Source organism: Parambassis ranga, chromosome 4, assembly GCF_900634625.1.
Source record: "Parambassis ranga chromosome 4, fParRan2.1, whole genome shotgun sequence".
Classification (NCBI taxonomy): domain Eukaryota; kingdom Metazoa; phylum Chordata; class Actinopteri; family Ambassidae; genus Parambassis; species Parambassis ranga.
The window spans coordinates 6,399,292-6,470,743 of record NC_041025.1 but is presented as its reverse complement, the minus strand read 5'-3'; the positions used below and the strand labels follow the sequence as shown (position 1 = coordinate 6,470,743).

The 71,452-nt window shown below is 42.4% G+C and overlaps 3 protein-coding genes across 4 annotated transcripts in view; all 3 read right to left on the bottom strand.

The window, feature by feature from the left end:
• Positions 1-13,432, bottom strand: part of kita (KIT proto-oncogene, receptor tyrosine kinase a) — a 17,987-nt gene extending 4,555 nt beyond the window's left edge. The window contains exons 1-17 of one of the 2 annotated variants that reach the window (XM_028403742.1): positions 13,135-13,432; positions 10,487-10,741; positions 8,600-8,884; positions 8,372-8,511; positions 7,853-8,039; positions 7,101-7,287; positions 6,425-6,540; positions 6,051-6,165; positions 4,638-4,822; positions 3,204-3,310; positions 2,939-3,065; positions 2,262-2,366; positions 1,868-1,978; positions 1,637-1,778; positions 1,375-1,469; positions 1,157-1,287; positions 713-835 (exon numbers count right to left, since the gene is read on the bottom strand). In XM_028403742.1, coding sequence (XP_028259543.1) covers positions 713-835; positions 1,157-1,287; positions 1,375-1,469; positions 1,637-1,778; positions 1,868-1,978; positions 2,262-2,366; positions 2,939-3,065; positions 3,204-3,310; positions 4,638-4,822; positions 6,051-6,165; positions 6,425-6,540; positions 7,101-7,287; positions 7,853-8,039; positions 8,372-8,511; positions 8,600-8,884; positions 10,487-10,741; positions 13,135-13,189 — 2,466 coding nt within the window. In that variant the 5' untranslated portion in view covers positions 13,190-13,432. The remainder of the gene's footprint in view (positions 1-712; positions 836-1,156; positions 1,288-1,374; positions 1,470-1,636; positions 1,779-1,867; positions 1,979-2,261; positions 2,367-2,938; positions 3,066-3,203; positions 3,311-4,637; positions 4,823-6,050; positions 6,166-6,424; positions 6,541-7,100; positions 7,288-7,852; positions 8,040-8,371; positions 8,512-8,599; positions 8,885-10,486; positions 10,742-13,134) is intronic. The other variant, XM_028403743.1, reaches the window with a different exon arrangement.
• Positions 13,433-28,877: 15,445 nt separating this feature from the next.
• On the bottom strand, positions 28,878-44,614 carry pdgfra (platelet-derived growth factor receptor, alpha polypeptide). The gene is made up of 29 exons (XM_028403604.1): positions 44,383-44,614; positions 42,190-42,265; positions 41,802-42,092; positions 41,364-41,618; positions 40,908-41,047; positions 39,891-40,053; positions 39,313-39,505; positions 38,946-39,061; positions 38,576-38,872; positions 38,226-38,492; positions 37,983-38,113; positions 37,720-37,888; positions 37,455-37,644; positions 37,224-37,339; positions 36,983-37,109; positions 36,695-36,891; positions 36,094-36,188; positions 35,569-35,701; positions 35,174-35,278; positions 34,595-34,705; positions 34,092-34,245; positions 33,303-33,463; positions 32,889-33,004; positions 32,254-32,376; positions 32,038-32,149; positions 31,858-31,957; positions 31,562-31,667; positions 30,669-30,904; positions 28,878-30,582 (listed from the first exon to the last, which is right to left on the bottom strand). The coding sequence occupies exons 2-29, from the start codon at positions 42,245-42,247 to the stop codon at positions 30,435-30,437; spliced, it is 4,410 nt and encodes a 1,469-aa protein (XP_028259405.1). The 5' UTR covers positions 42,248-42,265; positions 44,383-44,614; the 3' UTR covers positions 28,878-30,434.
• A 3,987-nt stretch (positions 44,615-48,601) lies between these two features.
• On the bottom strand, positions 48,602-49,945 carry gsx2 (GS homeobox 2). Its single transcript, XM_028404379.1, has 2 exons — positions 49,570-49,945; positions 48,602-49,340 (listed from the first exon to the last, which is right to left on the bottom strand). The coding sequence occupies exons 1-2, from the start codon at positions 49,943-49,945 to the stop codon at positions 49,000-49,002; spliced, it is 717 nt and encodes a 238-aa protein (XP_028260180.1). The 3' UTR covers positions 48,602-48,999.
• Between the last annotated feature and the right edge of the window lie 21,507 nt (positions 49,946-71,452).

Sequence of the window (71,452 nt, the reverse complement as noted above, 5' to 3'; positions counted from 1 at the left end):
CAGCAGTGTTTCACAGAATAAAGAGCCAGCTTTCACAGCAATGCACGCTCACACTAAACTATTCTGTGGACAAAAGAGCGCTGTGCTGCAGAGACATTGCTCTAATTGGCATATCAGGAACCATGAAAAGAATCTAAAGTAAATAAGAGTTTGAAGGTATTTCAAATTCTTATTTACTTTCAGACCAACAGACCAACCAATTTATTATTTGAGACCAACAGCTGAGTGCAAAAACTCATCCAGATTTAGCTGTGCCAGGTGTTCGCACATCAGTTACTAACTTTGTAAATCTCTATAGCAACTGGGTTGCACTATAAAAACTGTGCATGTACAGGAAGTCACTCAAACATCAAAACCTGCAACATATTTGATAATAATTGGACATGTGCAGTCAATTAACCACTTACAAGACGTAGAGTAAACACTAAGGGACAGCATCTGGAAGGTTTCTGGCTAAAAAAGTGTTAAAGGAGCACTGAATTCAAATGAATCAGCATTAAGTTTAAACTTGTGTGCTGTGTGCCTTCTTAAAGAGGAGCTTTTGTTCGTTAGCAACTCTAAAAAAGACAAATAGAAGCAATGCACTGTGCATGGAGCCCCCAATAAACAAATTACTATTATAATATTTACTATTCATTTATAATTAGAATTTAGACCAGGAGAGTTAAGAATGCATTCTTCATCTGGACTTTGACCGTTGGTCTGGACTTACATTGCCTTTGACTACGTAGTTGGAGTCTGTGGTGATGTCCCGGGCCAGGCCAAAATCACAGATTTTTGCCACTCTTCCTTGAGTCAGAAGAATATTTCTAGCAGCCAGGTCCCTGTGAATACACTGAACAACAAATACACCATTACATGTAATACGCGATGATACACATTAAAGTCATGAGCAGTCAGTAATATAACATCAGTCATGAATGAGGTGCTGTATCTAATGCACTCTGCCACTGAATTTCCACGCTTGAGTCTGTAACAGATAAGCACTGACGCTGATACTCGAGCTCACTAGTCACAGTATCTTTGCCTCCACAACTAATCAATTTTTCAGCAGCATGCTCCAACATGCATTTTAGATCTGTTTACTAGCTGTGGAAACATAAGCTATGCCCTATTTTAAAACAAATTTCAGTGTGTTATCCAAAAATGGACTCACGTTTTTGGAAGCTAAGAACTCCATGCCTTTGGCCACTTGGTATGAAAAGCTGAGAAGGTCCTCGGTGTCTAGGGACAGACCGTCCTCGTCAAACATCTCGCTCTCCGTATCTGCTTCTACATAGGAGCCACCTGAGAGGACAAACAGGGCCGAGATGATTTATCTGACACCTTTTTTTTCAACAAAGAAGAAATTTGATGAATGGCTGGCTGGCTTGCCTTTCCGTATGGAAGGTCTCTTTTCAGAGGATGAGTTGAGTGGCATGTTGCCAGCAGCAGAAGGCCTCATGGTCATGTAGCCGTTCAAGCTGTCACTGTGAAGAGGAAAGGAGCAGTCTGGTCTCAGCTGAGCTCAGCCATACACAAGCACGCTGCTGTCCAAATACTGTCCTCCTACGCACGTTCTGGATTGTAAATACTAGTATTCTCTTTCTCTTCCACACACAATACACCGCTCTTAGAACACAAAAAAGAACCTGACCCCTCTGCGACTCTCTGCTGCATGACGTTGCGGTAGTAGTAGTCTTCCTCCAGCTTAGAGCAGATGAAGGACTCTCTCTTCCTGCGTAAAAAGTTAAGAAGGTCTCCAAAGCAGCAGTACTCTGTGATCACCAACGTCGGGCCTGCAGACAAAGAAGCATGATTCACAACAAAAGTCTCTAAAAACTTTTCAGTTCACTCCACAGTGTTGAGGACAACATGGCTGCCGCACCTCCAACTGTGCAGGCTCCAAGGAGGTTGACAATATTCATGTGATTTCCCAAGTAGCTGAGGACTTTCAGCTCTGACATCAGCGCCTCTTTCTCTGTGGCATGGGCGCTCGCTGTGGAACAAAAAAAAAAAATGGATCAGCCTTTGTAAATAAGTAATGAGAGCCTCAAGATGAACTATGATTCTATTTGTTGACGTGTTGTATTTTTTGGCAGCAGTTTGAAAACCACGGAATATAAATATCCACATAGAAGCTGCCTGTCTGAACACCTGCAGGCAAATGATTTAGTAATTGGAACTTCTTGAAAGCACAGGGCTTCTGTTCACATTTTGTCACATAGTCAAAATAGCTGTGTCCTTCCCATTTTATTTGCATGTGTGTTGACAGTGCTTACATTTGAGCATTTTCACAGCCACCGTCATGACTGAATCTGCTTTGGAAAGTCCATATGCAGTGGCTTCCACCACTTTTCCAAATGCGCCAGATCCCAGCGTCTTCCCTGAAGACAAGAAGACAGACACAAAACTGTTACTCCCCATCCTACTTCCCTCCTTCCCTCCTCACAACCAGGCCCCGAGCCAGCGTTCCTAGGACAACAGAAGTTTTAGCCCCCGGGGCTGTGTACATAGGCACCAGGACACGCAGGATCCTGTTTGAGGAGGTTTGTTAAAAACAACACCCAGAATATGTCAACAATATAATGTTTGCAGTGAGGGAGTGGGGTTTCATCATTAATGAGCTGTGGAACTGGTTAGTCAGTAATGACCACAGACACAGCTGAAACCTTAATGCTGTGTCCATACACACAGAAAACAGACCGCCTGTCAGTCAGCGTGAAGTAGCCTGAGGGTGGCAGATGATGTCATAGCGACTGCACTGTTTGTTGTGTTACTGTTATTGACACACAACCACATTTATCTCCACATCACGCTGCACATACGGTGATTTACACCTATGACATGACAGCCAGCACTGTGCATTGTAGTGTCACACTGTGTCAGATTAATGTAATTAAGGGGGACTAAAACACACGCTGCAGATGATATTGATAAAGGAGTGCAGCATGCTCACCAAAGCGCAGGTTGTTTCGTGGAAACTCCCACTGGTGATCGTACGGTAGCTGTGTTGGGTCGATGTACACATAGTTGTTACCATGCATTCCCTCAATAACTTTCCACTGAATCTGGTATTTGGGTTTCTGAAGTGGACAAAAAAACACAAATTAGTTATTACAAATCAACATAGGTTTTCAGCATGCTCTTCTGTTTGACTGGACTCGTCTCAAAATGTGATCAGACAGGGTGTGCCATGCGGGAAAAGTGCAGCGCTGTCTTACCTGCATGTACTTGTAGAACAGCATGATGAGGACGAGGCAGAGGATGCCTGCTGCAGACACAGATCCAATGAGCAGAGGGGTGAACAGATCATGGGGAACTCTTCTCTCTGCAGGAAGATAGAAATAATAGTGTTTGATATTGGAGTGGCAATTGAGCCAGTCAGGGACTCTATCGGTGGTTTGTCATGCTTACACTCTAAATGACATTGCAAAGGGGCATTAAAGTAAGCCAGACAGGGCTATGTCACAGTGAAGACCATGTTGATCAAATAACAGCAAACTAATCCAATTATACTAGTACACATACGGTGGAGATCTCTGCTTTTATTCTCTGTTTGTCAAATTTTATTTTGTCAAATGCTTTTGGTTATACAACATTTTTCTACGGTGTTGTTGTTGCTTTTACAGCTGTGCCGGTGAGTAATTATCAGTGTTCTGTTCCTTTGTGTCTGGCTGCGTGTGATGCCTTATTGTTTTGCTCCTCTGTACAGTAGGGTGTAATAAGCTCTTTATAGATAAGAAGCTTTCTCTCCACTTCAAATCTGAGAATGCAGAGTCTGCAGGAACTAATCCCCTGTAAACCTGTCAGTGGTTTCTAAAGCTCTGTGTATACTCTGCTGCAGCTCACTGACACCTCCAAGCCTCCCACAGCCCCAGAATGCCCAGCACCGCCAGGACTCCTACTGCGCTCCACACTCTCAGCGCCTCCGCCTGGTCTGCTGTTACTCTGTGAAGCACAAAAATCCTGGGCACACGCTCCCAAAGGCCTGTCCTGCCTGGCCGCACACACTCTCCTTCCTCGCATTGCTCGCCCACATACCCGCTGTAGCCACAGTGAGCCCCCCGTGTCCTGCGTAAACCCGGGTCTCCAGGCTCAGGCAGAGACTTTGCTGCACTTTCAGTTCCTGCTCACTCTTTGAGGACACTGTTCAGCAGATGGGGAGGCCGTTGTGAGGGAGCGGATTTGGAGTCATAAAGTAAACAATGGACTAGAGTTAATTCCTATCTATACATCGTAGCCAATCATGTCAGAGGTATCTCTGTTTACATAACATTTTACAGGCGATCAACATCTAGTAGTAAGGCCACAGTTATGGGTTAATCCTTGCCAAAATCATGCTTTCAGTAAATATTTTGAGTTGAGGAATAATCTGATGTGGGGTTTACTGAGGGGCAGAGCAGCTATGATAACACAGCCCATAGACAGAACATCCCTGAGGCTACTTACAGTAACTGAGATTTAATTAATGTGAACAAAGGTTTGCATTAGATGCTTATATGTATGTATGCACCCCTGCTATTGACTCTGTTGTACTTAAAGGTAATCTGATAGTAAGGGCGTGCAGGGGATTCAATCAATTCAGCAACAAAACATGTGACTAGCAGGTACCAACACCTCCTTTAATTCCACACTCTATTTAGGTTTCCACTCACCACTGATGGAGAAGAGCATGAAGGCTTGCTCTCCCTCCACCGTAGCCACACATTCCAGCGCGTTGAACCGCCCCCTACTGATGTTCACCCGACTCTCCACCTCCGTCTTCCCGAACATGGGACTGAACAATGTGATGGTGATGACATTGTGCTCCTCTTGGGTGGCATTCACCTGCTCGGAGCACCTGAAGGCAGAAGATTATACATTGTTGACAAAGGGATCGGTGGAACATCAAACTATTCAGCGATTGTCTTTTTCGCCAGGAGGCCCGGACATCTCTAGTCTCTGCAAGAAAACACATTCCTGAGTTATGAAAACACTTGTGTGAACACCATAACTCTGGAGGACCACACATTCACATCATCATATTTCAATATTTTGCCAGCAGTTAGTTTAGTTAGAGAATTTCTATTGTTCTTATGAAACAAAAGGTGACAATGCACTCAGCCCAGCCCATAAAGAGCAGCTCCTACCAGGGTGCTCTCTGGACATGGGCTCACTGAGGTCACATCACTTCCTGTTTCTGTTTATTGCGTGCCTGTAATGTGTATGCACGTACTGAGCATTAAGTGGATTTGATTACAATTAAAAAGTGACTGGATAAAGTTTGGATTATGATTCATTAGCCGTGCTGCTTGGGATTGGTGTTGCTACGGCGACCAGGTACTCCTCCTTCAGCACACATCTGTATCCAGGCAGATACCCCTGTCACCTACCAATCACAAGTCAATACTTTACAATCCCCTGTCACATGGGGGGGTCATCTTAAGGCTGTCAACCAATCACAAGTCAGCCCCGTCAAATCCCACAATCCCTCATTCCACCACCATCATCATTACTGTCTCTATCCAATGTGTCTTTAGTCTGACCTTTAGGACCCTTGAGATGCACTTCATGTCATATTTGTAGATGTTTGGATGTAATTAAACACAGATCTGAGCTGTGGGTGAAGGTGTTACAATCAGTGGGTTAAGCTGTGGGCAAATGTTTTTTTGCACTTAGAGACAATGTAATTTTTAATGGATTTAATTAGTCAGAATCACCTTACATTGTATCTACAGCTGAACACAGATTTACAGCGTTAATCTAACAGAGCTGCTTTAGAGCATTTTGGTTGGAAGATAACACGATGGAGCTGCTTTTGACTTTGGTTTGGCAGATGACCAAGTGGGCTAATAGCCCCATCTAACCAGTGTCATTACTTACTACTGTAGTTTGTAACTGAGGTGTCTTTAAACATTAGGGTCAAGATGTTTAACCTGTTAAATGTTTAACCCTTAAACTCCATTAGGACTATTTTAATGTGGAAAATATGTAAATCTCCCATGAGAAACGAAGGAAGGTTTTATTTCATGTAGCTATAATTTCTATGATTTCTATGAAAGCATTTTAAGGCCTTTTAAACATCTCACCTCACAATTGGTTGCTCACAGTAGTACCAGGTGATCTGCGGGGCAGGGAAGCCCTCCGCCACGCAGCGTACCTGTCCGTCCACTGGGCCCTCATGAGATTTAATCTCAGGTTTACCTGATAAACAAAAATGTTATTGTCAGAATATGTCAGTGAAAGCAGCAGAAAGTTTACTCTAGCCTTTTGCCCATTGCAATAAACCTTAGTGAGTTACGCAGGGTGTGGTGGGAGTAAAGAGCTGGACCTCGTTTCACACAAAGAAAAGGTCAGGTCCCCCTTGTCAGTTCCTGAAGATTAATGCAGTGTGGAGTAATGCAATTCGCTGCGTGGCTTGAGGGAAAAGAAAACCTTTCATGAAATCTATGAAATAACTTACTCGTCACAAAGATGGTGAATGTCTGGTTTACTGATGCATCACCGTTGGAGGCCTGAAAGGTGTAAATACCACCCTCTGACATTTTCAGCCGCACCAGCCTCAGCTCGCTGCTGTAACTAAACACAAAATAATTACATTTTTAGCATGAAGGCATTTATTGATTTTGTTCAGAATCCAAACTAAAAATAATTATTCTTCTGCAGCCGCATTGTGAGCTACTGCATGCAAGTCTGCTTACTGACAGTATAACATTCAACCTTTTATTTTGCTTTAGAAATCTGTTCTTTTCTACCTATTGATATACATTTTTTTATTTGCACCATAATGATGAGGCTTTCATCAAACCCCTCCCCTTATAGGACATTTGCTTAAATGGCCCATGTCCAAGTCACGCACAAGTCGTGTATTTTTCCCTTATTTACATAAATGTTGTGGAAACTTGGATGATACAGCACGATATTTCTTACAGGGGCAGTGTAACGCTGATAAGTCATCTGAAAGCCATTCATGATCTGGCAGGTGTCGTTTCACTGGAAACCCTGAGGCAGATTTTCAGCTGTATTTCTCAGGGAGCTGTGACCTGCAGCCAAACCAACGGTGCCAAATTCCACTGAATATTCTCATCCAAGCGGCAAGACCAGTGTGAAGCATAAAGTGAGTGTTGCGTGTAACCCACCTGTAGTCATTACTGTGTGTGGTGATGACGTGGTCACTTGTGTTTCCCAGCTCGCTGTTCATGAAGCTCCAGGAGAAGGTGTGTGGCTTTGGATAGGCCTCCATGCTGACCTTCAGAGACAAACTCTCACCTGAGCGGACATGGAGGGTTCTGTTGTTGGTGGGTGTTAAGTCGATGAATCCTCTTTCTGGAAAACAAGAAAATGAGAATTTGCAGGAGGAAAATAAACGCTCTGCCTGTTGGAGTGCTCAGTAAACCATCACATGCATGTGAGGACCTCACAAGTCGAAAGAGACACTGAATCCCCCCACACATACATCTAAAACACACGCCTGACAGTGGGGAACATGCTTGTTCAGTTAAATGAGAAATGAATTTGCATACTTGTTGAAAGTTTTATAAGATTGATTTTACTCTCATGTTTGTAGAGTAAATATCAAAACACCATCAGTGGTCAGTTAGCTTATCTCAGTTAGCTTGGCAAGTCCTGCTAGTTCATACACAAAACTAAACACTACAATAGCAAGTTTCTATTGCCACTCTTGACAAAATATTCACATTGGTGTGTTTCCTAAATTGTTGAAAAATATTGTATTTTATGGTAAACTTGATAAAAACCTAGTAAACGTGGAAGTTTTGTGAGAAAGACTGTCACAAAGTGTGAGTGAGTAATCAGTAATCTTATCAGTCTGAAAGTAAGTTTCATTGCAGTGCCCAGCTTTGCTTACAAGTAAATCCTCTCATTTACTCACCGTAAACGTCGAGCCACACTGACTTCGTGCTGGTCCCTTTCTCATTCATGGCTTCGCACTTGTAACTCCCAGCATCTTGTGGCCGTACGGCTGCAATGTGCAATCTGCGCGTGTGAGTGAAGTGCTCCGCCAGGATACGTGAAGCGCCATCAACCTTTGCTGGTTGCTGTGGATACCAGACGGCACCCTGTCAACGCCCAGAGATCTCTAGAGATTAACCCCGTCTGTGTGTCTATCCTTGCCAAGCAAATACTGACACAGACACACAACTACCTGAATGCACACATGCAGTCGCTCACACACTTAGTCTCTAAGACACACACACACACACCCACGATCCTAAAGCTTGGACCCCCCCCATAAACACAACAGGGCAACACAGAGGGCGAACTGCTTTCCATGAAAAGGTCAACTAATTTTGGACAAAGATGTGTATCCATTACTTGACGACTCCAGCAGACACCTGGAGTTTCCATCAACAGCAAAACACACAACAAATATAAGGCAGAGGGGTCTCACCGAGCCGGGTGGGGTGACCCAGTTCAAGTTGATTTCTCCATTGACATTGGTGGTGTTGCAGGTGAGGGTGAGGCTTTCATCCCGGATAAGAATCAATCTTCCAGAGGGCTGCACCTCAATCACAGGGGGGGCAATCGGCACTGAAAGAAAAAAACAAATGTTTTTAAAATATGTGGACATCTGAGTCTAGTTATGACACACTGCAGTGAACACAAGCATAGAAATTACCTGGTTTCACTGTGAGGAAGTAGTCATGTGACCTGACATGCTCTTTCATGAGTGTTCCTGTGCACACGTAACATCCCTCATAGGCCTTTTGTGTGTTGTAGATGACAATGCCGTGTTCCAGGTCTGAGGAGTATTGGAGGCCAGAAGCCAGAGCTCTCCCGGAGCATGTTTCCAGGTGCAGACTGCTGAGACTTGGATCGGTTGCCAGGCAAGAGATGGAAGCAGAGTCTCCCTCACGAGTGAGAATTCTGGACACCATCGGCTTTCTGAAAGGATTCTCAGGATCTGCCAAAATAATTCAATCGCACATGTGGTATTAGAGATGTCAGCGGGGCTGCACACTGTGTTACTGATGCGCTAAGGTAATATTTCTTATTTTGACTTCTTGCCCGTATAATGAGCATGTAGTTGAGCAATGTCAGCCGAATCACCTGTTGAATAAAACGTTAGTTATATATCTGGGTCACATGGGGTTTCCCACTGCCACACCCCTTTGAGAGACTTATTGTGGGAAAGAAAAATGAATACACAGTGATCGATTCTGCTGGCAAGTAGTCACCAACAAATATTTGTGGGATTTTTCACTGACAACAAATGTTCCAATCATTCTGACAATGGTATTTTACAGACCAACACTTCAGAGGAAACTAGCTTAAGCAGCACACTGTTGTGAGATCTGGCAACTAACATTCACAAACGGCCTCTCTAACTCATTTTTGCAATGCAAAATACTGCTCTAAGCTAAGGTAAATATAGATGTTTACATGCTCGTTCATCAGAATCAGAAGCGACTGAAACAGGCTGCATACGTCATGACGCATGCACACATGTACAAGGAACAATGTGTATACATTTCATACTATTGGGATACTGTGGTGGAGTTGAGTACGGTAATATGAAATTCTCAGGAAATTAAACCCTAGTCTATTTTTTCAACAACAACCATTAACTGCTTTACATTTAATCTGTGGAGACTTTCACACCAGAATTCAATTTAGCATCCAATCTAGCATAGTTTTAGGTAGTGCATTTGTAGAAACTCAGAATATGGTAATAATCATTTATAATTGTTTCGTGGTTTCCTGTCCACTAGCATGATGTGAATAAGAGCATGACTTGATGGTCTAATCATAAAAGCACCACTGAAAACAAGCAAATGTTGTTATGGAAATAGGACCCTTCTGTTTGTGTCTGGTATAACTGTGAAAGACTTTCTATAGGTATATATTTTACAATTTGAATATGCACATAAAAACAAAATATGGAAAGGCACTTGAGGGTACTGCATCAGAGCTGTTGAAACTATTTGGACAACTGCTGCTAAACTGCTTAAAAGTGTTTGATAAACCCACAGAGAATGTGAAATCAACCACAGCTATATCTCAGCAGAGACATCTCTCCTACAGGGACAATGATACCAATAATTTCAAACTTGACAATAATATATATATTTAAAGAGAAAATTCTTGTGTGTAATATTTATGTATGCTGGACCTTTCATCTAAAAAGCAGTTAATGTTTGTTGTCTCAAAGGTGGATGTGAGGTTTGTAGAGTGAATGATCAGCACATGATATAAGCCTGCAGTGATGGCACTCAGCCAAAGGGAAGCAGAGTCTCACAGAGAAGGAAATACAGTAAAACTCTGTCATGCACTCACTAAATAGCTCCAGTATCTACTGTACCGGTTCGAGGCAAAGTTACAAACACCTTCTTCTGCAAACACACCTACTCACTCTGCACCCTGACAGTAAAGTGAGAAATGCCAAACGATTTTGTCTGCTATTCTCTGCAGTCTGTTTCCACTCTCTCTAGATTTAGTTCTCCTTCTCTTGCACAAACAGCACACAGTCTCACACGCTTTCAATCACTGAAGTGCATTCACTTACCTTTCACATAGACATATATTGAGGTTTGCTGCTTGGAACTCTCCTCCTGGCAGATGTAGCGGCCCATGTGTAGAGGCAGAGCCCTGGGGATGTGCAGCGTCCACATCCCATTGATCTCTTTTGCTTTCTGTGGCCTTCCTCTGTCTTCCCGCCTCCACTGCATTGTATTCTCACCCTGGCAACGCAGGTCGAACGGTTCGTTGAGCTGGACGACAAGGTAGGGCTCAGCCGGGGTGATAGTGGGCTTGGTGTTGCCTATAATAAGACAGAGAAGGTTTAAAACTGCAAACACATAAAAACACAATAAGGCAAGAGGGATATTATTAGACAATCTATTTCAAAGAATTGTTGCATTTTACCATACAATACTAGAGAAGACAGCAGGACAACAGCTTAAAAGTTTATAATTTGAAAAGTAAGTTTTGTTATGTCAAGTCAAGACGTGTCAACATCTACAATTCCACAAGACTCTCCCAGTCTAACAGCATAAAGGTGCAATCATTGATGCAAAGATAAACAATAGGATTGTAAAACACCAAAGTTCAAAACACAGGATTTGTACCAGCCATGACTCACAAAGAACCTGTATGAGAAAAAGTTCTGCTGCTTTCTGCACTGGCTCCTATGTATGGCTTGAGATGCAAAACACGTTACAGGTGTGCTATGAGCAAAGCGTTATCATCTATACAACTCTTATGAGGAAAAAGGAACAAAAATAAACACAGATCTCCTGGGAGCCCTCAGATTTATCATAAAATCAGTTTGAGGTATCCAAGCCTCCAGCTTAGGAACCAGATGTTATTAAATACGTATAGCCTGCCTATCTGAGGCTACACAGTTATTTCAGTGGCTTAATGTTGCAGAAGAGGCTTTTTGAACAGATGCAGGAATGCATGTAATATGAGTCCTGCATTCCTGCTGCAGTTTTACCAGCAATGGCCAAAAAGGCCACACAGAGATCTAATCTGAAGCCAGGTGGGGAAAGTGAATAAGAAACATTCATTTGTTTGTTGAGAAAACACCACTTCCTTTATTGTATGGGACTGTGGCTGCAGTTAAGACCGTGGAATAGGGTGATAAAGGTGCTCACTCTATCCTGTAGTTCATATTTTCATATTATATTACAAAAGGCATATTCATACATGAAGTCAATTTGCCACTGAAGGGTAAAAGAAGGGAGACGCTGCTGTGAACAGGGTGTGGTGGCATGTCAGCCTGGTCTTTAATGTTGAAATTCGGCAAATCACAGAACAGCAAACAGAAATGTATCGTTATAATTTGTTTAGAGACTGTTGTTAACGCTAATTGTCCTTTGTTTGCAGAGTCCGTGTGTCTCAACGCTTAAATATTTGACTAACTGTAAATTCAACGTAAAGTTTGTCTATTATCAACACGAAGGAATAATAATACAGCTGTGTTATACAACAGTTTCTTTAATGTGTTCAGTGGTTCTTTCACAGACAACAAGAAAACATGGCAAAAGTTCACTGGAGGTCTGCACCGTGCTCGAGGCAAACTTCATGGCGTCCTTATTGCATCACATGACGGGTAAGTTTGCGCACACTGCCTGGAAATGTCATTCAAATTACCTCATGATATCAATACCTATATGGCGTGAGCATCAACCGCCTTCCATGGGCGTAACGTATATAATCAATCTGTCGATCAAACGAAAAAACAGGGGCAGAAAACGAAGTCCACCTGATACCGCTCTGAGCTGCAGCTCCGCAGGCGCACCGAGGGCGCACAGGAGCGCAAAGGTAGCACCCGCGGTTCCCCGCGTCCTCCAAGACAGCTTTCTACACATTTGATTCTATACAACTATCACTGGGGGAAAAGTCCTTAAATGTTACACTTAAACATCAAACCCTTCTCAAACTGTAAGTCATAAAAGAATACGCTGAGGAAATGGTGTGTTTATATGGGCAGTAAAACGATGATAAAGTGTTTATCTTGACCCTTGCATCTACACTGTTAAGATGATCTCGAGCCATAGTGGTTGTAATGTATTTTCGGATTCATCACAGAACAAAGCAATCCGCACTGTGTGGAGACGTTTCAAAGTCCCACATGTGATCACATTCATCCAAAACCAAAAAAGCATGATAAGCAACAGTCCTCGACAGAGCAGCTGCTGTTTTGCATGTTTTCCTTGAATCGGTGGTTGCTCATATTATTTCCATAAACACGGTTATGGGACACAAGAGGAGGAAACGCGCTTGAACCTGTCGCCTTTATCGAGGACAACACGACCAAGAAGTCTCACTGCATCATATTTTCAGCATCCCGCTTTCCCTCTATGCTTTCATGACTTTATTTTGTTAATGGCGCCCTGTTTTCTGAGTATAACATCAATTATTAAAGCAGCTCCGCCATCCACAGTATCCACTTTCCTCATTAGGTTTCTGTGACTTCAGGTTGTGTTAATCAGCAGCCTTCAGATCTGACTGCTCCACTTCCAACAAAGAAAAGTGTGGAGAAATACAATCACGAGGGCGATTCTAGGCAAGTGGAGCCGCTCGGTTCACTGCCTGTGCGTTATTTTTGATAGAAATGCAGACATAGAACATACAGCTCATTGTTCAGAAGTGAACAGCAACAAGTTGCGTGCGTAAACGGGCGCATCAAGTGCAAAAGCTCAGTCTTACCTGGACTGAAGGTTAGCTGTAAAAAGACAGACAGCAGTATCCAGTGGTATTCCATCGTTATTATTCCATGGGTCTAGCTGTGAAGGTGAGCCAGTGCCTTTGTGGTTAAGGTAGCACTACTCTACTCGCCCGTGCGCGTCGGACTTGTGGGAAGTTGACTGTGGGCTCTGATAGAGGCGCACTTACAAGTCTTTAAAGGCACAGATGCTCAATTCAACTCGCAACAGCAGCAGCTGTGGCCTATCTGCAAACATGCTGTTCTCCCGGAGCGCGCCAGAGGGGACGACGGTGCGGGCCGACCAGGTATCTCTGACTGGCTGTGGCGTCAACAACATGTTTATAGGAGTCAGTGGTGGAGCCTATTACTCACACGGTGCACTGAGAGGGGAGGTGTTTGTAAACCTGACAGATCAGGACACAGATACATGCAGCCCAGTCAGTGTTTCACTCTGTTGGTGACACACACGGTTCACTTCAGTGCAGATTTGATGTGACTTGACTAAACCCGGGTTATACTGATGGAAATCATTTGACATTTGTTTTATGAAATTAAACTCGTTGTTTGTCGAGAAGCTTTGAGACTATTTAAAACTCTGCCACAGCAACAAAAATGTCTTTATTCATTTATTTTGTCGCAACACAACAATCATTGTAGCTGATAAAAAATAAATTGAGAAGGCCCACATAGTGCCTCTTTGTCTTTCCAGCTGCTCCTGAGACCACACATGACAGTTTTTTGAGCAGTGGCACGCACACGCGCTCCATGATGTGCCCTAGTTTTCCATTGGCCGTCCATGCACGGTGACTGCTCTGTAAATGCAAGCATGATTCTAATATGATTGAAAGCAGCTGTTCTTTATAATCTACTTTTTATCCATATCACATTTAGCCTGAAAGCAAACATGCAGGCTCATATATGAATGTATAGGCCAAAACAATGTGTTTTTTCTGCCAGAGAGTACTAATGTGTAAAAGCTGCTGCAAGGATTTATAATGTGTATTATAATTCTGCTAAACCTATTTTGAAAAGTGGTCAAAATCAAAGCAGCGATGGTCCAGACACCCTGACTGAGCAGAGCAGCATGGCGGCAAAAAGAAGTGCCAAAAAAACTGCGGTTTTTAAAATGGACTGCAGAAAAAAGAAGTGTGCTATTCTCTGGTACAAAATATGATTAGTCAGACACTGTCCCTTTTTTATAACAACTGCATTTTATATAACTTAACCCTTTAAACTGTAAGTTTGAACTGGAATGGTCTTCTACCGTCAGAGCTTCAAAAAGGTTTACCAGGGTTTGTCTGTCTTCAAATAGAATATGGTCCACCAAACGTTGGAACCTCCAAACAATGGTTTGTGTAGACACAGGCCAAGTCTGAGAGTTACTCAATGTTTTGAACCTTCATCAGATTCCTGCCATCTGCTGTGGTTCCCAGGAATACCCAGCAAATACAGTGTCACAACCTGTAAATGCTGCTCAGAGGAACGCTGCTTTAACTAATGTTGACAAATCAAACTGCCTTTACGCTCCTGCTTTCAATCTGTGTGCAACGCGGCCATCAGATTCCCAAAGTTTTAGTTTCTGAAAACAGAAAACTGATGAAATGCACACATAAAAATGTCTCAAGACCATATGAACCATAACTTCCAAGTCAGAATAGATTCCTTCTGTCATTTAATACCTCTCACAATCATTTCTCATATAGCACAGACGACTCTTAAGGGCTCAGATGGCTCATGCACTGAAACCAAATCTCTAATTTAACTTCCTTGAAGCATTAACTCCTGTAAAAGACCCATCAATTATCACACATTGATTTTTCCATTTACATAAATGTCTGTTAGGAGTTAACAGAAAAATATTTTGTCTGATCAACATGTGAAAACATGTAATTCAGGAAACCATCAGCATGAATTATCAAGCACTTAATTTGAGGCTTAGCCCAAACGTTGTCTGTACAAGCTTCCCCTCAGCAAACTAAATATAATCTGTGACATCAAAGCAACTATTTTAGAACAAGCAAACATGATCGTAATGATAGATGTAAATGCAAATTACACAGTGTACATAAATGAAGTTATTTAGCTCCTCTTTAGCCATATTTCCAGCTACAAACCCATGGCTGTAATAATAGTTTGCTTTATGCTCTGTGCAAAAGACATCATTCACAATCGATTTGTTTTTAATTGTCTCTGTGTTCAAAACATTTCCTGGAAAGAACTTGATAAAATAGCAGGGGACAGCACCAGGATGCTGGGAGAGGGAAGTAGGAACACTTCTGCATGCTAGGTGAGGTTTGTCTGTGGTGGCTCACCAATGGGCACTGCTGCTAATATGGTCAGACCTGCACTGCCTCAGTGACAGTGACATAAAGGTGCATGCAAGATAATTCAAATCATCCTGTGAAACACACAGATGAGAGGTTGAGGGGTTTGGTCAGGGAACTGAGGCTTGTTAGAACTTGTGCATGTTTTTAGTCAACACTTGGAGCCTTCACCTCAATACCAGAATATCCGATATCAGCACAGCCACTCTTTCTTACTGGTAGGAAAATGTCATATAAAAGAGACAGGCAAAAATAACCAAATGCTAAAACTGCTAGAAATATTTAAATGAAATTAATGTAAATAGTATGCAAAACACATGATTCTATCTATATTGCACTCCCTCCCACCATCTGCAACTGCTTAGTTAAAACTTTTGCCCCACACTGTGTATATATATATATATATATATATATATATATATATATATATATATATATATATATATATATATGAACGACATGCTGCACCAAGAGCCCAACGTAATGAAATAAAATAGGTTGGGGTCGCGGAGGCACCATGTGAGATCAGAGGTAGACAAAGACTGAGCACAGCCAGAGTAATGCTCAGGGGAGCGGGGCGTACTCTGGAGTAATACGTTTCTGAGGATGTCACTTCTCCTAGGGTCAGACCTTTTTCCTGCACTCTGCCAAAAATGAACCTGTTTTCCTACAGCAGCCAGGTGTTTATCTATGACTCCCTTCCAACACTGTCTCACTCGTGGATCTCGAATCATTCTCCCTGCAATCTGTCATCACTTGTTTTAGTGTAAAGACATGAGGGGACCAGGCACAAACACTGCTTGTGTCTGTGATATAATTTACATTCCTTTCTGTTAGCTGAACTGCATGGGTATAAATCTATTACAATTTTTCATGCAGTGAACAAGCAATAGAAACATAAAACACATCACCGCTCTTTTGTGGTTTTCCATGTGTAAACAAAGAATCAGGGATCAAACATGGATGTGACACAAAGTTGGCTCCTTGGCATTGCATGCTATGTTAAAAACAAATTTGACTTCCTGCTACAGGAAAGCAGCTGCACACAAGTACAATATTTGTCTGTTCTACTGATGCATCTCCTCCAGTGTTTCAAAGCTATATTTAAAATAAATGAATAAATACATTTTGTCCAGCAGGGAGTCAGACCTCTGGCTAAACAAACACTTCCATGTACATCACATGCCTTCAGCTTCTTCACAATAAAATTCTTGATTCATGCCTACCCCCAGAGTGGTTGCAGAGCTTTCTCATGCACCCTGATAATTGCTGAATAAATGTGGGTCATAAAACGAGTTCTGAGGGCCTCTGTTAAACATCACAATCAAACTGCACCAAATCCTCAAAGCAAGAAGGCACGCACTGCTGGTTGTCATCAGTTACCATGACATTGTAAGAGGGTATGGACTTCATTACAGTTCTGACCAATCTTATGAAAGACCTGTGGTTCAGAAAGCGGTGACAGTTCAAGCTGTCAATGAGTGGGAAGAGCTAAAGCCAAAACTCCAGGAAGAAAACACTGAGCCAGAATCTAGTACTATATCTCATTGGAACGGATTCTAAACCTCTGCTTCATGTGTCCCAATGAGAATGGACAGTTACTAAGAGCTGAGTTACTGACTGGCTCTGTTTAGTACTGCAAGTCATAGAAGGACTTTTCTTCTCTGTAGAATGCCTTATGAAATAAAGGTCATTTTATAGAATATAAATCTGGTTAACTATAAAACTTCCAGGAAACATGGAGACCCTCAAGAAAATGGGAAACTTTCCTGTTTTTCACAGAGAAACCTTTTTGGTAGTATAAAGGAAAACTTCCCCGATAAACTTCCTGAGGAACTGAGACATAACAACACAGGAGACTGGAATTATGTTTGTAAATGTTCACAATCTCATGCACAGGCTCAATATGGGCACAGATAGGCACAGATGGTAACAACATGTTTTTTTTAAGGCCCAAACATCAGCCTAAACATCATGCTTAATATTAAAGGTGAGTCCATGAGCAGGTGGGAGGACATGACTGATATCATCATAATAAAAATGCTTTACACAAAAGTTTGTGTAAAGCACTACTGTCAATAGAATCATTCTGGCACCACTGAACTTGTTCACTTGGTTTTTATCCAATATACAAAATGTCCTCTGCACACTACTAACTTAATTTTTGCAATCACCATACCACATATTTAAATACTGCGTGGAACATTCACAACAAAATTGCCGATGTCTAAGTTAATAGTTGTGTTTCGTTTTTCCCACCGCAGCACACAGACTGACTGCCTGACATTAGGGCTGACCCGGAGGTCATTGTGCGGGCACTTGAGCTGCTATAGTACACATGATTTGACTTTAGGGCAAAAATAAAACATGTTTGTTAGAGCAAAGACACATCCTGATTAACAGAAGAACACTAGCATCCAGAGAAAAACACAACTCGTACACTGGCAGAGAAAAACAAAGCACTGGAAGTTAAACACTCAGGGCACACAATACTGAAGGAAAACAAAGAAACTGACATAGGAGCTCACAGGGAGGATTGTGGGACTGTGGGAGTGTGTTTGAGTACAAACCAGAGACAATATTGGCTGTAGCTCTATGAAGGACTTTTCCTCAAGATGTGATGGAATCTTGGCTTTCAGCAGAGCCAGAAGCCACTGATAGAAATATGTTTTTAGAAGCATTTTAGGATATTTTCCAAGAGCTGAACTCTAATTATAATAAAAATAAAAACCAAAGACCTCTTTGGAACAACAGAGACATTATTAAATCAATCTGTTTATTAGAGTAGCCCGATGTAGCTGTCAAAGTGGTCACAAGAAACACTTAGAGTACAGGAAGACAGCAATACTAAACTGTAGAGTAATGTTAAGATTCATAATGACAGCGACAATTCAGATTTATCTGTCTGCCTGGTCATACACCTGGTCATTCCTGGTACTGCCACTTCCAGACATCCAAACGTTGTCCCTTTTCCTCCAGGCAGTCTCCTCCATCCAGTCCTCCCAGGGGATAGCAGGGCTTATCTCAGTCCTGTTACAGACATCAAGATGGAGCCTGGGAACTTGACTGCCTCTTTAGGACAACCTATAGCTTCTGTTTAAAGTGATGGTAGGAAGAATACTGGATGACTTCAGTGCTAGTAAGTCAATGACACAGGGTTAGGGTTAGCTGACTTCCTCCTGCATACTGTACATGACATTTACAGGTATCTGAAGTGCAGGATTATGACACCAGCGATGGTGGCCCTTTGGTAGCGCACCCTTCAGAGGAGTAGCAGGTCCATGCTACTGATTTGTTGCACAGATCGATCTGGTCTGATCTGATCGACCTTTTAAGAACAATACTTGGCAGATTATGGGATGAAGTTTGGTCTAGTTCCCTGAGTGTTACATTGGAACACAGTAGGTACCTCTTCTGTGCAGTGTAGTAGATCAGACGTGAGAATAAAGGCAGGAATAGGTGTCATGATGATAATAGGTGCCAGATTATGTGGCTTTCTAATATACTCTTCAGATGATGTGAGTTTTGCTGTCTTTGACTATGTGGAAGCAGGAAAATAAAGGTCAATGAGATATTTTACCTTTGTTGCCATTCAACAGCCTCTGACCAATGCAATCATTGTGAATTATTATTTTTATTTTGATATCCTCACTGGAGCCCTCACTGTTCCCAGGACATTGTGAGTGCTGCTTTTAAAAGGACCATAGAATGACAAATGAGCACTTATCACTTGGTGTGAATTGTCAACTTTGCCCTTCCTTCAATTTTATATGTACCACATGAACTTGTTGCTATATAATGCTATGTTTGTTATGGGCCATAAAGCTATCAACGCGATACTGAACAGACTGCAGTAAACCTCTGAGAGTCACCAGAGAGGAAGTAGCAGGTCTGACACAGTTATACTTTAATACTGTCAACAGCACACATGTACAACGGGGAGGTGCAGCAGACATTTGTGCATCAGCCTGCAGACAGTTTCCCAGAGAGGAAAGGCTGTTTGTTGCTTGACATATTTATGATGCAGATACGACTGGAAACTGCAGCTTTGACAGAAGAGGCAGTTTTATGTTATTCATTATTTACCTCACTGTGGCCGGTTTAATGTTTTACTCAAGAAAGTTCACTCAGATAAGAATCACAATCAGGCCACTTGTGATCTTCTTCTGAGGGCGTTTGTTTTGGTTTCAGTTTTTCTCAGGTGGGGCAGGCGAAAAAAAACAGCCTGGGAGAAAAAGCATCAACAGCACTCCTGCAGGATTCCCTACAGGCGTCATTGACTTAGACCAATATTGACATAGGAATGCATAGGGTAACAGCCTAGGCAGAAAAACCTGTGTCGTAACCTCTGTGGAACCATTACATCTTATAGTGAAATATAATATTATGACTAGCAAATGATATGTTGCATTTTGTGAGTACAGCAGCATCAGATCTACAACGAAGAATGCAAATTTGTGCCTGCAGGTGTTAAAGATGAAATTTTTGGCTGTGTACCTGTCACTGTGGTATGGAGTCCCTTAAATGTTCTCATCTGTTACAGGTAACAATACTGGAACTGCTGTTTGTCAGATGTAACAGGCTAATTTGATGCCATGGCTATTTTTTACCTGGATTCTGCACAGCAACACAGATGAGATCTTGCTGAAGCTGTGGAGAACAAGGTTATTCAGCTGTGGATCTTGGACATGTATAGGGGCTACTCAGATGTTTGATGCGGCTCATCTTTATCTCCTCCAAGTTCACAAAGAATGAATAAGTCACCACACTAAAAACAGTACAGTAATTTTCCACAGTGGTTTTTCCAGTCGGGCTGCTTATCTGTGACCAACAATTTCAAGCTGTTGTACAAAAAGGTTGCTGCATTGGAGTATGATTTTGTTATAGGCTGATGTTTGATAAATCTGCCCCTGTAGACTGTGGATGTGTTTTTGTTGAATGTAATGGAGCACATGTGGATATGGTTGTGTATAACAGTGTCAGTTTTTAGTGAACATGTGTTAACATTAATATACATCATGTGTGTCTTTATGGAAATGGTCAGAAGAAGTCCAGGGGCTAGTGTATGGAGTGTTTCGGGATCTTTTGGAAATTGGGGCTTACATAATGAACTTTATTTATTGTGCTATTTTTAATAATGCTGCATGCATACATACAAACACTGTACCATCTAATAATTCCCTGGATATACAGTTCAGTTCTGGGTTTATTGCCTCTGTACACCTCCCGCTTCTATCTACACAGTGTGTACCATCTAAAACCAGATCTGTGAAAGCAGCCTGCAGTGTATACTTATCTAGTCTTTTGCAAATATTTTCTTTGTAGTCAGGCTGCAAATATGAATGTAACTAGATTCTCTTTGTGTACTTTTGAAGAAGATGAGAAGAAACTATCTTTTAGACCTCTAAATAACCTTTTTCATCGTCTTTTTCCAAATATCTTCTAGATGTCACTTCTGCACATCTTTGCGGGACATCTAAAGACTTTTCAGGATTTCTTTTGCAGATGTAAATATATTCAAAATGGGGGAAAAACAAATGACCAATACAGTTGCATTATTTGCATGTTAAAGGTAGGGTAGGAGATTTCATTCTGATGCACTTTTTGTTAAATTAGTGTAACTTCTCTTTACAATCCGATAGCAACCAATTAGTTCTGCAGTTTTGCTTTAAAACGAAGAATATGAATCATCTGTGGAAGCAATAAAACGCTAAAAACATCAGCCAATCCTACGAGGCACCCCTGCGCGTTTAGTTGGCTGGTTGTCACTCTCTTCCTGCTCTGCGCATCAGAGAGGTACGTGCATGATGGCCGAAGTCACAGACTGGTTGGGAGGCATGTGAGCTCCGAGAGAAAGGGGCGTGTGTTTACTTTCAAAATCTGGCTGACTCTCACAGAGGTTTCAAAATCTCCTACCCTACCTTTAATGTAGTTTTAGAAACTTAAAGAACAAAAAAAAATATTAGATTAAGCCCTTTTCAGATTTTCTGTATTCCATATGCTGATGAGTCTAACCGGATCCACCTCTGAGCTGGGCCATATCTAGTACACAGCTGGACCAGAATAGAGGAAAAATAGATCTGGTCCACACTTTCACCATAAAGAAAACCAGTGCCAGTGGTCCAGATGAAAATCTAGATCTGTGCCAGTATTTGCCTGGTGTGGTAAAAAAACCACCAGCCCACATGTGCAGCTCAGGCCGAGAACCTATGAATTCTTACTACACTGCTATTTGTACAATTTCATGCTGTTTCCACAGCCATTTTTATTTAAATACTTTAGTGTTCATTCATTTTGCCAGAGAAAACATCATCATGGATTCAGTCTATTTAAAATGCTTATCTAACAGGATGTTAGAAAACTACATTTGTGTGCCTGTGTTCAGTGATCTGTGAAAGAGAGATATGTTTCAAAAGTAATCCTCCCAATACTACTTATTCATCAGCCTCCTGACAAGCAGCTAAGTGAAAATCATAACAAGGAGGTCTGAACAATTTCATGGACTTTCCCACTGTAGCTGAAGCATTATGATTGCTTTGAGCCACGCTGTGCTCGGATGCTACAAGCGCAGCTTTCTTCTCGTCTGACTCTCATTGTTGATACAGATTATAATGGACACTTTTGATGCATAGGTGCCGTTAAAACATCAGATCTGTGACAGACAGCAGTTCACCTCAGACGACCTGGTCCGTTATTAATGAAACAGTGTTGCATTTCCCAGTTTTATTTCAGCAAGTGTTGTGTTGTGCTTTCTCTGTTCACACATGTTTCTGTAGGTGCAATGTAAATCAACACGTTTGACAAAAACTCTTACAGGAACGACAGCACTAGTGTCTGAAGTAAATATATATATATATACAAAGTCCACTTTTTTTATATCTATGTCAAATTCAAATAATAATGTCAAATAATCAAAATAAACTTTGTGCCACTCTCATGTCATCTTAAGATGTGAGTAAAGTTTTTCTCAAGTTTTCCTTGGCAGTATTTTGTGTTTACAAAAGATACTTCAGATCAAAACACATTTGATGTGAGTGTGCTGAATCACTGAAGCTGCAGCTGTGATGCTGCCAAACCTACCTCCACTGAGACGCATTTAAAACAGCACAGACACATGCAGTATGGTTCATGGATGTTATTTGGGAGACAGATGCACTTCAGTGACTTCAGAGGGTTTATTTCTGGCATTCTGGTATATGAAAAGAAGAGTATGTCTGCTCCCACTTGAGCCTGAGGCCCCAGCAGCGTAGTAAGACATCCCGCTGTCACTGATCACATGAATGGAAGGGTGTCATCCCCAGGCCATGGGCAATAGTCAATAAGCACATGACTAAATACATTGGCTTGATAGCATGCAAGTGCACACACTACGGCAAAGACACGAGAATGGTTTCATGTAAAGTTAGAAAACAAGCCAGTCGCATAATTTGAGTAACAATTGTTGTATCCAGGTCAAACCCCCAGGAAGCAACAAGAGGCACAGTGTTCCAGACCAAAAGCTGTAAAATATAGATGGGGAGGGGGCGTTAAAAGAAGAAGAAAAAAGAATGAAAGAAACCAAAAACTCATCACTGTGTCCAGAATTTCCAAAATGCCTATGTGTGTTTGGATATGAGGGGGAGGGGATGTGGTGGGGGACACAGATGCCATGGCCTAATGTTTAGAGTTTAGAAAAACAGTTGGTTACAGTCTGCTTGCTTCAATATATCATGTAGCTCTGGGGCAGAGAGGGCAAAGCGTTGGCCAGAGAAGCCAGTAAAATTACTGAAGATGTTATTAATTTTTTTCTGTGGAGAGACACTACTGGTGAAAAGCTTTTAAAGTTCTGAATCATTCAGCTAATTCTGTCATGTGAAGCGCTACATTAATGTTTAACTATGTGTATAGTATGCTGGTGAAGTGGAAGCCAAGTGGTGCAACTGAATAGCTGCGTGTCTTGTGTCATTACAGTCGCCTAATTGATTTGCACAGTTAGTCGGCTGTTTGTGCAAAAATGTTTTCATTTAATGCTTCGAAATCTGAAAAACAACCAAAAATAGAACATTGAATCTGAATAATTTCAAGCAAATGTTTCATCTACAATCAATATAGAATTAACCTGAAGCTTGACCATACACAACCTTTGCATTTGATAACATGAAAGAAGACATATTTTCAGACAACAGATGAAAAGTTGTAGTCTGGAGCCACTGGTTGTCAACCTTTACCCCTTAAGAGACATGGGACTGATAGGAGACAGAGAGAGGGTCTGTCTGTTGACGTACATCTTAAATAACAGTTTTACTCGAGAAAAAAAGAAAACAAGGCAAGACATTTAATCATGTTTTAAAAATTCTCAAACTGAGATAAGGGACAGCATAAAAGCCTACATGAGAACAAGTTTTTATTCTGAACTTTCTTGAACCCAAGATAACAGATGATATTTAATAGATGATCCCTGAAGAAGAAAAAACTGGTTTATTTGAATTGATTGTCTTGTACTCAGTCAAGGAGCAAGATGTGACCTAACAGTTGGCTTGGTAGTTTGAAAGACTGAATATAAAAGGGAATGCTAAAAGTGTTTTTTGGAGTCCTGTACTGTCCCAGCCTGGAGCGGTCTCATATGATTCCTGAAAGCAAACTCTCCTCTCAGTCATGAGTTAGCCTGTTTTCCTGACTTGCAGCAAGTTCCCAACAACAGGGCCTATGTATTTCCAGCTATAAATTACAGATTGAGAGCAATGGATTTGGTCTTCACTGCATATATTGTAGGAGTTGTATACTGCACGAGTGGGGGCCTTTTAAGAGGTTAGGCCAGAAGTGCTGTTTATGTAACGTGACTGCTGTTTATTTTACCGTCCTAGTGTGACAAATCAATGGCAGTATCTCTTACAGTGATGGTGTTTTAATCTGGATATGATGCCCCCCCCCTGTTAGACAAAAGGCCTGGGAAGCACAAGCAGGGCAAGCCCCTCAAGAGAAAAAGCCTGAAATGAGATACCAGCCTTGAGGACACAATGCGGCCAAGAGACAAATGTGTTTTACTGCAGATCTGTCCAAACCCTGAATTGCTCCTGGACCTGCTCTCCCTGAGGAGGGGAGGATGGAAACCGCACGGACGGCAACAAGGCGTCGAGTTTCACGAAGGAGACTGATGTTACATATCAAACAAACCAAAGAGATTGCTAATCTAATTGTCTCACACTCACTCATGCAGCCAAATATATCAAAATCAGATTCCCTCTCACTCTCCCAAAGTAAAACATTATACAATCAAATTTCCCTCAATATCTTTCATGACTTATCATCTGGTAAGGTCTCGCTGAGTCTTTCTATATTGTTAAAAGAGATCTTTGTTTGTCATTCTAAATCAAATCTAGCATCAGTGTGGTTCTAAAGGCATTTATTGGATGCACAGCATGTTACTGGCCTCTCTTCTTAGCATATGTTCAGCTCCCCGTTAGCGACGAAATGAAAGAAATGAAGTGGTTGCGGTGGTAAGACAGGTCATCCAGAACCCACAGATTCATGTGATTTGTTACATATTGCTCCACACTAACATGCCTTGCAGTTGTTTGTTGAGTTGAAGGTGCATTTGAGTACATCCTGCTTTGACACACTTTGACAGAGACCACAGTGCTGCAAGGCACAAACTGTTTCGAGCGGTTCTTTGAATTAGCCTGAGAAACTGCAAATGTATCAGCAGCAAGCCAAGTCACTTAAAATATAATACTTAATATATATTTAATATGCATACACAAATGTTAACAGTCAATAGTGTATGTCTCTGTCAGGTCCTCCTCTCCCTTTTAGCAAGATGATTATCTTTTTACATTGGCATGTTTGCTAAGTTGGGCTGAATTTACATGGAGTTAACTGACAGCATATGGATGCACATGTGTGTGTGTGTGTCTTCATTTCTCATATAACACCTGTTATATGGGGACTGTGGCTGTAAGTAGGGACAAATATGTCACCCCAGTTTGGAAAATGTTGATTTTGAGTCAGTTTTTAAGACCTTCATGTAATTATAATGGATACAACAACAAGTGTAATATCAGAGGATACTTTGTTAGATGGTGTGTGTATGTTTTAAACATTTTAAATAGTGACCTAAATCTGTTTACACAGTCCCATTAAAGGGTTACATGTGGTCCATATGGGATCCCCATAATGTAAAATCAGAATCAGAATCAGAAATACTTTATTAATCTCAGGGGGAAATTGTTTAAATGTCACAAAGGTGAAGACATATTAAGGATTGTGTGAGGATTAGATAAATACCAACTGTGGTTAGAATAAGTCTTCAAATGCCAATGACATTAACCTAAGTCCCAAAAACATCAGCTGCAATTTAGAGTTGCAAAATGTTAAGTGCCTGGTATGCTAGCTTGGTATTTTTCTCTCTTACATTTCACAACACGCATGTTGTTAACTGTGGGGCAACATTTACACAACAAACCCTGAGACTGTTGTTGTTCACACCCCCAGTCACAGTCACATGTGAAGGCATTCACTTCAAAAACTCCCCCATATGCTCTTTATGATCGTAACCATATGATGCTGGACAGGGGCATTTTACCTCATTAAAAGCAGCAAGGACCTCACAATAACTCAAACATATGAAACTATGGTATAAGTGACTCACTGCACTTCACTTTACATTCTTTGTTCTGCACATTTCACTCTTGCATCTCTGAGAATGACAGAAAATCACATGATGTCAGCAGCAGAAGTTCATTGTCATCTGAATTAAGCTCTGAGTTTAGATTTCAGAGCAGAAGCTCACCGTTCAGGCTAAACCTGTGCCATGCAGTGACCTCTGCTCTGTAGCTATTGGTTTTCTCTACTGGGATTTTGATGGTGCTCTAAAAAAACAAATTATAGGGTTAGGGGTATAATCATTCTGCAGTAATAAACTACACAAGCTACATTATGAGTTGGTTTTCCAGACAGTGATTAAGCCAGCAGGCCCAACACTACAGATGGTTAGTTGTGGCAATAGTCAGCCTAACATCAACAGCGTGCCACACTGCAAACTCTAACCAGACTGAGCATCTGAACAGCGAACTGCTGCCCATTAGCAAGCCAGTGTAATGTGATTCAGACAGTTTGTGCTGAGCAGTACGGTATTCATTTTGACACCTTTAAACTCAAGACCAATTTACACTATTTTTTTTAAAAAAGCTCATTTTAATAAGTAAAAGCATATTTTTTTTATTTAAAAAAAGGAAAAATAACCATGGAATAAGTTATCTTATTTAATTCCATGGAACCAACTAAAAAGGAAAACGCTGTCCTCACAAAGTAATTGCTTAATATTGTTAAGCAAAAATAATTAAATGAGACATGCAAACTGAATATGTCTGATATATAATTCTCAAATTGTTTTGCTGAAGAAACATTAGGTCTGAACTGAAGCTGGCCTTTGTATACTTGTAAACATGAAAATACTCTATGATCAGATACATGGCTCTGGAATAAATTTCCATAAACGCAGTGGTTCTGCCAAACTTTCAGTGGTTTTATTGCCCTCGCTTCATCACAACAGTTTGCATGCATGTCTCATATTAGGCAAAGTCCAGTGAATTGCACATTTGTTATCATTATGGGGTGTTTCCACCGCCCTCCTGCACACTTACAAAGGATCTAATTTTTCTCTGGAACAAAGCCTCCTATGTAGCCACTCTGGGCAGAGTTCTTTCTTTTCAAACAAAAATATAAGTTAAAGAATATTATTCTGCCATACTTAACAGTAATATGTACTTCAATCAATATTGATTAGCTCCCATTAGAATTAGAAGCCTCTGCTGACAGTGGAGTTCAGGTCAGACTTTGACAAACTGTCTCAGTTGCATCACTGACTGCCAGATGTGAAAGTTCTTTTCGTTCTTTGGCCCAGGTGCAAATAGTTGTCATAAAAACAAAAAAAGAAGCTGTAAGTAAACCAACAGTTCTGATCTTTAGCACGGACACATACCTAACACACCTCTCTATTGAGTCTCACTACATCCATCCAAACTCCCCTGTTGGGGTTGCAGCTGTTGGAGCAAATAGTGACCCTGCCTTCAGGCTTAACAGTTTGAGCAAACAGAATAAAAAACAAAGCAAAGCCAGTAAAACAAGACTGAATTGAAAAGGAAAAAAAGGACAATATTGTTGTTAGGGTTGTATAATTGCACAGACAGGGTCAAAGTAATGAAATTATATTATAAAATGAATCAAATTCTCTGCCAAATATACAGTATGTCATATTGACAGCAGGTAAGAGATGATATGGCCATCTGTTGCCGTATGAGTGGTTACAGCCAGAAGCATATCAGCACGCAGCATTTGTTTAAGCTCTGGAGACGTTGGGTAAAAACGAACTGCAGGTGTTTTGAGGCTTGATGCCACACAGATGCACCCTCCTCCTCACACAGGGTTAAAACTAGAGAGGTCATCTTCATCAAACATGTCTGATTGATGGAGGACCACCAGGACTACAGGGCCATCATCAGCTCTACCTCTGCACTATGGTGACCCCGCTTTTATCCTGTTTTAACCACCACTCTCTGAAGGCACAGAACATTCTTTAGGTTGGAGACTACCTCCCTCTAGTGGTGGTATAAGCCAATGACAGCTTGCATAGCAAAGTCTGTGGAGATTTAAATTGTAAAAATAATTGAAACCACATAAACTGCCCTCAGATCGCTGATAACGAAGATACAATGTGATGTGTGATGTGATATTATATTTTTTGTAGCTTGTTGGAAAAGTATTTGACCACCTCATAAGCCGACTATCGCCTCCTTGTGGCTGTCTCATAGGTTGCATTTGTAATAGCAAATGCTGCTTTTTTATGCACAAAAAATGCTTGTTCTTTGCAGTGATTTAAACTGCATACATTTGGACAAACAAAGTTCTTAGATTCCCATCTGGATACTTGTACTTGTACAAATATATTGTACAAATATAATTTGGGTTTGGGGTTATTTGTTTTTAACAACACCTCACATTAATCTTGTAGCCTACCCTTTGAAAGGGAAATAAACATTCAGCGTAGGACAGCGGACTTATCTGCCTAAATGGACAACAACAAGCTAATGGTAAAATGTAGCTTTCACACAGATACTTTATCAATAACCTGACAAATACTGCCACAGAATACCAGACCTTCCAATACATTACAGTCAGATGCAGTGAATATTGCATTCTCCTTGTATACTAACCCCTTATAAATCATTTTCTATTAGTATTATTATTTCTGTTTGGGTGTCCAATGCTTTAAACTCACAGAGAATTTGTTTTACATTATAAATCATTTATTGAAATATAAATCATCTGAATGTACATGATGTAAAATAATGAAACATAGTATTAAATCATTGTACTGGGTGTGATTACAGATAGGGTACCGTCAACAACACATCATTCATCTGTCGCACAAACACTCGCATCCATTTTTTTTTTTAGCTCAGCCAGGCTAATTTGTCTGCAGCATCCAAAACAAAATGAAAAGAAGGAAAGTGCAACAAATTGCAGTTAATATCACAGTTGAATGGGAAGAGGTGGAGGCAGTGGCACAGCTGGTACAGCAGCAGGAAGACACAGAGGGTTCAAAAGGAGGCTACAGAAAAATGATGCATGACTTCAGGTCAACATGAAATGCTAGTTCACCTAGTGTCTAACTAGAACCTGCTAATAGACTTGATTATCTTTCTGGCTGAGCTGACAAGTTCTCTATTTTACTTTTAACTTCCCATACTTATAGGTGCAAAGCTAATACTACATGTCATATGTTACATCTTGTCCACTGTAATGTTGCTATGAAGGAAATGAGAAATGTTTTTATGAATGATTTTTCAAAGGCGACACCAGGGCAGAAAAGGGTGCAGAAGCTTAATGTGCTTACATAAAATAATTGAGTTATATCCCAATAATTCTCTCTTATAAAACAACTCTGGAGCTATTTACATTACAATCACACTTTTGATAAAGCCCATCTGACTCATATATGAGGTTGAAATTTGAAGCCTTTGTGTTTTTTTTATATATTTGGGCAAAAATGCAAGAGAACTCAGAAGCTTTTCTCTTCTCTCATAACCATTCAAACAGCTATGTCAATATCGATATTCACAAATAACACATGTTTACATAACAATGAGGTAAAAAAATAAATTTGACTTACTGCATGTACTTAACCAATAAAGACATTATAGGGTCCTATACAAACACAAAATGCACATAGTCCAAATGTTGTGCTTTTAAATCCATTGCTACTGATTGTGCCAGCATCAGGTGCTTTTCTTGCAGCAGGTGAGTACGGAGTGAGTTTACCTGCCAAGGCCATTGCTAGTACTGGAATCATGTAGTTTAAATAGTGCATCTGTAGTGGTTTAATATATACTATTATAGGGTTAAAGTAACAGCTCACTCAACAATCGAATATTTCTCCTTTGAGTACCATAAGTTCCACCTTCTCCCATTTTATTGGAGAGAAGAAAGCTCAGCAACTCACATCTAGGTTGATAAAGAGCTTTGTAAGCAAGAGAAAAATAGTCTGTTTTTGGGTGAACTGTCCCTTTAACATCCTGTGGAATCTATTAAGAGCTGCTGACCAGCATGTTGAATTTGTCCCTTTTTGCTTATATTGCTGTTGAGAATGCCCAATAGAATAAAGCTCTTCAAATTAAAGACAATCCTTCAATCTGTTAACCTAGACAAGTCCCATACACAAGGACACAAGGTTGATGGTCCCTTCTTTGAGTCATGTTATCATCTGCTCCTCCAACCCAACAGGGGGCACAGTTCAGGGAGAAGTAATGGGTGTACCGCAGGTCACCGCAGACTCGTCCAGACAGTCAAGTGGTTTTTGTTCTGTCTTCTGAAAGAGGAGGAATGTCAGGGCTAGGGGGTCGACAGCAAAGTCTTTGGTTGATTTACAGGTCTTTCTCTAGTTTCCTGTGTCGTTACACCCCTTTCTCTTGCTGCTCCCGCTCTATAAGCTGGGGCAGTTGTCACAGAAAGCTGTCCTCCACAAGGTCACTACAGTCCAGGCACATCTCGTCCAGAAGCGTGATGTCCTCCAGGGTCTCACCCTCACGCTTAGCAAAGGTGGAGCTGCTGGAGCCGGTCTCAATGGCGCTCTCCTCAGATGTCTGCGAACTGCAATGGACAAGATAACACAACTTAATGCCATTTGTGATGCGAAACACAATACTAGATACATTGTAAGTAAGTCATCCATGTACCTGTGTCTGTTCCTCTTTCCATATTCATCATCAGATATAGGGTCCAGGTCAGGGAGGGGAATGATGTAGCCGCTGTCAGAGCTCAGCCGCTGCTCGTCAAAGCCACTTTCCCTGTCCTTCAGCTTGCCTTGGTTCTTGTAGGTGAACCCGATGTATTCCTCATCAGTCTCCATGCACACACGAGTAACAGCAGGATGGTCGCTCTTCAGGAACTCATGGTTAACTCTCTCATAATGCTGCATTAAAACAGAAAATCATATTAGATTTAGACGGTACAGAAACAAATCCACATGTATCAGTGTGTACAGAATTAATGAAACTCTGAAGGAGAGGAAGACTTGTGTGTGATCAGTGCATTGCCAGCTGGATGGTGTGATCCAAACTGAAAATCACACATCCTCCATCCAGGCCTGAGGTGCTAAAACAAGCTCTGGTCTCAGCCATTAAAGCTGTGAGGGAGGCAGAGGTAGAGCTGTTTTTGATGTGCCATGTGTGGTGTGGCGTTTAATGGGGTAATTAAGGTGGGTGGTGGAGACGAGAACTGGGGCTGTGTCATTACCCAAACTGAGACCAGCCACTCTGACATCCAGCTGCTGCATTTGCACTCTAATCACTTGTAGGTTTGTGTTTTACAGAAAGTGCACTGGCAAAGGAAGTGGAAAGGGTTTTTTTAAATGAACAGCCTTCTACTATAAGAATGTATTTAAATTATTTTCAACCTGTACTTTGCTCGGCAAAATGACACATATAGAGCCAATAAACAGCCAGAAAATAAGAAAAAAAATACAGAAAGAAATGCAGTTGACTCAAGAATGAGGGGTGGTAAACTTAAAAAGCAGGTGTTGAGTATCCACAGCGGTCTGAAGATGTGAGAGGTCACAAAGGAGACTCACCCTCTTGTAGCTGGAGGGCAGCAAAGACGCTACAGTTTCACTCAGACCCAGGAAAGAAGGCCTCTTCTCCGGCTCACTGTTCCAGCACTTCATCATCATCTCATACCTGAAAAAGGCACAAACAGGTGATGTTACTATGGACAACAGCACCAGCTGTCCTGCAGCTTGTAATTTTAACCTGATTGATGACAGCCACTGTACATCACAAAGCAATGTTTACAGCCCACCGTGTTCCTTCTTTGACCTTTTACATAATACACAGTGGCAGTATAACCAACGTGTCAGCAAACACTTACACATCATGAGGTGCATGCTCTGGTTTGGTCATCCTGTATCCACTCTTGATCTTGTTGTAGAAGCTGGAGTCCACCACCATCCCTGGGTACGGGGTGCCACCTGCCAAGGCATTTATTGTTATTAACCCTTTCTATTCTCAAGTGTTTCTTTTTCTTTAACAGGATTTTGCAGCAGCTCACCTAAAGAGAATATCTCCCAGAGAAGGATGCCATAGGACCAAACATCACTGAGGGTGGTGTACAGGTTATCGAAAATACTCTCAGGTGCCATCCACTTCACTGGAAGAAAAGTCTGCATGTTGACAGAGAGGAGAAGTTAAGACCATGCCTTGAAAAACATTAAAAATACTGCAGTATAAATTAGATGTATTAGAGATGTAGATGTATGAGACTTACACTCCCTTTGGAGACATAGTTGTTGTCATGCATGATGTCTCTGGCTAGTCCAAAGTCACAAATCTTCACTATCTTGCCCTGAGAGAGAAGGACATTCCTGGCTGCGAGGTCCCGATGCACGCACTGCAAAAACAGAGGCAGCAAATGTGATTAGCAGCTCACAGCATGATGTACAGTTGTTTTCAGTTCTCACTTCCCTCTATTCTCAGACACATTCGGCTCCCACAGCTACTGGCTGAATCTATTTCTGAGCATTTTTCATTTCAGCTGCGTTCATTTTTAATGCCATTTCATATTGCTTTATAAAGCATAGTCTTTGTGTAAACATGCCAGTTGGAGGGATGGCTGTGACCACTGGATATTTAGGGATAATAACTATGATGCTGAATGAATAGCTTCTGGCTACAGTGTATCCCTGCCTGGTAATTCTAGCCCTGGCTGGGCTGCTACTATATTCAGCCCCTGGCCTGTGTCCTGAGTGGGCTCAGAAGCCTTCACAGGACTGCTTATCACACAACCGCTGGTTTCCTCAGTCCCCTCTTTGGCCAGCGCGGCTGTCATATAGGATGCAGCAAAGCCTGACATTAGTGCAGTGGTAAGCAGCGGAATGTCAGTCTGCTTTCATTCAAACTCACGTTTTTGGAAGCCAGGAACTCCATGCCTTTGGCCACCTGGTAGGTAAAGCTGAGCAGGTCGGTGGTACTGAGGCCTTCATTCATGTCATCCGACAATAAGTTGTCCATCTCACAGTCTGGTTTGGAAAACACACAGAAACACAACGTGAGGCTAGTCCACGACTATATGTCCATCATGTATTGTAAATATAGCACTGCCTGCTGAAACCTGGCTTTTACTAATGGCAGGGAGAAACCTGGCATTATTATGCATGTGCTACAATTATCCGCTCTGTGTAATTACAGGGCTGTACCAGTCCTAAATTCTGACAAGGGTGTACCCCTCAACCAACGCAGCAAACCCAAGGGCAAGCAAGTACACTCCAGTAACTCTGAGGACAAAGTGAGAGACAGAGGAGCTGAGGAAGAACATACCACTCGAGCCTTTCTGCGATGGTGGGTGGTCATAGTTAGACCTCTGGATGTCTGAGTACTTGGAGGCATCGCTCATCTCCAGCATGGGTACATACTGAGTGCTGTCAGCCTGCTTCATGTCCATGTAGTCCCCTTTACTCTCAAAGGACAGGATCACATAACTGCAAGAACAAGAGAGGGGATGCTGTTGGTGATGACAGGTCGCTGTGGCTACTGAGGCATAACATATACTGATAATACAATATATTTCTCTGTCCCCTATCTTGTGTGCTTCAATGTGTGTCCTTAAATCCTCCCTCTCCCTCTGGCAGAGGTTAGAGGAAGAAGTGGTTAAGGCTAACATTATAGCCAGGATTAAATTGTGTTATGGTCATTTCGAGGTGTGGTCACTGTGAGTCATCCATCAACACAGCTGAGCCTTAAAGAGAGAGAGAAAGGGAGAGGCCTGCTGTTTCACCATGAACGTTTGGGCGGACACGATTAACAGGTACCTCCATAGTAATGGCATTAGGCTGAAAGCTGAGACCACTTCAGTCTGCAATCTGATTAGATGAAGACGCCAGACAATCCCCTTAACCATGGACACAATGCCAATTGGGTTACCGATTAGGGGTAGAGGGAGAATGTGTGTGAGGCGATTGTTGTAAATGGCTGGCATTATGAGAATCATGTTTAAATGTATGTGTCTGTGTCGTTTTTTTTTAACCTATAACAAGGGTCTAAACTTATCATAGATTACATTTTTTATAACCATAAATAAAATAAATTGAAACATCTTCCTGTTTATACCTCCTGCTGCTCTCATCTGCAGGGTTGATTCCAAAGATATCCAGCTCCTTTTTATTTTTCTCTGGGTTCAGGCTGAGAAAGTTCTCCCTGTTCTTGTGTAGATAGTTGACCAGGTCCCCGTAGAAGCAGTACTCTGTGATGATATAGATGGGTCCTGGAACAAACACAGCAGATAAAGTCGTGCATCGGCGTCAGTCTGCAGGCTAATCTTATCAGAGGCTCGTAAAAGCTAAAAGCACAGTCAAGAGGGCAAGCCTCCACTTTCCCATAAAAAGCCTATTAAAATACCACACCCACCAAGAGCTGAGGCTGTCAGTCATTTTTGGCTGTTAGAGTTGTAAACGTCTCCAACCACCCAAACTGAATCAGTGTTTGTTTGTGTGAGTGTTATTGTGTGCGTGTGTAATGTGTTGTTTAAATTACATGGAAGAACCAACAATGATTATAATAAAGAGTTATGATACAGTTCATGTTTGACTGTGTGTGTGTGTGTGTGTATTCACCTGACTTAGTGCATGCTCCCAGGAGGTTTACAATATTGAGATGAGGTCCAAGATGAGTCATGATCTTCAGTTCAGACATCAGGGCCTGTTTCTCACTGGAACGAGCTGTGGCTGAAAACAGTAGAGCGGCCATAAATATCACAGTATGCAACCGAAGCACCAACTGGGCTGCCACACATTAGGAAAATACTTTTTTATCTGCATCATAAAGTTGGTTATTTGGTCATATTATTTACCATCTTTCCCTTTATTGCTTTGTATTTTACCACTGTCTGCATCAAAACAACCATGCTGTCAGTTTATATCAGGAATTTGTTGTGGTTGGTTTAGCAGGCTTAAAGAAATGTTGCCCTACTTTTTACATTATTACAGATTTTTACAACTGTATAAACTTATGGTAGCATTAAATCATCATTGCTATTATTGTGACTTAATTGCCAATTTTATCTGCATCACTTCTGATTCATGATCTGCCCATGGAGCAATATGCCTCCTGTCATCTCATTGGTCGTGACACTGCATACAGCTGGTAGCAGCCATGTCTCGAATGCTTTTTTAACTGTAATCTGTCAAACTTACGTTTTAGCATTTTCACTGCCACCTTCATGACAGGCTGGGAGCGGCTGAGTCCATAGGCTGTGCCTTCTACCACCTTCCCAAAGGCTCCAGAGCCTAGGATACGACCTGAGAATCACAAAAACAAATAGGATCAACAACTATGCAAACACAGACACACAAACACATCTATACACTGTGGAAGCCTCTGGTTTCTCATCTGTTACTCTTTCAAAGCCCAAATGTCCCCTTAATCACTGAGTCCAAACCATCCAGCCAAGCCTCACTGCCCAAGCCAGATTAGCTTATCAGAGCCTCCTTTCCCAGGCAGGCTGAGACATCCTGGCAGGAGCATCCCTGCAGGGGAGGCCACACAGCCACTGGCAGCATTAGCACAATAAAAATGACTGTTAGCTTACCAAGGACAAGCCTGTCACGGGGGAACTCCCATCTGGAGTCATAAGGAAGCTGCATGGGATCCACATAGATGTACTCATGGCCATCTGGGCTGACAGACTCTATGACCCTCCAGCGGATCTCATACCGTGGTTTCTGGAAGACAGCAAACATGAAAGCTGATTAATTAACTAATTGTCTTTTATTCAAACCTGGTATTTGGATTAACTACAGACTCTCTTTGGACCAAATTCAGTTTTTAAACAGTAATTTACTGGCCATGAAGAAAACATGTTCTGATTATAAAGAGATGAGATTGGAGCATTGTGACTTGCTGGAAATGTCATGGACCAGCAGCATGACAAGAGCTTAAGCATGCTTTCTTGATACATAAGTGCAAACATCTTAATTTCAGGTTAACATCTTTCAGAGAAACGCTGTGAAATTTGAGTTTGATCCAAGGCATATTGAACAGCACTTTTAAGTTGAAGAAGAGAAAATGAGTGAGTGAATAGATGAACAGGAGGAATAAATGACCACAGCAGTACCTGCTTCCAGATAACAACCAACACAATGAGTGAGATGATGACAATGACCAGGAGCACCAGCACAGCAGCAGCTACAGTCAGCTCAGGGTGAGGGCCTGTTCAGGAGGAAAGCCATCGATCACACGTTAGAGTGAACACAATGCTAAAATGCCTGCAAATGAAACACACTGAATGGGTTGCATAAGAAATGTTTTGTCAAGCTTAAGAGACAACTAAAACCACAGGATGTCCAGATTAGGCCGTAAAAGGTATGCTGGGAAGATAAGGAAGAGGGGTATGGGGGGAGGCGGGCCGGCCATTGGTGCAGGGGAGAGGGTGAGGATGGGTGTGAGGGACCAAATGGCCTAATGAGCTTCCTTGAATTAGCTGTCACAACAAGAGTCCCTTCCTTATAGCTGGCTGTCAGCTGTTTATCCACTAAGTCATCAGCTGACAGCTGCTGCAGCACTGACAGCACTAACAAAGCCTGTCGCGCCTCCAGTGTCAGAAAGGGAAGGAAACAATGTGGAAACAACAACATGACATGTCCTATCAAAGCGTGGTTAAAAAAAGAAAAAAAGAAAAGTGACTACAGAGGAAGTGATGAGATGTGTGTTCTTACCATTGGACACCAGTTTGACCTCCCTGCTGACGACGGCCATCTCGTTTCTGGCCAGGCAGCGCACAGCCACTGTGCTCTCCAGATGACCAAACAAGACCTGATTCTCCTGGTTACTGTCTTCATCAATGAATGATTCCATTGTGACCTCTGTGGAGTTGGCAGGGAGGGGCACCCAAGAAGACGAGTCATTGGCACAACTGGATGGGAACAAAGGAGGAGGAGAGAGTGTACAGTGACTGCATATAGACAGGGAAGCACAGGAGCATTTTCACAGCAGACTGAACTCACTGTTTGATGTTTTTGCAGATGAACCACTCCACCACAGGAGTGGGCTGCCCCCTCGTAATACACACCACAGACTGGCCTGTGGCTGAGCCATGGTGGATGTCCATCAGGTCCATGATGACTGCAGGCACTGTAACACATTCAGACAGCCGGTGTGAGCATTGCAGTGTGTGACTGTAACTGAGGCTAAAAAGGCAGTCTCAGTCAGATACAAGTAAATAAAGATAATAAATGGCTGCCCGACCTTTGACTTCCAGGACTAAGCTGACATCACGACTCTGGTTTCCATTCTCCACTCGCACCGTGTAGTTCCCGCTGTCCTCCTCTTTGGCTCGGATCAGGGTGAGAACACTCATGTAGCTGCACAAAACAGCACAGTCAAAGTTCACAATTGCACTAAACTCTAATTAGAGGGCAGAACAGGAATGTTACTTTGAGGATGTCATTAGCTGTGCTGTTGTTAGAGGAGACTCACCTGGTTTCGCTGATCTGCCGCAGGCTGGTGGAGATCTCTGCTGTCACGTCGCTGAGTGGGACGCCGTCTTTGAGCCAAGTGACACTAGCAGTGGGGAAGGAGCTAATTTTAGCCCTGAACTCACGGACCTCATCCAGTTCAGCAGATTCATATTCTCTGAACTCCGGGTGGATGGACAAAAACTCAGTTGCTGTTGCAAAAGAAGAGAGGGTCATCAATGTGGTCAAAAAAGACAATAAAAAAGAGACAAACAAAAGGTTCATACCAAAGACTTGAACAGCTAGCTGTTTCGTCTGGCTCTCATTACTCATAATATCAGTGATGGAGCATGAGTAGATGCCACTGTCTTTGGTTGAAGCTTGCGGGATTGTCAATGTGTAGAGGATCTCTTGATCTCTCTTATTCTCATGCACAGTTTTGGTACCACGATTAGCCTATCCAAGAAAAAAGAAGGTCAACCACTTTAAGTAACCACCTCACAACAAAAACAGTCAGTTTTGTGCAGCCTGGAAAGATTTATGTCCTCACCAGTTTGCCTGGATATTTCCAGTGGTCCTCCAGAATCTCAGATCCCCGAGCCAGACAGGTGACAGTGATCGTCTCTCCCACCAGCAGAGCTGTCCGTTTGGCTGTCAGCTCAACATGCAGCGCAGCACTGCCTGAAATACGAATGAAAAGGTTAAAATAAAATGCCACCAAACAAAGAACAAAGCTGACAGATCAGATTTAAGATGCAAATGCCACTGACACATTACACACAGGAACACACACCTGTCCAGCCGTGGACGATGTATTCCCCACTGTAGTGTTCCTCTCCATTGATGATGGCCTTACAGACATATGTTCCAGCAATGAATACCCCCAAAGCGCCCCTCTTACTGTCATAAGCACTAGGTACAGGCTGCTGAGTGTCAACATTGATCAATGTTACATTAGCGCTCGGATCAGACACTCGACACTGGATCTCCATCTCCTCATTGTCAGACAGGACGTGGTTACCAAAAGGCACCGGAGATGGAAGGAAAGGAACATCAGGATCTGTGTTAGGAATAAAATAAATGTCTCAGACCACAGAAACAAAGGCACATAACAAAGACACACATACTCGGTGTTCTCCATACCAGGCACGTAGATGTAGATGCTGCTGTCCTCTGTATCCTCAGTGGCATTTCCACTATAATAGCATGTGTAGTAGCCAGTGTGTAATGCTGTGGCGCTGTTCACGGTGATGGTGGTGACAAACAGGCCACTGATGTCCTCCTGCGTTTGATCGGGCACATCAAAGGGGGTTTCCCAGGCTAGTTTGGCCCGACCTCGACACGTCAAAGTAAAAGGAGTGTGGAGGGGCACCATCATCTCCTCCTCCTCAGGCAGCAGAAAAGGGGCTGAAGATGGTGCGATCATCACACCAGTGGGGGCTGAAGAAAACATGTAAAGGGCTTAGTCATAGTTTATAAATCCTTTGTTTTTCTGTCTGTTAGTCTGTCTTACCTTTCACTTTGAGGTTAAAGGAGAACTGAGCAGTGCGAGAACCGCTAGAAGCTATGATGGTATAGTTTCCGTTGTCCTTCTCCAGAGGCTGCCGTAATGTCAGAATGCTCTGATATCTACAAGAAAAACAATCACCATATAATTACTGGTACTTACAGGAACAGACATTTTTGGAGTTTTGACAGGTCGCATAACATTAGTGGAGATTAACACCACACACGGGTCTGTTCACTAAAAATGTATTACAACCTTAGCAACTTTAAAGCTGCAAACAAACTGTAAAATTGACATTTTAGATATAACAGTGGTGTCATCTCACTGTTATTCTCAAAAAAATCTAATAATAAATCACAATCTTTATCCTCACCGATTTCCTTCAATTTGGCTTGTTTTGGTGACGATGTAGTAGTTCACTGGTATGGCTTTGCCGTCTTTGAGCCATGTCACTTTTGGAGGCGGGTATGCGTCAATAAGGATGGTAAACTCTGTCTCTTCCAAAATCCTGACAAACTCTGTCCCTACAATCCCACTGTGGTCCAGACTCACGAAGGAATTCTCCTCTAAAAGAGAAATGGAGGACACAGTGATTAAACAACGGTGGATTAAAATGGGTTTTGAAAGCAGCGAGTGACAGTAGAGCAGGCCAGAGCGACAGAGGGGTTTGAGGTGAAACGAAGACCTGACACACATCTGGTGAAGCCATCCCATAAAACACAGTAGCTGATGTTGAAAGCAGAGGTGAAGCTTTATGGTCGGATTGTAGAAAATGACTTCCACACACACTGCTAAAAGCACCTTGTGCACACATGTGAAACTATGACAAATCTATCTTAATGTTGATGAGAATACTAAATGTATAAGTGACTGTAAATCCCTTATTCACGTTAGAGCCAGGCTGAAACCTCATTAAAATGACCCAGGAAATGATTCTGGGTTAAGACTTACCAAACACGGTGACAGCCGTGCTGCTGACTCGGACCTCTTCGCTGTTGTGGTGTGTGATGGAGCACTCATAGGTGCCGCTATCCTGAGAAGTGGCTTGTGAGATGCTGAGAGTGTAGATGACCCGGTCAGGAAAGGTCTGCTTACTCTGAACTGCACCCACAGCCTATAGGAAGATAGAGACAGTATAGATTTAGGATGCTATTCACCAGGACAATGGTAATAAGATACAGGAATAGTGCAACTGTAAAGGTTTTTCCATTTTACAGGTACAATGACAGTGTGTCAGGATCTCTGTGTTGCCCCGCAGAGGGCTAATGTTTAAAACACTTGCTAGGTCACAAGAGATAAATGAGGATCACAGAGCCTTTTTAAAGTCCTGTAATTGCAGCTGAGACCAAAACCAGGAGTCTAAAGTCCTGCTTTCCTCCCCTCACCACTTCTGGAAAAGGGCTTAAAGGAATCCCAAGCAGAAAAACTGCTTCAAATGCTCCGAATGAAAATATAAATAAACACAAATTGCACATGAAATCCTGTCAGATTCTTGAATCTAACACTTCAAAAGCACTAAAGGTTTATCTGGCTCTCATGTGTAGACAGCATCTGCCCTCACCGTCTGAAGGTCACCGGGGTCAAAAGATTTACTATCCTTTCCTTCACTGCCTTTTGAACTGCCTTCTTCCCTCCAGCCATTTGTCCTGAGCTTTAACTTGTCTTTCATATGGGGTTAACTACCACAGCGTTTGGCCAGCACTCTCTCAATGAAGACACAACTTGTAGAGCTGCACATACTTTGTAACCACTAAGGGCTGTTTCTGAGCTATATTCCACTTGCTACTGCTACGTTTGGGTCCAAAACCATTATTCATATATTTAAGGCTCAGTGCTGCTGGGTAGGAAATGACATGGAAATACGACAAGGAGAAAAAGCGCAAGACGATGAGTGGGTCAAACCATACGAGGCTCGACTGAAATGTAAAAAAAAACACACACACATATTGAAAAATGGCTGTGTCTTGCCTGTTTTTTAGGATGGAGCCACTGCTGCTGGAGGCTCGACACAGACCAAGCCGTGCAGGTGACGTTAAAGGGCTGCCCTGCTCTCACGGTCTCCTCACTGGCTTTTACCTCCATCTTAAAGTCCTCCTTCTCCTCCAGGGCTACAGAGGGAGCAGCAGATATCAGCACCATCATCTCACATCAAGTCCCAAGATAGTGACAACATGATTACCATGACCTCATTTATCACAGAGTGATGGCTCAGATGTTCGTCATTACTCATTCGCACACACACAGAGTGAAAACAGACATAATAATGACATAATGCCATGGCTCTCATGCAGTGAGATCACCCTGCAGCCTTTTCTCTGAGGGTGTTCCCAGCTGTGCAGTTACTCTTTTTTAAAAATCAGCCTGGCACTTAATCATTTGTTCATTTCATACAAACAGACAGGATCCATGTTTGTCCTGGCTCACCCTTCACAGTGTACACGGCGCTGCTGAACGCCTGGTTGTTCACAGTGGTTTCACACTGGTACTGCCCAAGAGAGAGGCTCCCGAAGAAGCCCATCTTGTTGTCATAGAAGACAGACATCTCCTCTCCGCTGGGGACCCTCCTCAGGATGACATGGGAGCCAGGGTGAGACACACGACAGGAGATGGCGACCCCAGTCTCCTCCATGGGGACAACCAGGTTTTCAGGCATCTCAGGTACAAATGGAGCCTGGGGATCTAGGAAGTGCAGGGACAGGACATGTTAAGACTTCATAAAGTGCCTTCTGCTTTTATGCCAGAAACTGATCCTTATTCATCTCAAATTCCTACTTTATATCACAGTGGCTGCACAAATTCCTTTTTAACTTCCAACATTGTTTTTTTCCGTGCTTTTGAATATTCATCAGTTCCCACACTCACCTGAGACAAACACGTATATTCCCGCCTCGTTGTCTTCTTCCAGTTCCGCGTCCGGGCCTCCCTCCTGGGTTTCATACATGCACATGTAGTAGCCGGTGTTTTCCACAGTGACGTTGTAAATGAAGAGCGTGGCGGTGTAATATCCAGGAAAAACGAAGCTGTTCTCCGGGAGAGGCTCGGCCCACACCACGTTTCTTTTGCCGGTGCAGCTGATGTTGAAGAGTGAGTTTGGCTGCAGGACGAACTCTTCCTGGTTGGACACGATGGTTGGTGGCGGCAGAGCGGAGGTGACTGACAGAGTGTCAGAGAGACAGATTTGTAACTATTAGCTTTAAGTAAGCTTAAGTAAATGCACAAAACAACATTCTACCTGCAGATTGTTGCTCACCTGAAACCAGCCCCACCAGCAGCCACCCAAAGACGACATACACCGTCACCCCATCCATGACTATGGATGTGTTGGCCTGCAGAGACAAGACTGTTGTTCAGTAAACAAAGTGAGGTAAACATCTGATAAAATGCACTACCACTGTCTCCATTTTATCCAGTGTGATAGCATCAGTGTGTAATCAATAGAGCAATGGATTCTAGCTCTAACTATCATGCTGAGCACATTCGGTGGGAATCTGTGGAATGTAACTGCAACATTGATGCCTTATGATCTCCCATATTGCTTTAGTAAGTTTACTAACATGGGATCAGTCTGAAATGACTGCAGCATCATGTGAATTGTTTTAGTCCTCTGCGTCAAAACAATCCAGTGTGTTGGACGGGATCAAGAGCGTGAGGAGACAGCCGTCTCTTCTCCACGCTGCGCACCCCTCTCGGTGTCGGTAGAGGGCGACATAGTCCATCTTTTAGAGCCCAGCAAGTCTCCGCTCATCTCGCAATCTACAAACGCTTCATTGTTTTTCCCCAAGGTTTTTTTTTCCTTTTTGTTTCACAGCATTGTCTTTATGTTGGCAGAAGTTTTGGATTGATTGATTAGTTTTTTTTCCTCATTTTCCCAACATTGGCCTTATCGTAATTATTATTAGATTCCTAATTGAGTCATTCTCAAGTTTTACCCTGACCTTCCTCAATTCATCACAGAGATCATGTCATGTTTGCTTTAGTCATGGAGCTCTGCAGTGATCACGCCGCTGGCGCGTCTGTCAGACGTGTGATGAGAGTTTTTCATTGGGGGCCACATCAAGTGGCGCTCACTGAGAAAACTCAGAAAACTTTAAAGAAACTTAGGGTTTGGTTTCACAGTATAGAACAGCCCAGTTGACCTTACTTTAAGTTTTTTTTAGTTGTTTGGTATTATAAGTTCTTTGGCTAAGTTTTTTGCTGTCTTGAGTTTATCAGCTAGACAATAAAACTGCTGGCCCTCTCGCAGTTTCCTGTGGCTGTCCGCTCTGGCTTAGCTGAAACGGGCTAAATTATCCATGGGTAACCTGGGTTTGTTTAACTCTATAATTAGCGCACCCACTCCACACAAAAGTACATATTCGCGTGGGAATCAGTTGACAAAATGTCTAACCCGCTTTGGCGTGTTTGTGCACACGCCTTGTCTCAGACAATTTCAATAAGGATTTTTTTTTGCCTCGGCTTGGCGTGAATCCTGCAGCCGCTGCGCGTAAATCTAACTACAGTCTGGAGTGGCAGTCAGACTTGCTCCTTTTTTTATTCCCCCCGCTCTCCCACCAAGCGACTCGACAAATGTTCCAGATAGCAAATGCATCCTCTGCTGGGCTGGGAGACATTAGAGCAGCAGCTGATACTGGCTTATCTCAGCTTTCAGTGCTTCACTCCAGCGTTAAAATGTTGTTCCCCGTCAAAATAATTAGAAATGACAGCATCAGTGCACTTTAAAAAAGTTTGGATTTTTTTTTTGGTCTAAATATTTGTAAAATTCTGACCCAAAGGCAGTATTCCTCTGCAAAACCTCTCAGTGACACAGCAGGGTGGTCAACGAAGAATGCGCCGTGGCTGTTAAAATTCTCTCGGTTCTTCTTTCTGCCCTCTTGAGTAAATTCAGCTGTAGCTCTGAATCTCCACTCCGCCTCATTCCAGTGCTCCCAGTGCAGATTTTTCCATTTTAATTCCTCGAATTCCACGGACAGAGCAGAAAACAATATGAAGTACAATTTCCAATGTGTTTTCCATTAACTGCCAGCCAGCATCCCACAATGCTGCCTTCAGTCTTCGAGGTGACACCTCCAGCTGTGAGGCCGAAGCAGAGCGCTTTTATCCAGCGGAGTCAGCGTCATCTCCCCCGCTCGGCTTCCAGGGGTGAGACCATATGGAGCAAAGGGGCAGAGGGGGAATCTTCCAAAAATTCTAATGCAGAAGTTGCACGGCTACAGGTTTCAGAGGAGCCTGCGATCCCATTTTAGTGAAAATAAAGTTTAAATAAACGTTTCTGCACTTTGGACGTTAAATGGAATGTGCGTTATATCCAATAATTGGATATAATAATTAATCAATTAAACTCCCAGATTTGATTTGTCAGATTCCCCGCGCTCTGTTAGAATAAAAATCACCCTCAACTTTTTTTAAAGAATGAAAAAGTAGTTTCAGTCGACCTTTCAATTACCTTGTACTAATCCCTTCTTTATATTCCTTTGGTGTAAGTAGCCTATATCCACAGTGAATTGGGCGCTCCAAAAGGCGCAGTCAGGGTCCTTTGCAGCGGTTATAATCCTCAGAGATCCTGCGCTGTGAAAGCATATGTGCGACCCTCTGTCTACATCCACGACCGCCCTAACAACTGCGCTCCAGCTACAGCGACCTGTAACTGATTCAATGTTACAGTCCACCCTCCTTCTCTCCCCCCTCCGAAAAAAGTAATCATCTGGCTCAAAGTAAATAACTCTCAGGAAATGACACCCCCTTCTCTCTCTCTCTCTCTCTCTCTCCTCCCATCGAGCACTGGACCCCTTTTCTAAAGTAAGAGTCTTTTGGGGGGGAATTCAGGCACAGAATAAGCCTACAGAATGACATTTTCATGGGGTTTGATTTGGAAACTTGTACAAGCGAGCACTCGAGCTTGCGCCTTTTTAGAACCTTCAGAATGATGTTTCACTTTTGCATTACGTTGCAAATGCCCCGTTGCTGTGGCTGCAGTTGCTTTACAGTTACCTCACCAAGCTTGTTCTCCAGATTACAGTTTTTTCATTCCTTGCTTGCATTGCAGCTTTGTGAATGGACCCACTTTGTATATCAGGCAGAAAATGGATGTAGCGTGCCAAGCTCATAGGGGGCGCTCCAACACCATTATTTCAACACCCACCCACTCCATCTCGCTCTCTCTCCCCCTCTCCCCCCCCCCTTCTCCTGTCTCTCACACACTCACAGACAGAGAGATAGAGGGACAGAGACATACACATACACACATCTCTTCACCAAATAATACCATCAGGCTAGATCTTTTTTTCCTTTATGCGCTGCACTCTTGTTTACTGGCACACATGCGTCAGCTGTTTACCGAGCTTTATTTTTTTCCTCCCCCCAACCCCCCTTTTGCCCGGGGCTCTCCTGACGGGTGACAGAAGAATAATGGGCCGCTGTTTGTCACCTATCTCTGGGCACAGAAGTGAAGTATCAGACCGGTGTCTCTGCATGGAGCAGAGCCCCAGGGCCGATGCTGCAGCCCCCCCTTTCTCTGTGCAGCCGCTTGGCGCAATTACTTCCACATGTTAGCGAAAAGAACAGTGTCCTTGTTCTCCAAACAAAGGATCTTAACTTAGGAAGGCCTAGCTTATGCTACCTTAGACCGGTTTGAAATTCTCAAATGTAATAGATTTAGCACTTTTTGTAAAAAAACTTTAACATAACACATAAAAGTGCTTCAGGTGAACTGATTTGAGAAGCAAGTTTAAAGCATGTTTTTTTGGTTTCAATATACTCGACAAAAGCAATTTTTAAGCCTTCAGTAGGCTACTTCACCTCAGTAAAGTGTAAATGTTGTTATCAGAAGTTGTTTGGGCACTTTGTCACCTCCTTCTGTTTCCTATTTTTGCAAACGTAGGATGTCAATTTCATCTTTTGAATAAAGTGACCAAACACTGAGTGAGATGCTGCCATCATTCCCACAAATCTTGTTCTGCCAATACTGTCCACCAGGGGGCTGTGGGAAAAATACAACATGTAACAAACAAGTCTAGACCGTTCTTACAGAGAAATTACTTATATAAAAATCCCAATTACTGTCATCTGAAAACTGCAGTTTAACTGCACTCATTGCGGAGTTCTGCGTAATCACGTTAAGAGGCGAATTTTCAACTCTAATGGCACTGTACAACACTTTATGTAATATTTTGTGTTATCCAAAGGCTTCTTGCCTATCTGAGTATTGCAGGTTGCAGCCTATTTAGATACGTGACGTAAATCAAGGAGGTAAACAGCACGGTAGGTCAGGCAGCCACAGAGGATCAGTGACGTGACTCCGCAGGCTCATGGTGGCCCTCGGGCGGCGGTCCCTGTGGGAGCTGTCCAGCGTGCTGAAATGTCTCTTTAACAGCCTGGGGAGAGTTCGCGTTTCAAATATCTGTCTGCTTCACTGAGTGCATTAAGAAAAATCTCCTCTGTTTTATTTTCAGTTTTAATCCATGTGACTAGATGTCAACTGTACACCAACTCGCAGAAGTTGACCCGTCTATTCGGTAAGTCACAACAGCACACACTGAGCATCAATGGTCACTTGGACCATTTCTTTCTTTCTAAAATTAAAGGCTAAACAACTCAAATTGAATTGTATTATAGGCTATATATTATATAATCAATATGAAAACAGATAAATTAGTCCTTGGACCTGAACTCCTTCTGTGTGTAAATGTACGTGTCTAACCCTTGTTTAGACAAAGACAGAATCCTATTAACTTTTACTGTTGAAAGGTCATTGTTAATAATAATTATCAAACCTCACCTCTCTCTCTCTTTCTCTCTCTCTCGTACGTAAACACGTAAACGTAAACGTTACAAATTAGCCCCCCATTTAATCCCTTTGCCCAAATGTCACACTTGTCGCACTGTAGCAACAGAAAGCTTCCATCGCTAATTAAACTGACAAAAAGTTTGCACAATTTAGGAGAAAAGCCTCCCTCTTCACTTTCCAGTGTGGGATTTAGATGGGAGGCGTAGGCCGCATATTTATGATGGAGGATGCTGATTCATAAATAAAGTGGAGTATTACGGGCAAAAGACAACGCTGCCCCCCTCTATCTCTCTCGGGTACTTCAGCTTCTTCTAGCCTCTATCTCCACACGAGACAGCAGCTGCAACCGGCTGAAAAGCGCTCTTATTAATTGTCTTTTGTCATGCGTAATTGCAGCATTTTGAATGGTGGTTAAGGCCTGACGTCTTTGGAGTGGTCCAGTTTTTCCTGTGCGTTGGTAGGTATAGTTGTTGTTAAATGTATATCCCCCTGTTTTCTCGTGTTATTGTTGGTACAGTGGTTTGAGTGGACGTGACTGTTTTTAGACGAGATGGACAAAATGTCCGTTTTAGTGGCCTAACAGTCCGACCTCAAGTCCTGAGGGGCTGTATAGGGGAAGTCCTTGTAAACTGCGGTTTATTCTATTGTAATCGCTTTAAATGCTGCATTTGTCTTTCACACCTGCAAGGGAACTCTAATTCGATTAATAGGAACTTCAATATATATTCATTAGATGGCTTTCCCCCCAATAATATATGATCAGCAGCGGGATGTGAAAGGGGGCCATTTATTCCTGCTCTGAATGGGCCTGCGTGGGACTAAAACTTCACCTGCTTCCCCTCTCAATTAGGAATGTATCCCAAACTCTGACAGAAACGAGTTAAATTAGGCGTCAGCTAATTTCCAGTGGCCCCTCCCACGTAATCCCTCCTCAGAGTCTATCCATTTGAGCATGCCCCCTTTAATTCAACATAAGTTGAAAGGTTCAAATAGTGCCTAATGAAACAGTGACTAAATCGTTCTCTGTCGCTCGGAGGAACCCTGTCGCTGTCTCTCAAAGCTCTCTGAGCACACAGCCGTCGGGGGTCTCCGGCTAAATGCGAGTCCCAAGGCAGGACAATCTAACCTGTCAAAGCCTTTGCCCACTTCTATATATCCTTGTTCTGTGGTTTCAAGCAATAGCAGCATAATCAACCAACGTGGGACCGAAAACGCAATTAAACTCGCTTTGGACAACCAAAATCTTTTCAAAAGCGAACATTAATGGACTATTGGCTGCTCCCCGGGGGCGTTATCGGCTACCCTTTTGTGGTCAGATCTAAGGAGAAATTACAGCTACACTTTCATAAAGCTCACTCCATCCATTTTGAATTAAGTTGCTTCGATCATGTAAATTGTGCTCGGCTGCATATTGTTTCTAAATCAAATACGCAGAGACGACATTAAAGTGTATCAACACCAATGGCGCCCTAATGGCACCTTAATATTAATCATGAAAATAACTGGTAATAATACAATTGCTGTCAGGAATGAAAACTCTTTAAATAGACTGCACTCACGGTGGAAAGTACACAAATGAAACTTGTTATTTAAGGATTGGGTTTCTCTGTAGTTTATGTTAAATATACATTTTTATTTCACATTATCATTAGGAGCATTTCTTTCTGATGATCATATAATCATAATGCATTATTCAGCATATTTATATACTGAATAAATGCAGTGCAGTGCTGTGGCACAGTATGTAACTGTTAACTGAATGAATATCTTTAATTTATTTTCAATTAATGATCAGTACAAGTCTTTGTAATATTAGGTCTTTCATTTTATAGCTGAACACATTATTGATCACTCAACACTGAGAAATTGTTGGGGTCAATTCATATTTATTACAATAAATACAGATATTTACAAATAGTTGCGTACAAGTTTACAGGTTAGACCTATATATTTCTAAGGGCTCTCTTTACCACACAACCTCACTGACAGTAATGGTATATCCGGCAATCATTGGAAGCATTTACCAGGGAGAAATCACACGACCTGTAGGTGAAATATCATCTGACTGCTACGCACAGGTCATGTTGCCAAATATTTCACAAACATTTATTCACACTATTAATCGACCAGCAGGATATGAGAGAGGGAAGTTAATAGTCTCGACATTTCTTCTCAGACTTCATGCATTACTTTTTATTGGCTCAGAGGCGTGATGGCACCACACGTAGGCTACTGCAGCAGGGCACAGTAAGTGCCAGCAGTGGGACTTGTGGGGTCTCAGATGGGTGACACCTCTTTCTCTTCCGAAGCAGAGACCGGAGATAGAGACTCCTCGTCCTCTGACCTTGAATAGTCTGTGTGACCGGTTGTGCACTTGCAACCGCTGTGTGCGTTCCTCTGAGTGGCTTTGCCCTCCTTCTTGTGCTTCACTCTGCGGTTTTGAAACCAGATTTTCACCTGTTTCTCTGACAGGTTCAAATACGTGGCGATTTCGATTCTTCTAAGTCTAGACAGATACATGTTCGTTGAAAACTCCCTCTCGAGTTCCAGGAGTTGCGTGCTTGTGAAAGCCGTGCGCATCCTCTTGCCATTCTGTATGTGGCTGTTGTCGGAGGCGCCTGTTGGAGAAAATAAACATTGTTCTTAGTTAGACGATTAGTTTTATATCAATATTTGTCACTCTGAGATCTGGCAGACACAAATTATGTAACTATCTTGTGTGAATTCTCGTGCGTAAAAGCCGAGCCATCCTTTTTTTCTTAGAGAGCAACATAAACTATAGTGAAAGTTTTCTAACAGGTGCCGGACAGTGGATGTGAGCTGAGACTGTAGCAAACAGGTGCTTACCAATAGAAAGACAGTGGTATCTCCTGGGATCTGTGACGCTGAAGGTGGGCGTGCAGACAGGTGTATTTCCAGGGTGCGCGAGTGCAGGAGACTGCTGGTGTGCTATTCTCTGACAGTACTGCGCCTCCGCTCCGGGAAACTGGCTCTTCAGCATGGGAATGCCGCCTCGAGAGGAGTGAATGTGGGACGTGACGCACAGCGGGCAAACACAGAAAGTACCGTTTTTCCTGGATGGGCACACCGGAGCGGTGACCGTCATTACGCTCGGGGAGTGCATGCTGATGGGTATAAGAAAGTCTTGTCCTGGATGTTCAGCTGGTCCAGGTCGCACCGTATCCTTGATTATTAAAGAATCAACGTAAAAGGACCTCGACATGGCTGCGCCGCTGATAAGTGATCTTTCCGCGATGATGGGCTGTTTCTCATATGAACCCCTCGGGATCTCCAAAGGTGCTTATGTTTGATGGTTCAACAAAAGGGACCCCGAAGAGGGTTGGCCCTGCAGCGTCACCCACGTGCGCACCCGGCTCCAAGGGTTTATACTGTCAGTGACCCAAACCACGTGATGTCTCTCTAGGCCTCCAATCACAACTTGCAGATTTACTCATTTTAAACCGAAATCAGAGAAGTCTGGAAAACTACTTTATTCTAACCAGGCAATTCTTTTTATTTTTCCAGAAACTGTGCAGACGGAACTTAGTAAATTCTGAAAGTGTATTAACATTTCCCAGAACATATATTTCAGATATTTTTAAATACCTAGTTACTCAAATGGCACATTTGTAAGATGTCCTGTGGATTCTTTTATCTGCAAAAAATCATCAGACACACAAGAATAACTGTAATAATTGTATTTATTTATTTCTTATATCATTTAATTGTATTATTTGGTTTTAAAAAAGTGCGTAAAAAGTTTGGACATGGAAAGCTACTTTTATTCAACAGAGTATTTATATTTTCTAAATGCGATTGTAGGAATTGTTCGCACTAAAAGCACTAATTGCCTTGCTGCCTAATCAGACTTTGAATCCGGTTGGTTCAGGTTTCACTTCCAGCAATTAAAAAATTATGAACTGATGGCGACTCTGGGCTGCGGTTATTTGACAACGATTAGGATTCAATTAGAAAGTGTTTATAATGGTGGGTCTGTGCGGGGGTAAACAGGCAGCTATTTCAGAAATGCGATAATCCCTCATCTTGTGACAATAATTAGCGAGTTTGATCCCCAGCCGGGTCACCGGTAGGTTTAGCTTCTGCTTTCATCTGCCAAGTAACGCCTCGGACCTTCTGAGGCGAGCCGTCAGTAGGTCTAAGGTGCAGACGGTCCAACACAATATGTGTTGGTTTCTGACCTCAGGGGGAAAAACGCAACAAACAGTCTGTTGGATTTGATGTGGATTTTAAAAAAGTATCATGTTGTTGACATCTAAGTTTTCCTATGAAAAGAGAAAATAGCTGTGATTACAGTAAACAGGCAAATGAAGCACCTATTCAACTGAGTTTAAAGGCAGTCTTTGAAAGAATTAGAAAGTCTTTAAAATCCAACCGTAGCAGAGATGAGAGCAGGCATGTCTGTCACACAGACAGTAATTGCTATAATAAAGTGAATCCAGTGTTTGACGAGGAAGACGCACAGTTGTTATGGTACAGATAACAGTCTAAACCCACAGAGGGTGAGAGGGAGGGAGGGGAGGGGTGAGAGAGCGCAAGCGAACCAAGCGGAATGATGCGTGGCGCGCGCCCTCTGCACACCATGCGTGGTCTAATATTATTTTTCCATAATTCTGCACGATAAAATTTCATTGTCTATTAAGTAATCCCACAAATGAGATCCTTTATGAGGCTATAATGAGGCCTAATTGCCAGGACTAGTGGAGCCACGTGGAAGGATTTAGGAAGCATTAAGCCGTCGGGTACTGAGCACAGGCTGTTACCTAGCCATTACTTTCATAATTCAAGGAGAAAATTAGTCCATTTAAGGGAAAAATCCTTTGATTCCCTTTATTCTGCTCGGGGTGACAGGGCTGCGTTTTCTTTTCTTTCTTTCTTTTTTTCCCCGTTAAGAAGCCTGTGCAGTAAATGGGGTCCGTGTAATATTACTTTAGACGTTATATTAAAAAGAATTTCAGAAATGTATAAACGTCCAGGGCCCCACCTCACTGCCTCCTCTTTTCTCCAACTTTGTGCGCCTTTTTAGTGCAGCTCCACTATACAGCCCCCCCTTTTTAAAATCATGTTGATGGGCAATTAATCACTGGCCTATTGAAGACTGAAGAAGAAAATGAAATTAAAATAGATGATCTTTAAACCAGGTGGTGTGAGTTTAGTTTCACAACATTTCTAAAATAAGTGTAAGAGTCTGATGAGTTCATCAAAGATAACGGAAATGTGTATGTGTGCGTGCGCGTGCGTGTGTGCGCGTGCGCACGTGTATCCAGCTCCTCCCAGTAGTAAAAACACACAAACTTGTTAAAGTGCACTGCTAAAGTGCCCCCCTCCCCCCTCCCCTCATTCACACCGCATCCCATGCCATATTATACCGTGAAGAAGTCCATTAATGTTTTGTTGAACAAGCGTCATTAACTTGTATCAACGCCTTTTTACAAACCTTGCATTGTTGTGCTGGGCCAGTCTGCGGCCCATCTTGGCCAATACAGTGGATGATTTGCCCCTTTATTAGTTTCCAGGCAACAGATCCTGAATACCAAAACTCAAAGGAAACACTCTGCTCCTCCATATAGATCTCAGTGGCGATGGGGGGAAATGAACAATGATCCTGGACAACATAATGCCATGCAATGACTTTTCATTAACAATTATCTGGTTGATGTGAATAGCAGCTGCGGTGGCTACCCTCCATCTCATGGTTCTGCAGAGAAAAGGAGAGCAGGGGAGAGAAAGAGGTTTGGCCGCTGAATAGTATCCTGCAGGAGTTAGGGGGTTCATGGTCTCCATGAATGTGGAATCTAATTTATATCTGAGTGAATAATTAGGTTTCTATGCAAAAATGAGTTGGAAATAATTACATCTTAAAGCGCTGTGACAACTTAGCCAGATAAACAAAGCAAAGCAGAGCCTTTTAATGTCTCTCACCAGGAGTTTGTGAGCTTTTTTAGTTCAATCAGGTCAAGCTCATTTTAATTTTAGTGCAGAAAAATGATTCTCTTTCTGTATACCATCACAGGATTGTTTTGTTGCAGCTGTATCTTTGCAAATATCTACAAACTGTTCCAGTGATTGGGTACAGACAACACTATTAAGGAGGCCGGCCCTCAGTCCTATAGAAAAGTAAAGTGACAGGCTGAATGTAAGAAGAGGCTGCTGAACAAAGCCAGCAAGGACCCTGTTGATGGCTTATAGAGATGTCCTGCACCAGGCTCCCTCTAATTAGGGAGACGCTTCTCGGTCTCACAGAGCCGCTCAGACCAGACACTCCAGTCTGAAGTGTGCCCCAGCGCCAACGAGTGTGTCTGGATGTCCACACTCAACCCAGCATGTGTACGAGTCCACGTTTCATGGCCCCACACAATTAAGGAGTCTCGAAAATGAGATAAACACCGACTGATAGTGACGCCGATCACGCTTAAGTTCCCAGAGAAATGTCTTTATTAAAGCTTATTGTTAGAGCCCCGGTTTGTCCCTCAGCCTCCTCTGTTGTTTCCAACAGACTAAGCAGATGCCATTAGAGAGACGGCACAGAACAGCCCTTACTTCAATCTTTTTTTGCTTCAGTTGTCAAATGGTCCTGAATTTCAGTCCTTATTGTAATGAAGCTATTCCAATGTTGGTCACTATATAGTGCATCTCCACACTGCAGGAGTTATCAGCTGTGAAGACTCATTACTGAGCTCCACACTGGTCTCCAAGAAGATCAAGATGCTGTTGTATCTTCGTTAATGATTGGCCTTTTAGTAAAATTATTTGCGTTCAGAGTGATGCCTTCAGAATGTACGCTCATCTACACTGGATGTAAGCTGGAATGGAACTCAGATTTACAGCTATATGCAGCCAATCACCCCCCCCCCCCCCATTTCAACAGCCAAGACCTGAAATGTTCTCACCCCTCCTCAGAGAGCTCCTGACTTCCACTGAAACCCAAATCAGGAAATGTCTCAAAGAGTGAATGACAGGATTCCCTCCACCCTGCTACCAGCACCGGTCTCTCCCTCCGTTTAAAGGAGGTGATATTGTAGCCTCTTTTCTCCCCTGTGAAAGGGGAAATCCCTGGGATTGAGCTTGTGTGCTGGAGCGGAAGCAGACTGGAATGTGTGTCCGGGCTGCATCTTTTGTCACTGGCCAGGGCCATGAATAGACGAGGGCCGCAAACTCTCTGTCCTCTGTTTATCAGACTGTGAAGAAGCAAACAAACCAAGACGTTTCATCTGCATGTTACTCGTACTTTACACCTGTCAGTCACTTTTATCCCTGTCGGATATGATGTTTGAACTTTCCCAATTAGTTGCATCTTTTGTCCAATCAGCATGAAGGAAGAACCTGCAGCTTTTTCTGTTTTAATTTAGCTCTTTAATTCCTGCTAAATTCATGGACTGAAAATACTATTTCTGATTTATTTTCCTACAGTAATAAATATATTAATATGGAAAAATGTCACACTAAGTACAGTCTGTCATTATGTTGATTTTCATCGTGGCCTGTTAGTGTCTCTCAGGCGGCCTGTCGCTCCCAGCTCTTCCCTGTGTTTGAGGTTGAGGCTTTCCCTCAAACACAAACTTATTTCTTAATTGACATAATGTCCACATTTTCCCATCTGTTGTTCATATATTGGAAGATAGAAGTTTAAGGAAGACACAGAGTCTGTCACGCTGTATTCTGAGTCTTCTTTTAATCATGTGGACGACGAAGAACGCATCAATCATATTTTCTGTTACAGCACGTCAGTGTGAGTGCTCATCTGTGTTTCCCTCTCCTCCTCCTACCAGAGTCTGATGTTCTATTTATGTCAGTTAGAGAGGATTATCAGGTTTTTGTATGTTAATCAGCTGAATGCAGCACAGGCAAGGATTTACTGTGTTTGTATTTTAGTTTCCAGATATAGTGCAAAAACATACTACATGTTCAGCTAGGTAGTTCACTGCAGGAGCTCTGAAACATTTTTCATACTTAACATTTAATTTGTCTCATGTGCCTGCTGGGTTTATAGTTTTGTTTCTTTAAAGCTTATGAGCAAGTTGAAAACAACTCTAATTCAGTTTATCATTTTGTTGTTAACTTCAGAGCAGGCTCATGTGTATGCCTGACACACACATCCTTAAAGAAAGCTTTATTATTTCATTCTATTCATCCACCCAACAATATGGGCATCACAAGGTTTAATAGGGAAAAAAATGAATCAGTGTTTTAAGCCCAGCAGAGCTTATTACACAACAGGCAGCTAATTGTGTGGTAGGTAGTTTCGGAACATCACATGAACTGGCTGGAGTTTGGTGGGCAGCTTCATCCACCCTCCAGCTCTGTGAGTCATCAGCAGCAGAGAGCTGCCCTCCACAGGAACACAGAGGTTTGGCTTGTTTGGTTAAGGTGTGATCTCTGCAGGTTTTACAAATGCATGTGAATCACTGTAAACAACTGTGATTATCTTGTCAAATTAGCATTCGAGAAATCAGAAATATTTTTTGACAAGAAACTATTTGGAGGAAGACAGGCGACATCATTCAGCAGAGGGCTGTATCGAACACAGGCCATTAAAATGAGGACCAGTCCTCAACCAGGGGAGCAGTCTGTCTGCCCCCCCCCCCCCCCATATCTATATATTTAAATTATAAATGACATTTACACTTGTTTAAAACACAAAATCAGCAGAAAATAAAAAACATTAAATGTCTGACTAATTTTGCATTTATTTCTAAACACATACTCAAACTACGGTAATAATAATTCAGTGTAAAAATAAGTGGCCTTGCCCGACTGCAGTGTACCACTTGTAGTGTACAAATAACAAGTTGTTTCAAATAACATATTTTTTTCCAATATTATTTTAAAAAGTGCATTTTTTGATTGCTTAAATTTAGTTCATTGTCACACACATAACTGAGGTGCAGATATAATATTTATCCAAGATAAATGTACAGCGGACTGTAATCATGGATGTTTTGTACTACATAATCTAATAATAATCTGAATGAATCACATGCAAACAAAATACACAGATTTTCCTATATTTGTTATTTTGTATTTGTTAAATTTTAATGCTTAATATATTTTTGATGGCCTCATTTAACTTTTTTATGTGGTGATGTATTAAGCCTCTGTATTGCTACACCAATTATCTAGAAAGTCTACGTGCTGAGTTGCTGCTTTGTTGTGTTATTTTGTCATAACACAAACTTTTGACAGATATTTCATGATGGATGATATTGAGTTATTCCTTCATAGTTTACAGTTTAATAACTCATACTGAGCCTAAATAACTTGAAAACTACTTGTTCAATCATTATTCATCACCTCTCCACTTCTCTGGGAACAAATTCATTTAAAGAAATTTAACAAGCATTGGCTTCACTCTGTTTGCATCTCCAAGTGCAGTGGGCTTCTTTTTAAGTGTATCTAGACAGTCGAGGTCAGGGACAAGAGCGCCTGTCTGCATCGTCCCAGCTCTGTGCCAGCCAGATAAATGGAGAGAGTTTGTAAGCCGTCTGAGCTTTTTGTGTTTTTACAGAGTCACAACTTTGTATGGGGTCGAGGGGGAGTCCGGGGCAGCAAACTAAGATTTGTATGCAGACTACATCACCCGGCCACCCCCCTGGTCCACTCTGTGTCCTCTCACCTGCCTGTTGCAGTAAATCATAGAGCCATCAACTGAAGCATGTTGATGGGCCTGCACGCGCGAGAGCTTTGCTGCACCTGTCGTGTCTGTGGGTGTGCGATGAAGATGTAAAGAAAGGTCTTTGGAAATGTTTTATGTGTGTTCATGGATGTTTACCTTTCAGCATTCACATCTTCTGTCTCTGTGGGACTCCCCTGCCAGGCCTGAGGGTCTGCGATAAGAGTTCTGGATATCTGCCAAATGGTTTGGTGTGTGTGTGGTGTGTGGTGTGCACGGCTCTCTGTGTTAGCAGTAGGGATTGAAATGGAGGTAGCTGGGTGTCAAACAGGAGGTCTGCAGATGCCTGTCCGGCTGAGAGCTGCAAGGTCCCTCCTTTTGACAGAGTATCCATTCAGAGTCAATGAGCTGGGTCAAAGCCTGCACGTCAGGCTGCAGCTCGGCCTAGCACTGGGGCGGTCCAAGAGGTCAGTTTTATTCACATGGTGCTGTCATGCAAATGAACCCACCCACACTTAAACAACTCTTGGAATTTTTATGTCTGCTCCCTGGCCTTTTTTTTCCTCCATTTCTCCCTTTTTCCCCACTTTCCTCACTCCCTCTCTCCCTCTTCTCCTCTCCAAATCTCTCTCCCCTGTATTCACAAAGTCATTGACGAAACATTCAAAGCTTTTTAAATTGGCCAGCTTCATTGTGCCCACACTAAAGTGGGGGGGGGTAGGGGATGGGGAGCGGGGGCATAGAGAGAGGGAGAGTGAAAGGAGGAGTGGGCCTAAATATACTCCGGTCTGAAAGTAGTTAGATCATGTTCTTTTCATGGTCCGATTAGAATCAAATCGATCCCCCCGCCCCTCCTGACACTCCAAGGTTTGAAGAGGAGCGGCCAAACAAAGATTTCTTAAAGAGCGAGGGAATGAATGACTAAACCTGAATGCTAAACACACTCTTAAAAGTCTCATTTTGAGGCATGACAATGCCCAAGAGAGTAAATTTGTTTTAAGTATGAGTGAGAGATGTTTGTGTGGATGAAGATATCTCTCCAGTAATGAGACTGTAGGAGCATCTTTGGATGAAGCCTGATCTACATATAAACCAGGAAAACACACAAACCTTAGAGAAGGATCTCTAAAAGGCCTTATGATGAGAAAGGAGAGGATTTTCACACTAGTTTATAAGAAACATGGATCTGTCAATCAATTGTGTTTTTGTGCGTTTTCCTCAGGACGGAGGTTATAAATACAAAGCACTGGGGGTGAGAAGGCCGGCGGTTTGGCCTGAGGTGTCCAATGATGAGAGGATGACCGCTGGACACTGCTTCATGGAGAGCCAGAGGAGGGGAGAGGAGAAGTGCTTTGAACTTGGTGACACCCGTTCTGCACCTGCAGCTGTGAAAATCATCCAACAAACAGCAGTAACTCCTTCATTGTATTTCTTTGAAAGATAAACTTATGTTTTAATGTCTTATATTTACCAAAACTACATGTTTGCTTTTATCACCATTATAAACCTTCTATATTGAAAAGCTTTCCTTTTATATGAACTAAGAAAAGCTCGGTGATAAGATAATCTGAAGGTTTTTAAATAGTTTTAAAATGCTTTATTAGCTTTAGGAGATCAAAACAAATAACACTTAATCCTGTTGCTTAGGTTAGGCCTTTTTAAAAATGTAATATCTCCAAATTTGGAGGTATGTTTTGTTACTAGACAGCAATGTTTTGTAAGAATTTAAAATGTTAGAAAAATATACCAGGTAAGCCTTTGGATTATGGGCTCCCACACTGAGTCATATCTAAAATAATCAGCCAGAAAAAAGGCAAGGAGAGAGTGTAATAGAAACACTTAGAATAAAATTACTTTATTCATACCAAAGTGGGAGATTTCGCAACATACAACATAACAGAAAAAATAAGTTATTTTAAGGTGAAAGTCAATTGTTGAATGCAAATACAGGTCAACTTGTTTATATGTGTAGTTCTTCCAGAAACTCCATATTGTAACTTTTATGATGGAGGAATTATTACAGGAACCGATTAAGTTCACAAATTAATTCCAAAAACAAAAATCTTAGCCTCTGATTAAAACGACAACTGAAAGTAAGATTAGTGATTAGTGTGAAAGTTAAGAAAACATGTTTATATCCACCCAACACAACTTTAAATTTGGAGAGTGTGCAGCCTTACACTGTCTGTAAATGACCTGGATCATTTTTTCTTAGCTGGCTTTTATTCTGTCTGTTGAAACAGGCGGAGGCCTGCACATTCGTCCGTCATCACACGCTGTGCAGCCAAATATTGTTCACACAGAACTTTGAGGTTTTAGTGAACTTTCCCAGGCTGAATTATGGGGAAATGTTTGCAAAACTACGCAGTGATGGTCTATGGTTAGAACATTCAACTTGGTGTAAACATCACATAGCTTCACTGAAGGAGCAGGTTGATGCTGTACACAGTTTATGATTCTTCCAGGCTGTGCAGCTTAAGGTGGACTAGAGGCTGAACGGGTAAACATAAACACCTCTCCTCCCCTCTCACTTCCCTCGGTGCTACAGGAGCAATCTAAGCTTGTAGCATGACGGCTAAGCTGTTTGTGTTCTGAATCCTGAGAGAAGCCAAACAACTCTCTGGAGGTGGAGGGACAGAGGGGTGGGACCACCCTGCAGCTGCCCCCTTCTCTCTCTCCCACCTCATCCCCTCATTCCCTCTCCTATTCATCCTGCAGCTGCAGTCTTGTGCCCCTCTCTCTCACTCTGTCATACAAAGTTTCTCTCTCTCTCTTTCTCTATTTGTCCCTGAGACACAAAGATGGATGGAGAAGCTCCTGGAATGGGGCGCACAATAGCTTGTGCCACAAGGTGAGCAGCCTCAGCTGCATACGGCCCAGTGCTGCCTTTTTTAGCTCCTGCGAGGCTCCTTACCCGACTGGAGTATGTGTGTGTGAAGGGGGGTCTGAGCGGCACAGTATGGCAACAGATGCTTTTGTTCGGCCAAAAGTCTGAAAGGGGCCTTGGGTGGGGGGCTTAGCAGTGTCAGAGCACAGAGTCATTTTTCTCTCCTTTTTCTCTCACTCTGCCTCTCTTTCTCTGTGGCTCCCTCTCCCCAGCTGTGCCTGCCGTGGCGGCTGAGCAAGAGGAAATGTGAGGGCAACGGCATGATGGAATACGTAAGTGGGGCGCGCGGTTTTGGCCTGTTTTGTGGGCGACTTCATTAAAGGGTCGTTTATCTGGCCTGTGATCCCATTGTCCTGGGCCTTCTTTATCAGCCCCGGTGTGTCAGGGGGGCGTAATTGGCCGATTGGCCACGGTCTGCGCATGCTGAGGTGATTTATAAAGCTGTGAATGGAGCTGACTCCTCTCAGGGCAGCGCTCCCTCTCTCATATAGGAGACACTGCACTGCAGAATAACACTGAATAAATGCAGAAGAAATGTGAAAAGGATGAAACGTCCCCAAAGCTCTTTGTGCGAGTGTGAAATCAGAGGCTTGAATGAAGAGCTCTGGAATCACTCTTTCCCTTGTCATCTATTTTCTCCACCTTTATAGTCTCTCTGACTTTGTCGTTTCACCTCTTCAGGCTCTCCTCTGCTCTGTGGTGCTCAGCCGCCTTTCATGGCTCTTTATTAATTTCCTCTAGGTTTCAGCCTATGAATCCTGGTCAGTGTGTCATCTTTTAACATTTACCAAAAGCTGTTGTAGAAAAGCATGAAAAATGCTTTTATTTCAGAATTGTGTCAACATTCAGGTTTAATTTTCCAGTAATAGAATAAGCACCACAAAGGAAACAATGAATTGAAATATCTATATGTAGTTTTGGGGTGCGGGTTCTGTGATTGCAGGTGGGAGTGTGGGCTGGCTGTATGTTGTCCCGTGGTGTGTTGAGGTTGGCTCTTAATGACCTCCTAATTAAAGCAGGCCCTCCTCTCAATGGGCTGATCATGTAGTGGAGGTCAGAGGTCATTTACAGGGCTGCTGGTGGCCAGAGTTCCTGCTCTGTGCTAATTGCTCTCCAATATACCCAAATCAACACAATGTGGTCACTTTGGCATGAACAGAACACTTGCTTTCAGGAAAAGATGGGTTATATCATAATTGCTCATTTTTATTTTTTTTTTCTGTTCAGCGTCTCAGAGCACACAGAGACGGGCAGTCTGTCTCAGGCTCTTTATCCCTGAGTTCATTAAGCCAGCCTAAGTGTTTGTCTAAAGGCTAGACTGGAGAACTTAAATCCCTAATAAGTGTTTGTGGATATGTAAATAAGGTCTACAAACATGTGTTGCAGGAAGATTTTAATTTAATTACAGCCATATTTTAACTTTCATTTTATAAAATCTGATTAAGAGGGACCTTTGTAGTGGCAGCCATGTGCAGTATGTTTCATGTGAAAAGTTCCTTACAGGGCACAGCTCCCGTGCAGCCTCCTTTCACAGGCGTGACAGTCCAGGCGAGGAGGAGGGGCCTGGCTCAGGTTTAATGTAGCTGATTGTGTTCCTGTGAAAAAAGGAACAGTTTCTTCTGTGTTAATTTTCAATTTTGTTTCTGTCTGTGTGCCCAGCCTTTGTGTCCAATTCTTCTTCCCTCCCTAAACGCCACCACCACCCCTCTCTCTTTTCTTTTCACTCCCCCTCTCGTCAGGCTGTCTAGATTATGTTGCTAAGGAGATTTTTCTCTTTCTTTTTTTGCTTTTTTCACTGTTTCCCATTGATTTGGTGTTAATGCGTTTTGAATGCCCCTTGGTGTGTGCCGAGCGCTGAGGGAGGAGGGGGAGCACAGGGTCTTGCCGAGTGGAGGAATTTCAATCTGAGGTGGTTAGGTGGGGGTGTGTGTGGGTTAAGGCCCAAAGAGAGGCACTCAAGTGAGAACTGAAGTGGTTTGCAGAGCTGAGGAACTTCACCATCAGCCGCTCCACCTCTTTTTCCCCCCCTCTATTTTTAAGGGTCACTCCTTCATTGGCAGCCCACAGGTGCACTGTCAATCTTTCCTTTTCATATCCAAACGTAACCCATGAGTAAAACAAACTGTTATTTCCCTCAGTGAGAAAATGAGAGGAAACGCATCCAGCAGCTCAGACAGTAAACAAGGTTCAAACACTTTGTTCATGGTTTAGGATCGTCACACTGATTTGGTACAGTGAGAAAATAAATGTCTACATATCTTTTTTCTATATATTATAAAAAGTGTGCTGGCTGCTATTCCTGGACCCGGATCTAACCACAACCTAGTAAATGTATGTCCCCATTGTGTGGTTACATAGCTCATCCAGTGCCAACATGCATTGCCAGTGCAATGTGTTCTTTATGAGGCTGAAAGTCAGGGTGGATGGGCATTTAGCTGAGCTCTCATTCATTCAGTCAGCTGGAGTTTGACTCCTGCTGCAGCCTTTTTACATCATATCTAAAACTAACCAACAGATTTTACAAAAGTATGCAATAATGACCTCTTAATCTGAGGATACTTTGGATTATCATAATGTTGAAGGTATGATGTATTATCTTACATCTATCACTTAGGCGAGGCTAAAACACACAAGCGGTCACCCATTAAGAGCTTCTGCCCTTGTCTGTAGACTGTTTTAAGGAGAAATTGCTCTCGGCCTGCACTACTTCTTCCTATCATGTTGAACTAAAGGCAGTCTAGATGCTAAATTGACTCACTATCCCATTTTGTGGTATTAAGCTAAGTCTGTGGCTTTGCATGCAAACTTCAGTAGAATTTTTCATCAGAAAACATTTATATGGGTTGTGTTGTCAGGCAAAGACAAATTACTTGAATAGTTTAAAGGTCTTTGTTGTACAGAGGATGCCTACTATGATGTGTTGTGGTCACATCTGTAGCAGTAAAAACTTTATGGCAGTGGTTCGCCCTGGTGTGAATCATCTTCACCCAGCTGCACCTCTGGCTGTGCACTTGTATCCAACTCTTAGCTGCTAGTCTAATTGGACATGGAGACAGCTGAGGTGAAGGATCTGTGCCAGGGCTGTAAACATATCAAAACACATTTTAAATGCATTTTTATGTACATGTGCAAGGTGCAATACTTCAACATTGGTCATAATTCACGAGCAATAAAAGTACGGAGGAGGCCTCCCAGGAATATAATATCTTACTGTAAGATATTTGGAATGCATCATTAGGCTAGGTCCTGCTGTGAGCATACTGTATCAGAGAACTGGTTGTATTAGGTGTTTATTTTTCACTTTCACTTTCATTTGATTTAAAGGTAGGGTAGGAGTTCTCTCAGAGCTCACCCCGAAGGCACGCCTCCCAACCAGTCTGTGACTTCGGCCATCATGCACGTACCTCTCTGATGCACGCAGAGCAGGAAGAGGGTGACAACCAGCCAACTATACACGCAGGGGTGCCTCGCAGGATTGGCTGATGTTTTTAGCTTTTTATAGCTTCCACAGATGTTTAATATTCTTCGTTATAAAGCGAAACTGCCGAACTAATCGGTTGCTATCGGATTGTAAAGAGAAGTTACACTAATTTAACAAAAAGTGCATCAGAATGAAATCTCCTACCCTACCTTTAATTCTGCTTGTTTCAGCCCACTCAACTCTATAATTTGTTTACTCAGCTCTCCTCCTCGGCAGCTTTTTCACCCATCCACATCTGCCCTTGCCCTGTAGCTATGTGAGAAATATCCCTGGATAATGACCTCTCAGACCGTTTCATCAGAGTAATTAGACATTCAGAGACTGGCCTCCAGCAGAGGCTGCTGTTATTGAAACTCTGACGTCCAGCTGCTGTGTGCATCATATGGGCATGCCTTTGGTTTAACATTACAGAGGCAAACACTGAGTTAGCAGAGGAAACTGCATCACTTAACCTTCTAATCATTTGCCAGCTATTTGCTGGGGGATTTCTACATTACATAAACATGTAAGGGGCTTGCTGGCAGTTTCCCTATTACATGTTCCTAATACTGACTCAAATTGACATTATTCAAGAGGAGTTTTGCTGGAATAAAGTTATTTCTTTGAGTTTAAATGAAAAAATATGTGAATATGAATTTGATAAAGCATTTTCTCCGAGTAGCCAAAACCCTGTCATCTTGTCGTTAGACTAATGTTACAGGTGACTGCCTGAGGTTGTTGGCTCTAAGTCAATTAAACCTATTCTACACCAGGCCCAGGGTTGACCTCTGACCCGTGACCCTAATTTAACTAACCATCACCAGTGTACTACACAGAGACAAACACTCCCAGCTGCTGAGGATCTCAATAGTCTTTAAGTAAAGGGGAGGGGAGGCCATTCTGTAGCAGCAGCCAAAGTAGACTCAAGACTCTTGTACAACACTTGTAGGAAGTCTCTTGAGACTTGTGTCAGCAGATACAATCATTTAAATGTGCACCGTCTATCCACTTGTATGGTGCTTTAATTCAGCAAATAGTTTAAAGATGAGTACAACACTGAAACCTGATGTGAGCTCTTTCTCCTGTTTATTCTCACACTTTCAGTGTGAATTATACATTCAGTCAAGCTGACAGATCATATAATGTATTTACAGAGAGAAGAAAGAGACAAATCACCTGATGTGTTCTTTTGTTTAAGGGACGATGCCTGTTCTGTTGGGAGAACAGACTGAAATTACAGATTACTGTGCAGCTTCATTGTCAATTATGGTTGGCCCTGTTTGTTCAGTTGGTCTTCTCTTTGATTGGATAATGATACACTAAGCTGCAACTAGAGATATATGTGAACAAAGAACAATTCACTCCCCACTAGCTATTATCTCTCCATGCTTAAAGCTTGCTGATGAGCTGTAACCCTCTGAGCCCGTATAGATGACCTAACATTTTACCAACTATAATTATCTAATTCAAGTAAAGCTACTATAGAACCCTGCCCTATTTGTTTTTCACAAGTCCTTCTTACAGGATTGCATTTATTAATTTTAGTCAAATAATCCGTGGGAAACATGACAAACATTCCACTAATGTGAATGCCACTTGTTCAGATGCAGTTCCTCACACAGGCATATGTATGCATTTGCTGGTGGAGCCACCTGTTTTTTTTCCCTTTACATAATGCACCCATATACAGACTCATCTCGGACACACAGACACAGTAGCAACAGCAGCTGCAGTGGGGTGCCATCACTCGTCATGTCTTCATACGTTTGATCCTTTTGACTGGGAGCTTTACTGCTGGAGGAGAAAAAAACAGCAAAACTGAGCTAATGTGTGTCTTTGTCCTCCATGGGAGGGGAGAGCCTTTCTTCTCCCCAAGTACAAATCGCAAGACTTTGGCTGCATTCTCCCAGGACAGAGGGAGGCAATGGCAGAGAGAAAGATCCCAATCAGACATTGATCTGAACCAAACTAATCCCCCATTGGTGCCAATGTGACCTTAAAAAATCGGCTTAGAGCAGCTCGGTTAAACTGGACACGGTTTTCTATTTAAGTGGCCCCAGCACAGCCCACCCTAATTTTGCCACCCACAGACATTAGCGGACGAGAATTAAGACACATACATTCATAACACTTTTCATTACAGCGAGGGTGGGGCTGTGGGTGGTGTATGTGCCGCCCTCACACAGCGAAAACAGCTCTATGAGAGGGATAAGCCTGCGGACCTGATGGGATGATATCTTCCTTTATCTTCCATTTTCAGTGTTGAAGTTTGGACTTAGAGAAAGTTTTTTTTTATCTTTTTAAGTATGGAAATTGAGGATTTATTTTGGGCTCATGAGCTGTAGACTACACAGAGTGGATTTTGAAGTTTTTTGTAAATGTTTTAGATAGAAACACATTTATGTAGCCTGCAAGCTTCAGATGGAGTTTCAGTCCTATGGAGTCAGCCTTATTGTGGTGTCGTGATATGATCTACACCTCTACCTTCACATGCTTGTGAATCCTGATGGGCCTCTGATGCACACATAATGTAATGATGACACTATATTGAAATGGCCCAGGTTGGAGGAGATTTTTGTATATTTGTGATTGGATGAATTCAGACACTGATGACTCCCGGAGGATTAATCCTCTTAACTGCATTGATCCTCCGACCTTTCCTCCACCACAAGGTTAAAACCGTCTCACCTGGTTGGTGCAGATATCCAGAGCTTAATTTAGATGGTGATCCTTTTACATTGTATCTGCACTATTTGATAGGATGGCACCAAATCCTTCCTCATACAGTATTCATGCCTCCATGACCATTCCTACAGGTGGTGATTCCCTCATTTCCTGCTTCATCATGGCATCACCATGTTGTTTACATTTTAGCTACCATGGCTGCTCAATTCTTGGCTGTGTTCCACTGCCAGTCTAAGCAATCTACTGTATGAACAAAAAAAAATCATGTGCCATGTTTTGTGTGCCAGTCAGTGTCACAAGCTTTCCTTGGTTGCAGCTAGCATCTCCACTTCTGCTCCTGATTAGAGACCATGAGTCCCAGCAGCTAATCGCAGCTCCTCTGCGTCTGTGCCCGCCTGTCTGTCTGTGACTGTGTGTGGGAGGTTAGCACAAGAATGGATAAGAGGGATACTGGAGGGGACTTTGTTTATATGCACAGTACTGTGAGGCGCAGACTAACGGACATTAAAGAGGCTAGAGAAACCCTGAAGATGTTGAACTGTATTGCGGCCTGCTGGCTTTACAGGCCTATCAGAAGACAGAATACTATTTTGAGCATGGGTAAAAAAAAAACATCTCATCTTTGTTAGAGATGTTAGACATGTAAAAAAAATCAACCACAATAAAAAACAGCCATATCCTGTGATTTAAATGAGCACCAATACGACCGCCATCCTCCACCGCCACTTCCAGGGATCAACGGCTAAACCAACAGCCAGTAAGAGGCATTTGGGGTTGCTGGCAGAGGGCCAGGGCCCATAGAGAGGGTCCCATTATGAAGCCAGATCCTCCTATTATACAGCCTGCACCACAAAGACTCCACTGACAGATCTGACACATAAGAATTACACAGATACACTGAACACAATCACACATAGATCTTATAGATCCTGCCTGTGTGCCATTCATTTTGCCCTTGTATGACACATTTCTGTGTAATTAGAGACAAAGTCTAAATACCCATGTTTATAAATAACAATAGGAATTCATTTCAAAGGGTATTTCCTACTTTTGTCTTTGAATATGAAAGATTATGATGGTGCTGCATGTGGGAAATATGAGATTTTGTTTGTTTTCTTTCAGTTGCATTTTAGCTAAGCAATTATGTAAACTGACTCTGCCCTGTGAGGTGTCTGCTTACTGTTTAGTCTGTACCATCTGACAGCACAGGTCTGGCCCGTGTCCTGTCCACCACTGAGTCTCTCTGCAGGGCGTGTGTGTGTGTGCGCATTCATAAAATCACTCATATGAGTTTTCCTGAAAAGACTCGAAGCATTAGCATTTTACCCACCTACAGCTGGACACACACACACACACACACACTGTGACTTCATAGACCTCAGCTATCCGAGCCTCAGAGATGTGCACAAACCATGTTATGTCACTGGCTGTCACACTCATACATTTGTCTTGTCAGAGAAAGAGGCAAGGTGGTGCACATAGGAGGATTTGGTTCTTAATCTGTTCACTGAGATGCAGTACGGGGGATTTGGTTGACAGTTCGGGTCCTGACCTAACCCTGAGCTACACTTGAAATGGGAAGAAAAAAAAAAACAGCACTTACATCACATCTGTGGTGCCAGACCTAATGACAAACAATTTTAGTTTTCTTAATTGCTCGTAAGTCAGCAAAACTGTTCTTTGAGCAGTGATGGTGTGTGAAGGGAGGTCCGACATAAATAAATAAAAAGAAATCAGCCGTTTCGCCAAACTGAAAAGCCACATCTGATCCGACAACATGTCAACAATGACAGTCTCACCAACTTTTGAAGTGGAACGATCTGTTTCTGTCGGTCAAACAAACCTCTGTTATTTCCATGTTAGTTCTAGTCCAAAGTCCACAGTTTCCCAGCGCTGTTGTCAGCGTGCAGCAGAGACACAGACTCTCAGGGTAAATGAGGCAGCTTACAAAAACCACACCACTCTTAACTACTCAAGAGAGACAGATGCACTCGAGACTATTCTCAAGATGCTCTTAGTGTGTCTCTTCAAAGGAAACAAAAGTATAAGAGCGTCAATTACGCTAAGTAATCTCTCTAAAGATCAAAAAAGTATTGTAGAGAGGTACAAGTACAATAAGAATATAATAAAAACTTTATCTAGCTCTGTGCCACAGACAGAAGAGAGGAAAAGACTGGATATTACACTTTTCTTGCGTACTTTTTGTACGTTTGTGGCAATTTTTGAATACTGAAGCCAGTGTGCTTGTCTTATATATTACAGGATGTCTCAGCTCAGTGCCTCTACCAAGCCCAGCTCAAAATGACAAGTCAAACACTGCCCTCTACCTCTGCTATGTGGAACCACAGGAACACCTTCATTTGTTGAATCTATGCAGTAAACAACATGATGCACCCGTATCTTGCAATACCCAGCAGTTATGTATATTTATTTATATTTGTAAAAGTTTTGCATGGTATTTCTCTGACTTGTTTATAGCTGAGAGACATCAGCTGCAGAGCCTATGTGAGGAGTGAGGTCGCTGACTCGCTAAATTGTTTCTTAGGGGAAACCAAAAGAGTTTCATTTACCAGTCCAATGACAATGTAGTGACTTTTTTAACCTGGGGGGTGTATCTGCGGTACCTTTCAAGCAGCCACTGTGAAGTTGTCAGCCAGATCTGCATGTCAGTTTGTAAAAGCAAAACAAACTTTTTTTTGCAGTTTATTTGAACAGCTAACATTTAAATTGACCACAATGCAAAAAAAGAATATTAGATCAAGAGTGTGTCGCTTTAGGTTTAAAAAAGGTCCACACGTACTAATAAAATCCTTATCACAGTTGATGCAGTATTTGTAAGCAGCATGGCATATGAGTATGAATTATACATTTAATATTGCTCTTGCCAATTACAAATGTGTTTTAATAAACTAATAATCCATTTAAATCTAATTTTATTCTCATTATAAGTGCAACGGGAGCATATCCTTTAATAAACAAATAATTAAAGCAAGGAAAATCTATTTCAGCATTAATTTATGCCATTTTATAAAAAATCGTGGTAATCCTTTACAGAACATCCATCTGAGGTTAGCATTAAGCATGCTAAACGTTTGATTTATTTATAAATGATTTCTATTAACATAGTAATTAAAGCCTGTTCTAGTTTGCAAAGCCCAGCATTCACAGAATATTCCAACAAAACAACAGAAGACACACCACACAACTTAACACTTAATGACGCTACTGATAACATGACTGATCTGTACTGGACCGTTCATTTGCAAAAAAAAAATAAATAAATGGTGGTTTAACAACCAATGTATTGTTAAATCAGGAGCTGCCCTCCTTTTGCTTTGTGACTCCTTATACAGAGCAACAATTAAAACTGTTTAAGACAGAACTTTGTTTTCTCTGCTTTCCACATTCATTCATCATCTCATGACCCACAGACTTATCTGGTGAACCTCTGGATAGGCCCACACAGTGAACCAAACTAGTGAACTTTAGAGATTATTTGGTTCCACATATGGAGGACACTGACACTGAAAACAAACATTTAATTATACCACATAATAATACTGATATATGGAATGTATTCGTTTATACAGTTTTACTAAATGTGAATTGTGTTTTCCTGTAAAGAAGCACCATTACTTTAATATTCACTGCTCTCTAAGCAGTCAAACCTGCTCCACATTGTACTCCCTAAACTTCTTAAGGACAATGTCTGTTAACCTTTAATTATGGCTGAGACCTGGAAAAAGGCAAACTCTTTAACACTAATGATACAGTTTGCTCTTTGAAATCCATCATAAACTGCAAAGCAACAGATGCACTCTCTCCTGCAGTAATGAGCCCCGTCTCCTCACCTGATCCCCAGGCAGCCATTCTCCCTCTATCAGTGACAGTCCACTTTCTTATAACCATTGTATTCATTTCAGATGTGACAGCTCATCATGTCTAATCCCCCTTGTGGCTGTCTGGTTTCCATGGCAATGGTGAGCGGCTGTGCGCCTGAGGTGGCTCCTGGGGAGGTGACCTATTACTGCGTATGGGGACCAGCTCCAAATGACAATGACCTCGGTGGCTCTCAGAAAAAAATCTCTGTCATTTCGTGGATCGGGCTGACCTGTTGTTTGGCCTGCAGGGAGATTAAAGTCATCTGTCTCACAGAAAAACTCATCTTCACTCAGTAATCACTTCTCTGCACCTTCAACTGTATAGGGCTGAGAGGATATGGAGGATATTTTCTGTCAAAAAAGCTGATCAAATTACAAAATTCATCTTGAGATGTTTGCCTTCTTGTACAAGTTCTAGTTCTTCATGCACACCTGGTCAGAGCAGCATGTCTGTAGACTGTTGTGGGCTCCATGTGGGAGGTCAGCTTAGTAACCTAACTCCACCTCTACCCTGTGTGAAGGAGGTGGGCCCAGATAAGGGACTAGTATAAGGAAACATGCTGAGCAATTTGACATGGTTTGTTGGAGGGCTAAAACGATTTCCGGGCTTTGCATTTTCTGTCTCCGTTGAGCCTGACTTGATTCATAGAAACTTAATCTTTGGTGGCTTCCTGTTTTTACTTTCTCACTGTTCCCTAACCACATCCCCTTGTAGTCTTATATCTGTTCTGTTTCCCTCAGTTGTCCTTTCTTGATTCTTGATGCTTAAACCGTCCCCCTGTTAGACTGTAGTTGGCTGAAATGTAAACTAACCCTTTCTTTAGCTGCTGCAGATTAGAGGTCAAAGGTCAGGAGGACTGGTCTGTTGGTATGACCTCCTGTAAGCGCTGTCAGCCACATCACTCTGTGAATCACTCCTTAAATGTTGGAGCAGGACACACATATCTGCATCCTGATAATCCAATGGTGACTTCTTGAGTGCTGCTTAAAGTCACAGCCCTTCATATATGAAAATAGCTTTTTAAGCACTTTCTTGTGTAAGCCACAATGTTTTCTGGTTGCACTGTGATATCTGTGTTGCTGTTTCTGTCCACAGGATCCATGTTCTGCATTCCAAACACGCAGTGTTTTATGGCTGGTGGTGTCGGCGGTGGGGAAAAGCCAAAATCCAGGCCCTGTCTGCTTAAGTCATTAGGCTGGTGACGGACAACCTCTGAAATGCTTTACTGTTGAGGGCCTGGTGCCCAGGAACTCCCGCCCTCTCCCATGTGGACCCCCATGTCCAAACCTCAGTTTGTACACACACATACACACAAAGTGCAGCTGCATGCAAAAACACAGGAGGTACTCATCAGGCTGCATACCCATTCTTTACATTGCATAAGCTGACACAGAGCACATCCCAGCTCGAAGCATAACACATCAGGCATTCTGGCACACACATGGCACACGTATGCCTCATATGAATTCAATAATACATTTTACAGTTGTCAGCGCCCACCCCAGAAAAACCTATAGTCCGGTGTGTATCACCCCCCCCCCCACCACCACCTCCACGCCCCTGTTTTTATAGCATTCTCTGCTTTGACATCCATCCCAGTCCAGCCAGTGTGAAGACTGTTTCCCATGAGCAGGCATAAGCGGATGGCCCGGGCGTGGACACAGAGGTCATCTCACTGACTACAGATAATAAATGGTGTGCTCATCTGCTGACTGACCAGCGTGAAAATCCGTCATCGCTGCCCTGATGTTAAACACTTTCACAGAGGTGTTTGCTAACCTCTAATCCTTTGACCACAGAGGGGAGGAGGGACCGTGACAGCTCCATGTAAACACACACACACACACACACACACACACACACACACATACCTACAAATAGGCTGTGGTTTACAGCTTATGTAAAACCTCACAATTAAACATGACTCATTTATGTTGTCAGCCAGCAGGAGCAAAGCTGAGTTTTAGTATCACTGCATCTGTAAACACTGGGAGCTTGTAGTTAATTGACTAAAGATCACCAAGTGCCTGATGGTGATGCACACCTTACTGGAAATGTTTTCCATTAGAGCGACACATTTTTTTCCTATTGAAAATGTCAAAGCATTTTGTCAAACATGATTTAGCAGTTTGAGGTTAGAATGCAGAGGTCTGCTGATGAATAATACAATAAAAGCAATGAGGACAAA

Excerpts from the sequence above, each read along its gene's own strand:
- pdgfra (XM_028403604.1), bottom strand. The coding sequence starts at position 42,247 with ATGGATGGGGTGACGGTGTATGTCGTCTTTGGGTGGCTGCTGGTGGGG. Across the intron at positions 41,048-41,363 it reads CGCCGTGTACACTGTGAAGG|CCCTGGAGGAGAAGGAGGAC; the intron begins GTGAGCCAGGAC and ends CTCCCTCTGTAG. Across the intron at positions 36,892-36,982 it reads ATCTGCAAAAACATCAAACA|TTGTGCCAATGACTCGTCTT; the intron begins GTGAGTTCAGTC and ends GTTCCCATCCAG.
- gsx2 (XM_028404379.1), bottom strand. The coding sequence starts at position 49,945 with ATGTCGAGGTCCTTTTACGTTGATTCTTTAATAATCAAGGATACGGTG. Across the intron at positions 49,341-49,569 it reads ATACCACTGTCTTTCTATTG|GCGCCTCCGACAACAGCCAC; the intron begins GTAAGCACCTGT and ends TTTCTCCAACAG.